At 42.5% G+C, this 72089-nt stretch overlaps 1 protein-coding gene across 1 annotated transcript; it reads right to left on the bottom strand.

Annotated features, from left to right (window-relative positions):
* Window positions 1-28841: 28841 nt before the first annotated feature.
* NFIL3 (nuclear factor, interleukin 3 regulated) lies at window positions 28842-59651 on the bottom strand. Its single transcript, XM_073632868.1, has 2 exons — window positions 59389-59651; window positions 28842-30712 (listed from the first exon to the last, which is right to left on the bottom strand). Exon 2 carries the CDS (start codon window positions 30522-30524, stop codon window positions 29148-29150), a length of 1377 nt encoding a protein of 458 aa, XP_073488969.1. The 5' UTR covers window positions 30525-30712; window positions 59389-59651; the 3' UTR covers window positions 28842-29147.
* Window positions 59652-72089: the final 12438 nt, after the last annotated feature.

Below are 72089 nucleotides of genomic sequence, written 5' to 3'. Positions count from 1 at the left end.
TGAAAATTCTATCGTGCTACAGAATATGCTGCTGAGGATTCACATCATTCACAGCACACAGTGTGAAAAAGAGTGACGTCAGTATTGATATCATTCAACTTTAGTTTCAATGTTCAAAAACTTTCTCCATTTATAGACAATTTGTCTTACCGTGGACTGATAAACAGCAAGGCTTTTGGAGATACTTTTATAACCCTTTCCAGCTTTATGCAAGTCAGCAATTCTTAATTGTAGGTCTTCTGAGAGCTCTTTTGTGCGAGGCATCATTCACATCAGGCAATGCTTCTTGTGAAAAGCAAACCCAGAACTGGTGTGTGGTTTTTATAGGGCAGGGCAGCTGTAACCAACACCTCCAATCTCATCTCATTGATTGGACTCCAGTTGGCTGACATCTCACTCCAATTAGCTCTTGGAGATCTCATTAGTCTAGGGGTTCACATACTTTTTCCACCTGCACTGTGAATGTTTACATGGCGTGTTCAATAAAAACATGGTAACATTTAATTATTTGTGTGTTATTAGTTTAAGCAGACTGTGATTGTCTATTGTTGTGACTTAGATGAAGATCAGATCACATTTTATGACCAATTTGTGCAGAAATCCATATCATTCCAAAAGGGTTCACATACTTTTTATTGCAACTGTATACCCATATATTTGTCTTCAGATAACTTAAGCCATATTAATCTACTACAGGAGGTCCCCGAGTTATGAACCTCCGACTTGCGAACGACTCCTACTTACAAACGGGAGGCGGCGGGCATATCGGTAAACATCGGAAAACAGTGGAAAACATCGGGAAACAGCGGAAAACATCGGAAAACGGCATTGGAAAACACAGGAAAACATCGGAAAACGACGTCTCTGCCGTTTTGCGCATGCGCTTCCGACTTACAAACAAATCCGACTTAAAGCGGTTGTATACCCGCTGTCATTTTTTTTTTTTTACACCTGCAAGGGAAAAGGCATAATGAGCTAGTATGCACCGCATACTAGCTCATTATGAGATACTTACCTTAGAACGAGGCGCCGGGATCTCACCTGGTCCACGCCGAGGGAGCCGACATCTCCCCTCGGCGTGTCTTCCGGGTATCGCGGCTCCGGTGCTGTGAGTGGCCGGAGCCGCGATGTCGTCACTCCCACGCATGCGCGCGGGAGACTTCTGCCCGGCAAGCTCCGGAGTTTGCCGGGCTGTCAGCCGAGAGTCCCCTGTGCGCATGCGCCACTGCAGTCAGCGGCTCATTGCGAGGGGAATATCTCCTAAACCTTACAGGTTTAGGAGATATTTTTTTTACCTACAGGTAAGCCTTATTATAGGCTTACCTGTAGGTAAAAGTTACAAATAAAGGTATACAACCGCTTTAAGAACAAACAGGCAGTCCCCGAGTTACGAACGGGTTAGGGACTGCCTGTTTGTACTTAAGTCGGATTTGTTCGTAAGTATTTGTTGTATATGTGCAAAGATTAGTTTGTAGCATGCTAACCAGATATCTACTATCCATTTTGTTGGCCAGAATATAGTCTTCCTTGATCTTGACAAATTTTTTTGGATGTACAGTGCCTTGAAAAAGTATTCATACCCCTTGAAATTTTCTACATTTTGTCATGTTACAATCAAAAACATAAATGTATTTTTTTGGGATTTTATGTGATAGACCACAAAGTTGCATATAAAATAAAGGAAAATGAAAAATGGTTTTCAAAATTTTTACAAATAAATATCTGAAAAGTGTGGTGTGCATTTGTATTCAGCCCCCCTGATACTTTGGGGCGATACTTTGTAGAACCACCTTTCACTGTAACTACAGCTGCAAGTCTTTTTGGGTATGTCTCTACCAGCTTTGCACATCTAGGGAGTAAAATTTGCCCATTCTTCTTTGCAAAATAGCTCAAGCTCTGTCAGATTGGATGGAGAGTGTCAGTGAACAGCAATTTTTAACTCTTGCCACAGATTCTCAATTGGATTAGGTCTGGACTTTGACTGAGCCATTCTAACACATGAATATGCTTTGATCTGAACCATTCCACTGTAGCTCTGCCTGAATGTTTAGGGTCGTTGTCCTGCTGAAAGGTGAACCTCCGCCCCAGTCTCAAGTCTTTTGAAGACTCTATTGGCGCGTACACACGATCAGAAATGCCGCCAGCAGAACTCCAATGAGAGCTTTTTTCGAAAAATGCGACTGTGTGTATACTCCATCTGTCTTTTGCTGGTGGAATACCAGCCAGCAAAAGATTGAGAGTATGTTCTCTATTTTTCGGTCGGGAAAAGTTCCTATCCGAAAATGCGTTCGTCTGTATGCAATTCGGACGCGCAAAAAAATCACGCATGCTTGGAAACAATTTGATGCATGCTCGGAAGCATTAAACTTAATTTTCTCTGCTCGTCGTAGTGTTGTACGTCACCGCGTTCTCGACAGTCAAAGTTCAGAGAACTTTTGTGTGACAATGTGTATGCAAGGCAATACGGAATTTTGGTTGGAAAAAGCTATGATGGTTTTTCTGACGGGATTCCGCTCAAGCTTGTCTTGCGTACACACGGTCACACCAAATTCCGACCGTCAAGAACGTAGTGATGTACAACACATACGACGGGACTAAAAAAAGGTAGTTCAATACCCAGTGCGCCAACCTTTGGGCTCCTTCTGCTGATCTCGTGTTTATCTTGTGTTAGTAAAAGTTTGGTGAGAGACGATTCGCTCTTTTCAGACTCGTGCTTTTTCAGTTTGTGCTTGTGGGTTTGTATCTGTTTTTCAGTGCATGTAGTCAGTTCGTATCTGTTGTTCAGTGCGTTGTTGTCCACTCGTTACTGATTTTCAGCTCGCTCTTCACAGGCCTTCCTGTTCTTCAGTGCCTTCTGTTTTGTTCGTTCTGACCAGTCGACCGTTTTGAAGCCATGTTGCGGTTACGTACTTGTCGTAGAGTTTGTGCTGTGCAGGGGCTTGGTGTTGGGATTCTTACTTTGACCCAAGCTCAGTCCATGAACAAAGTGGGGAGGAGTTCATGGACCAAGAATTGGTTACTCCAGCGTGACCAATTCTCTCATATGCCTTTGCTGCGGGAGATCGAGGAGAATAACCCTGATGATTTCAGGAATTTTCTCCGGATGACGGACCCCGTTTTTCACTATTTGTTGGCTTTGCTCACCCCTTATATTACGAAGCAGAACACCTGCATGCGGCAAGCCATCACTCCCGAGCAGAGGCTAGTCGCCACGTTGCGGTGCTTGGCGACGGGGAGAAGTCTACAGGGCTTCAAGTTCTCTACAGGCATCTCCCCCCAGGCTCTGGGGATCATTATTCCAGAGACCTGTTCTGCCATCATTCAGGTCCTGCAGAAGGACTATATTAGGGTAAGTTTTCTCCTTTAACATCACATTATATGTATTTAATGTTTGCTAATGTATTGTATTTCTTTCATTATTCCATAATTACCTTGATTGTAATATGCTGTGAATGTCCTAATGCATCCTCATGCATGCTGTAATATTTGAATGCTCCTTTTTTGTCCCTCATGCATATTTGCCTTCACTAACCTCCCCAGCATGCTATCCTGGGCCCATATACACCTAGCCTAGTCACTTAACAATGTATTTTGTCAGCTCCATTTTAGTGCTTTACCCTAAACACTCCCTAAAATGTGTCCAAATGTTATTGTTGTCTTTAAATTCAGGCAGAGTGCTAGAGCCTTTTTGTTGGCTCCCAAACTCATTTAGAACCCCCCCCCCTAAAATTTTTACAATGGGCTATCAGAGGGGGTGAGGAATCTGATAAATGGACCTTATATTTTTGTCTTTAAATACTCCTTGAAATAAATGTTATACTGATGTTGGCCAAGAATGTTTGTGTCTAATCTGCTTGCAATGTTTATGTGCAAAATTACAAATTTTTTTGACTCCACAGTTTCCTTCAACGCCATAGTAAAGGCAGACTGTGGCCTCCCATTTTGCTCATTGTTGGGACTTTCCCAACCGTGGAGGGGCAATCAATGGGAAACACGTCCACATCGTCCCACCACCCCATTTGGGGTCATATTATTTTAACTATAAGGGGTTTCATAGTATCGTGTTGATGGCAGTGTTGTCGGCGACATATGAGTTTCTCTATGTGGAAGTGGGGAAGAATGGCCGGATGTTGGATGGTGGAGTCTTTGCCCAGACTGAGTTCTACAGACGTCTCCAGAGTGGTGGCTTGGGATTGCCACCTGCTGAAGAGAACGTGGAAGGACTCCCATTTGTTTTTATAGCTGCTGAAGCATTTGGTCTGGGTGATCACATGATGAGGCCATTCTCCCAGAGGACCACCCCAGACAAGAGGGTTTTTAATTACCGGCTAGCCAGAGCCATAAGAGTCGTGGAGAATACCTTCGGGATATTGGACAGCTGGTTCCGCTTATTTCTAACATCAATTAACATGGCGGAGTACAAACTTAACCACATTGTTTTATCCTGCTGCATACCGCACAACTTTTTAAAGCGAAATGCACCTGGTTATGTTGCCACAGTTGGGCCTCAGGCCGGACTTCATGAGAATCCAATGACGGACCTGGAAGCTGGCTGTCCTGGCTTGCCTCCCCAAAGTGCCTGTGAAGTGCGTGAAAAATATGTGGAATATTTTACGGGTAGGGGGGGGCATTGCTATGCCAGCTAATTTTTAAATATTTTCAAAATAAAAAAAATTGATATGATAAAATCTTGATTTGGATTTACTGCTTGTGTTTCTTTTTTCTGTCTCCTAGGTTCTCCTAGTGCACTTGGTAGTGCCAAGTGGTTTTAACATTATTTAAATAACACCCATTGTCACTGTAAACACCAACTTAATACAAAAAAGTGTTATTGAGCATTGAAAGAAGAAGCCACATATTGTTGAGTAGAAAGCCTTTTACTCCGTGCACATGTGCGTTCTAAAACATTTTGCGGTGAAAAAAAACACATCTTTTTTTTTAAGTTTTAACTTGAAATTTTTGTTTCCAAACATGACATACACAATTCTGGAACTTACAAAGTTCAACATTGCAAAAATGAAGGCAATATTAGACATTATAGTGTGAAAAATGTTTTGATCTTGCCTTCATCAGATGGGGTGAAGTCACCCCTGTAAAAGCCAAATTTAGAAGATGCACATAAATTGTGAGTCAAAATGGGGATTTCCTTTCTGATCCCATACCTAAGGTCAACAGGTGCTATCTCCCATCATGCGGGATCAATGGACGTGTTTTGGGGGTGCAACCACTTCCTCTCACCTACTAGAGTTGGGAGGAAGGGGTTGCACCCACAAAACGTGTACATTGAAATCCCCTGATGGCAGATGGCACATGTTGACACACTGTGTGCATCTTCCAAATTTGTCTTTTAAACTGTATTAAAACTTTAAAGAAATTTTTCAAAAAAAAAGTGTAATCTGTTTTGGATTTAGATTCTCCCTAGTACATCAATCATGTTCTTCAGTCTTTGTTCAATATCCTTTGGTTTTTCGTTGGTAAGGTCTAAATCCCGACTACACCACATTATGTCCTGGATAAGCCGTTATGCTGTGTCACTGTTGAAATGAGTAGATTGTTTTTCCACAACCTGCACATCACCTTAAATAAAAATACACACCATGTATTATAAATATGCAGGCATACATCTATTACCTGAATATGTGGTGTCAGACACTCACCTGTTGTGGTGACAATTTTAATCACTTCTTCTACCTCTCCTTCCTCTTCATCCTCCGATTGTGGTGTCCTCTGTTCCCCTTCTTTCGGAGGTGGGGGGTTCCTGTTGTCCTCTGACGTCCCGAGTCTTTTCTCACCTATGCGAATGAAACAAAAGGTATACTTAGCACACAGATATTTGTGGCCAGAAATATGAATGTGAAATATTGCTTGGAAGTGGGGTACAATTGTCTGTTTGGGCAGAGTTCCAAGTTGAAGACATGATTAATTCCCTTAACCAAGCTTGAATATTTTCCTTTTTTGGACAAGTTTTACACATGTAGACACCCCAAGTATCCACTGGAGTACCTGTGTGGGACACCTTAAAAAGTTTGTTCTTGTGTCCCACATTAGTGCTCCTGAGTCCAGATGTGTAAACAGCTGCTGAGTGTCCTCTCCGTACATTACACTGAATCAAGTTTGCAATTCCTTCTAGTTACAAACACATCTAGACAACAATGTCCTAAACTTCTTTTAATGTAAATTAGCATGACCAAATGTAGTTAACCCTGTATCTACTCAAAACATTGTATTTAGTTGGCAAAAGAACTATGTTTCTTACGACCGATTACTATGCCTATGAACATGAAAGTAGTCAAAACTACTGTAGTTAAACTGTACAACAGTAAAGAAAAGCACATGGAGCAGCATGCAAGTAATAATAATAATAGGAACACACGACAACGACTTACTTTTTAGAAGCACTTTCTTGATCCTTCTATACTGATCCTGCTCCCTCAATTTCAGGTCTGACCAGCGTTTCCTCAATTGCTCCTTGGATCGTCGTACCCCAAAATTCCGGCACAGACTCTTCACAACTTTAGTCATGATCTTTGCCTTTCTCACATTTGGGTTTAGGTACGGTCCATACTTCCCATCATAGTTGGCCTCTTCAATATGTCCACCATCTCACCAAAGGACATATTTGAGGCCTTAAATCTTCTCCGGGATCGGGACATTTCTTGCTCCGGGCTTTCCTTCTCCTCTTTACTGCTATTATGCACCTGCTGTGTCTCCGCCATGTCATCTCCCACTGAAAAGAGAAGGGGCGGGGAATATTCTAGAAAGAACGTCAGGGGCGGGCGACGCAGGCAAAGGTTCATGCATGCACAGTGTATATAAAGCTAACACGCGTGTGTCGTACGTACGATCTGTGTGAGTGGAGGAAGCTCCAAACTTTATAATGAAGGTAACATTTTAGCTTGGGACATCAATGGCTATACTCATTCTAGATTGAGGCCTATATTGGGATAAGATTAGTTTAGCCTGATATTAGTGTTTTGGTTTTGTGTTTTGTCTTTCAGCAAATATGAAACAATTCAAAGACCCTGAATTCATGGGCCAGTTCATAGACATATACAGGGATATGAGAAATTTGTGGGAGGTTAAAAACCCCTTATATTGCAATAAACCAGCTAGGAAGGCATCGCTGGAGAAACTGCTGCAATTTGTGAAGACGCAGGTCCCCGACGCAGACATCGAGTTTGTGGAGAAGAAAATTGGTAGCTTGAGAAGCACATATAGAAGGAGCTTAATAAGGTCCAGGCTTCCATGAGATCAGGAGCTGCAGCAGAGGATGTGTATGTACCCAGTCTGTGGAACTACAACAGGATGCGGTTTCTGGAAGACCAGATGGAAGCCAAGGAATCACTTTCTACACTTCCACCCAGCCTTCCCTCAACCCCAGCTGAGGCTTCCGAGGACCAACCTGGGCCTTCCATCCTGGAAGAAGTTGAGGAGCCCAGCTGGAGCCAGGTATAGTATTTTTTTTAATTTTTATTGTCCAAAAATGATTGTTGTTAACTAGATGTTATTATTGCTAACAAATTAATGATTTAACAAAAAGTGTTTGACATATCCATAGACAGGGGCAAAAAATGAGTGTGACAAGAATGAAAAATGCTGGGGTCAGAATGATAGGCATTTCTATTTATTACCATTCAATTTGCAACAGTCATGAGCTGAAAATTGTGTGTGATTGATGAACCAAAAACTAAAACTATGTACCTTTTTCATACACAGGAAGACCTCAGCCAGGACGAGGCTCTGGAATGTGGCAGCCAGGAGGAGGCGGGGGTAAGTGTCAGCCAGGAGGTGGCCAGGCCCAGTAGCCTCACCCAATCCTAGGTGCCTCCCCTCCGCCTTACAACAAAAAGGGCTAGGAAGGGGAGTAACGTGGAGGAGGCAGCACTGGGCCTCATTAAGAACACAAATGCGGCCCTGAAAAGCCCCCCCCCCCCCCCGACGCAGAAGAGGCCTATGGTTGCTATGTAGCTGCTAAATTGCAGCAAATGTAGGAGGGCCAACGCTTCAGGTGTGGAGAATTTATTTTTGAGGCCATTCAGAAGAGGTTGAGTGGCCAAATAAGTGATAACATGCACTTATGTGTGCTTGCCCATCCTCCTCCTCCTCCTCCTGCTACAAGTCCACTCCAGAGACACAGCCTCCAAGTAAGGCTGCAGGGAAGGCTGCAGGGAAGCGTGGAGGGAAGGCTGCAGGGAAGACAAGAAAGTGATGGCCTGGGTTCAGTCTGGTCTGACAGAAGACGCAGGCTGTTGTAGTACCACAGCCTGGGGACATATATGTCATCTACTGCTGTTCATGATATTGGGGAGTCCAGGACCAGATTGTGCTCCCCAGTATATGGACTTCTCAAGCTACCAATTTTATTTTCAAAATTGTTGATGTGTGCCCTTGGGTAGAAAGCCTTCGCAAATTCCAGCAGTTTCTCCAGTGTTGCCGTCCTCTTTATTTTCTTATCAGCCGGAATAAATGGAGATTTTTTTTTTCTGAAAATACTTGCCTATGTGTTTTTCTTCAAATAGGACAGTTTGTGAGTAGATTTCAAAAATACATATGTTAACAAGGGACACCAACCTCCTTGAGCTTTAAAAATACAAGATAATAATGTTGTTGTGTAAACTTGACACAAAAAAAAATATTATGGAGATGACTAGAAAATAATTTCTAAATATTCCAACAAAAAGGAGTTCTTGATTTAAAAAAAATAAAATGACAGAAAAAAATAATTCCAAACATTATTATGGAGATCTGGCTTTAAAAACAAAAAAGATTATTCATGAGAAAATTTCAGCATGACGAATGTACCATCTCCATTACGAACGGTAGTTTTACCAGACCGAGCGCTTCCGTCTCGTACTTGAATCTGAGCGTGCGTGAGTTTTTGCGCGTCAGAATTGCATACACACAAACGCATTTTCGGATAGGAACTTTTTCTGACCGAAAAATTATGAACCTGCTCTCAATCTTTTGTTGGCGGGAATTCCGCCAGCAAAAGTCCGATGGAGCATACACACGGTCGCATTTTCCAACCAAAAGCTCTCATCGGTCTTTTGCTGGCCGATCGTGTGTACGCGGCATAATAGTTGTCCTGTGGACACATTCTCCCACCTGAGCTGTGGATCTCTGCAACTCCTCCAGAGTTACCATGGACCTCTTGGCTGCTTCTCTGATTAATGTTCTCGTTGCCTGGCCTGTCAGTTTAGGTGGACGGCCACGTCTTGATAGGTTTGCAGTTGTGCCACACTCTTTCTATTTTCAGATGATGGATTGAACAGTGCTCCGTGAGATGTTCAAAGCTTGGGATATTTTTTTATAACCTATCCCTGCTTTAATCTTCTCCACAACTTTATCCCTGACCTGTCTGGTGTGTTTCTTGGCCTTCATGATGCTGTTTGTTAACTAAGGTTCTCTAACAAACCTCTGAGGGCTTCACAGAACAGTTGTATTTATATTGAGATTAAATTACACACAGGTGGACTCTATTTACTAATTAGGTGACTTCTGAAGGCAATTATTTCCACTATATTTTAGTTAGCAGTATCAGAGTAAAGGGGGCTGAATACAAATGCACACCACACTTTTTAGATATTTATTTGTAAAAAATGCTGAAAAACATTTATCATTTTCCTTCCACTTCACAATTATATGCCACGTTGTGTTGGTCTATCATATAAAATCCCAATAAAATACATTTATGTTTTTGGTTGTAACATGACAAATTGTTGAACATTTTTAAATAGGTATGAATACCTTTTCAAGGCACTGTACTCCACTTCCCTAACTTCATGCTAATCTCCATCCCCTGGACCTGTAAACCAGGAACAGACAGCCTTGGAACATGAACAGACTTTAAAAACAAGCACCTATATTTCTATCCATTCAGGTTTCTTGTGCATTTTGTGTGGTAGCTAATTATTTACCTAACAAGGAAATGGTTTTGGAATCGTTGTCATATAGGTTATTTCTAAACAAGCTAGGTTGTGTACATTTTTGTATTGGAATCAAATAATATGATCAAATGTCAGTTCAACACAGGGATTCTATCTGTGTCAAAATGATCTGTAATACATACAACATATGCAATAATGCATCTTAAGCCAGCCATACATGGATTGAAATTTGTCCAGTTCAGCAGGGACCAGCCGAATTTTGATCCATGTATAGGCAGGCTGGCTGTACAGAAGTCGATTTACCAATTGACATGTTTACAACCAGCCTGTCAGGTTGTTCCTGATCAGTGTGGGTTTTTTTGCCCATTTGTCATTGTCAGCCTTTATATATACAGTTGTGCTCATACATTTATATATCCTGGCAGAATTTATGATTTCTTGGCCTTTTTTCAGAGAATATGAATAACACAAAAAACTTTTCTTTCACTCATGGTTACTGTTTGGCTGAAGCCATTGATTATCAATCAACTGTGTTTACTCTTTTTAAATCATAATGAAAACAGAATCTACCCAAATGACCCTGATCAAAAGTTTACATACCCTGGTGATTTTGGCCTGATAACATGCACACAAGTTGACACAAAGGGGTTTGAATGGCTATTAAAGGTAACCATCCTCACCTGTGATCTGTTTGCTTGTAATTAGTGTGTGTGTATAAAAGGTCAATGAGTGTCTTGACTCCTGACAGACCCTTGCATCTTTTGCATCTTTCATCCAGTGCTGCACTGACATTTCTGGATTCTGAGTCATGGGGAAAGCAAAAGAATTGTCAAAGGATCTACAGGAAAAGGTAGTTAAATGGTATAAAACAGGAAAGGGATATAAAAAGATATCCAAGGAATTGAGAATGCCAATCAGCAGTGTTCAAACTCTGATCAAGAAGTGGAAAATATGGGAGTTTCTGTTGAAACCAAACCAAGGTCAGGTAGACCAACTAAAATTTCAGCCACAACTGCCAGGAAAATTGTTTGGGATACAAAGAAAATCCCACAAATTACTTTAGGTGAAATACAGGACTCTGAAAACATGTGGTGTGGCTGTTTCAAGATGCACAATAAGTGGTCACTTAAAGAAAGATGAGCTGCATGGTCGAGTTGCCAGAAGAAAGCCAATACTACGCAAATGCCACAAAGTATCCCACTTACAATATGCAGTACAATACGCAGTACACAGATAAGCCTCAAACCTTCTGGCACAGTCATTTGGAGTGATGAGACCAAAACTGAGCTTTTTGGCCACAACCATAAACGCTTCATTTGGAGAGGAGTCAACAAGGCCTATGATGACACTATTCCTACTGTGAAACGCAGAGGTGGATCGCTGATGTTTTGGGGATGTGTGAGCTACAAAGGGACATGAAATTTGGTCAAAATTGATGGCAAGATGAATGCAGTATGTTATCAAAAGATACTGGAGGAACATTTGGATTCATCAGCCGAGAAGCTGTGCATGGGATATACTTGGACATTCCAACATGACAATGATCCAAAGCACAAGGCCAAGTCGAACTGTCATTGGCTACAGTAGAATAAAGTGAAGGCTCTGGAGTGTCCATCTCAGTCTCCTGACCTCAATATCATTGAGCCACCCTGGGGAGATCTCAAACGTGCAGTTCATGCAAGACAGCCCAAGAATTTACAGGAACTGGAGGCTTTTTGCCAAGAGCAATGGTCAGCTTTACCATCTGAGAAGATAAAGAGCCTCATCCACAAATACCACAAAAGACTTCAAGCTGTCATTGATGTTAAAGGGGGGGGGGGGGGGGCAATACACTGTATTAGGAACTGGAGTATGTAAACTTTTGATCAGGGTAATTTGGGTAGTTTCTGTTTTCATTATGATTAAAAAAGAGTAAACACAGTTGATTGATAATAAATGGCTTCAGCCAAACACTAACCATGAGTGAAAGTAAAGTTTTTGTGTTATCATTTATATTCTCTGAAAAATAGCCAAGAAATCATAAATTCCCCCAGGAACTTATAAACGTATGAGCACAACTGTATATATGTAGATAACACAAATACAACCTTATCTGTCATCAGTGCAAATACAGTAGGAACAACTAATAAAAAGAATAGAAAAAAACATGTCAGGTGGCTTATATACATTTTTAGTGCAGTGTTTGCAGGAACTTTATAACTCAATAGTGACGCGCAAAACATTTTCTAAATTGTTGTCCTCAATATCTCAATGACCCCATTACAAACAGTGACAATATATTTATATATAAAAAACCAAAATACAATAGCCAGAAAGTTCCAGTAATAGAAATAGTATAAAATAAAGAAGTCCAGTGTTAATAAAAAGTATGAAAAAAAACAACTCCCAAGTGTCTTCACTATTTCTTCACACTTCTGTGCATATCCATCACCAGGTAAAAAGCCTGCTCACCTTAATTAAATAAGACACACACATTTGCTCTATGTTCCCCAGTGCAGTATATTCTCATAGAATATCTCCTCAATCCTCCTCAGTATGTTTGGGATGTGTCAGAAACCATGAAATCAGACCGAGACAGAAGTACAGTTAAATCACATTAGTTTAATAATAAAAGTAAAAAGAACAAACGTAGTCAAAACATAGCCAAAGTTCAGTAACCGGAACGGATAGTCAGCCAAGCCAGAAGTCAGGGATCAAAGTAGTGGAACAGAAAGCAGGATCTGGAGCCAAAAGGGATGTCAGCAAAGCCAGTTTTTAAAGAGGAACGCAGGAGATAGTTTCTTGTGATGTGACCAAGGCGAAGGCAGAGCTCCTCTGGACTGGACGGCTTAAGTAGGCAGGACTGACGAGCAGGATCATCAACAGCTGAGTAACTGTGTAGAGAGATGGGAGCTGGCAATTAGCCGACAGCTCAGAGAAGGAAGGGCTGAACCCAGCCCTGACAGGATGGCCGCCTCCTCTGTTCTCCAGTATGATCATACATCCCCCATACACAGTTCATCTAAAACATAAAGGCACAAACATAGTTTACTCTGTTTCACAAGTTTATTGTCCCCCCGCAAAAAGAATACACTTACAGGAAACAAGGTATCAGAGCGCTAAACAATACTGTCATCAGCTGACTAAGCCTACTGAGGAAGCCTGACATAGGCCTACTGAGGAAGCCCAAGCACAGGCCGCAACGTGTCTAGGAGGGAGGAGCCGAGCCTGTGACATCACGCCGCTCTCTTTCCAAGGTGGTAAGTCAGCTGATGACGGTATCGTTTAGCGTTCTGATACCTTGTTTCTTGTAAACTGAGGAGGATTGAGGAGATGTTCTCTGAGGATTTACTGGACCGGGGAATATAGAGTAAATGCGTGTCTCTTATTAAGGTGAGCAGGTTTTTCAACTGGTGATGGATATGCACAGATGTGTGAAGAAATAGTGAAGACACTTGGGTGTTGTTTTTTTCTTAATTTTTATTAACACTGGACTTCTTTAATCTAAATTATTTCTATTATTGGAACATTCTGGTTATTATATTTTGTTTTTTTGGATATATATATATATATCCCATCACTGTTTGTAATGGGGTTATTGAGATATTGAGAACAAAAATTTGGAAAATGTGTTGCACTACATTATTGAGTTATAATGTTATATGAATTAGCAGGGTGGAATAACTATGGAGTGTTTTAGCTGGCAGCACGTAATATTTGTTATTTTAATTTATCTGTACACACAATTTTAGTGATTGGTCTGTTAAATAATTACATAGAGATTACACTGATTGTTTTAGATTTATTTGATTGTCTGCAGGAAGTTTTATTTAAAGCTAAAGTTTAGCATTTGTTTTTCGGATACAGCACCAAATATATTTGTTATGTGTACTGGCATTACCGGCAGGCAGGCTGCTGCTTTCCTATTAAAAAAATCCCTTTATCTCCTTCATACCAATTGGATAATGCCTTGAACAGCTACAGTATCTTCTGGTGCTGTATGGGTTAACAGCTGCCTCTTCTAGTCTGAAAAGTTGTGCCACTTGCCTGCCCCTTTTATGCTCTCTGCTGGTCATATTGCTTATATTACTATTCTCCCACAATGCATTGCATTCTGTGAATGGGTGGTGGATATAACCTCCTTATTCACAGAACACAATGCATTATGAGAGAATATTAATACAAGTTTTTTGAATGGCAGGGTAGAAGGGGACATGCATGGAGTCTGATTTTCAGACTAGCAGTGGCAGCTGTTGACTCCCATGGTGCCAGACGATATCCACTCAGGGCAGTACTCAGCAGATATGAAAGAGGTACCAAAGGGCAGATTTTAAGAAGCAGCCTTCTGCAGCTAATGGGCTATACACCATTACATATACCTAATATTTTTGGTGCTGTATTATCCACCACCATGCCCCCCCCCCCCCCCCATATTCCACATATTCCAGTAGCTGCAGCCTCTCCAACTCCCACCCCTCCCTCCTCCCAGTGACAGCAAGCAGGGATCTTTAGTGGCACCCGCTGCCACTATTTGAAAATTACCATGGCCATTCAGGGCTCCGCCCACACAGCCGCGTCATTTAACACATTTAACCCAGAGAATGTTCTGTGTTTTGTGATGCCTAGGTTATTTTTTTTTATTTGATTTTAGCTTTTATTTGCCTTGTGTTCCAGATGTGGGCATATACAACCCCTGGCAAAAATTATGGAATCACCAGTCCCTGAGGATTTTGATTGGTTTTTGCCAAACCAATCTATTAACCTTCAATGAGGAGGTGAGTTGCCATCTAGATAAAGGAAGGCCCGTAGACGTGGTGTATCTGGATTTTGCGAAAGCATTTGATACAGTTCCCCATAAACGTTTACTGTACAAAATAAGGTGCGTTGGCATGGACCATAGGGTGAGTACATGGATTGAAAACTGGCTACAAGGGCGTGTTCAGAGGGTGGTGATAAATGGGGAGTACTCAGAATGGTCAGGGGTGGGTAGTGGGGTTCCCCAGGGTTCTGTGCTGGGACCAATCCTATTTAATTTGTTCATAAACGACCTGGAGGATGGGATAAACATTTCAATCTCTGTATTTGCAGACGATACTAAGCTAAGCAGGGCAATAACTTCTCCGCAGGATGTGGAAATCTTGCAAAAAGACCTGAACAAATTAAGGGTGGGCGACTACATGGCAAATGAGGTTCAATGTAGAAAAATGTAAAATAATGCATTTGGGTGGCAAAAATATCAATGCAATCTATACACTGGGGGGAGAACCTCTGGGGGAATCTAGGATGGAAAAGGACCTGGGGGTCCTAGTGGATGATAGGCTCAGCAATGGCATGCAATGCCAAGCTGCTGCTAATAAAGCAAACAGAATATTGGCATGCATTAAAAGGGGGATCAACTGCAGAGATAAAACGATAATTCTCCCGCTCTACAAGACTCTGGTCCGGCCGCACCTAGAGTATGCTGTCCAGTTCTGGGCACCAGTCCTCAGGAGGGATGTACTGGAAATGGAGCGAGTACAAAGAAGGGCAACAAAGCTAAAAAAGGGTCTGGAGGATCTTAGTTATGAGGAAAGGTTGCGAGCACTGAACTTATTCTCTCTGGAGAAGAGACGCTTGAGAGGGGATATGATTTCAATTTACAAATACTGTACTGGTGACCCCACAATAGGGATAAAACTTTTTCGCAGAAGAGAGTTTAATAAGACTCGTGGCCACTCATTACAATTAGAAGAAAAGAGGTTTAACCTTAAACTACGTAGAGGGTTCTTTACTGTAAGAGCGGCAAGGATGTGGAATTCCCTTCCACAGGCGGTGGTCTCAGCGGGGAGCATTGATAGCTTCAAGAATCTATTAGATAATCACCTGAATGACCGCAATATACAGGGATATGTAATGTAATACTGACACATAATCACACACATAGGTTGGACTTGATGGACTTGTGTCTTTTTTCAACCTCACCTACTATGTAACTATGTAAGGATGTTCCTTCAGTTGTTTATTGTTGTAGAAAAAAAGCAGATCACAGACATGGCCAAAAACTAAAGGCATTTCAAATAAACAACTGAAGGAACATCCTCAGAGACTGGTGATTCCATAATTTTTGCCAGGGGTTGTACATTGATAAGGTAGAACAAAATACAGACAAACTACACTGCTATAAATAGACAACCAGGCAAACATACAGTACACACATGCTAACATTTCCAAGAATCCACCATGTTTTCCGATGAGCTGTCTTTACTCCAGTATCTTGCGTTTGTGTACTCGTTTACAGCAGCCTGATTAGTCATGGCTTTAAATAGAAACTGCAAACGCTGATTTGTTCAGCTTCTTCATTCATTCATTTAAAATCTTCATCCAAATGGTTAATTGAAAGAACACTTCCTGTACAAATAGGCATGGCAAGTGTGCACATTGTTCAGTTTAACAAGGGGGAAAAAACAGAAAAGGCCTGTATCTTTGGTGCAGTGGTTTTACAATTCACAGATACAGTTTAACTGATTAAATGAATAACTAACATTTATATGGCTGGAAGGGATGAACGGAAACCCCCTGAATTTGGTTTGAGACAGGTTTGCAGAGAACAACTAACATTTGGGTGCCGAATCCAAACCCCACTGATGTCAATGGGAGCCAAATGTTAAAAAAATAGTAATGGTCATGTTTTTTGTCTAATAGGCAAGGGGGTTGTGAAACAAATGGCATGGAGGACTGGGCACTGCCCTAGAAAACATGTACCAAATAAAAAAAAGTTAAACTGCAAAATCCCTTTAAAGTAGTTGTAAACCCACTTAAAAAAAACAAACAAAAAAAACCCTGCAAGACAAAGGCATAATGAGCTAGTATGCATAGCATACTAGCTCATTATGAATTACCTGAGATCGAAGTCCTCCTACACCGCTGCGACCGGCGACAGCGCTCTCAGAGTTACTTCCGGGTATCGCGGGCTCCGGCGATGTGAATAACATCACTCCCACACATGCGCACGGGAGCCGCCGGTAATGGCATAGTAGCTGAAGCAACGGCACACATGTGCCGTTGCTTCAGTGTGCATGTGCCGATGACATTCTCACATGCTGATACAGGGGATATCTCCTAAACCGTGCAGGTTTAGGAGATATCAGGGGTAGCTACAGGTAAGCCTTATTATAAGCTTACCTGTAGCAAAAAGTGGTTGTAAAGGGTTTACAACCACTTTAAATAACATGTTTGGGAGTGCCCTTACCTGCCTGTGAAGTGATGTATACAACCTACTGGCACTGCATCAGAACTGATATTTACAAACCGAAAAAATGCTGTTTAAATTGCCAGGAAAATTACAGCTTTGTCTACTTTACTTCTGTTGGCAAACAAATGGCCGGGGATTCCTTTCATATATGCCAGACCCTTATCACCTAGACCCTTATCCCAACCGCCCTATAGCAGTTTTACTGATACAGGGAGGCCGCTCTGCACAGGATCACGTATATATACATAATCCTGCACTTCCGGATGTCGGGCGCGAGTGTGTGCTGCTGGCGGCTCCTTACTGCTTTCCAGTGTTGCCAACCGTCCGTAGATTTATGGGCAGCCCAGGGCACTTTTCCGGTGCCCGTAAATGTCCGTGGAAGACGATCGGTGCCAGTAAAAATGGCTGCGACAGGCTCAGATGAGAACTGCGCATGCGCAGTGCCAACTCCAGAGTCTGGAAATCCCAGAGACAATCCGATCATGAGCCTGCCCCACGCTGCCCGGCTTGCGCCGGCTGATGATGTCATACCGCGCAAGCCGCCTAAAATGCCAGGAGCCGAGCGGGAAGACAGAGTGGCAGTGGACATAGACAGTGCACTGAGGCGGAGGCAACAACAGCACCGCGAGAGATGGACAACACAGGGTGCTGCGAACCCGGCCGGGCCGACCCCCTGGGTGGACACGTAAGGCCCCCTGACCAGTGCCACTGACCAGCATTGAGCACCCTGCCCTGGCTGCAGCCCCCTGGTTAGTGAGTGGCGTGCAGCAGCTGTGCATGCGTAGTTACAAGCCAACTTGTTTTGAACTGAGTGCTACCACTGGACCCTGTCCCCTGGCCTGGCTGCAACATCCATCCATTGCTTGACTGGCTGCCAGAGACAGGCACAGGCAGCAGTTTCCAGACAAAAATGGCAGTGATGAGATTGTACAAAATCATTGTATGCAATCTCTGTCTGCTGTCTCTCTGATATATCCTGCATCCTTCCGCATGACCATCTCCTGTCCGCATGACCATCTCCTGTCCGCATGACCATCTCCTGTATCCTGTCCGCATGACCATCTCCTGTACCATGTCTGCAGTCTCTGACCATCTCCTGTACCATGTCTGCAGTCTCTGACCATCTCCTGTACCATGTCTGCAGTCTCTGACCATCACCTGTACCATGTCTGCAATGTTTGACCATCTCCTGTACCATGTCTGCAATCTCTGACCATCTCATCTTTTATCATGTCTGCAGTCTCTGAGGGGGAGCCTGGAGAGGAGTCAAGAGTGGAAGCGCTGCCAGATTGGGGATTACGAGAGAAGTCAGATGTGTGTGGACTGTGTAGCAGAGACTATAGGATAAAACCAGAGCCGCCAAGCTGGAGTTGCCTGACTGAGCCCTGCATGGTGCACCTGAGAGGAGGTCAGTCTGAGGAGGGGTCACTGATGTAAGGGGGGAGTGAACCCAATAATGTTAGGGGGCACTGAAATAAAGGTTAACCCTTATTTCAGTAACCCCCCCTTACCTTAGTGTATTCACTCTGCGGAAGGTAATCTCTGGTCACCAGAGTCCCCCCCCCCATTAGAGTTCCCATTGTTCCCCTTTACATCAGAGTCTGCAGGATTTCCACTTATAGTGCAAGGGAGAACTCTGCGGCCCCTGATGTAAAGAACATTGCTGCAGACCCTGATGTAAGTGGGAAGTTAAACTCTGATGTAAATGGGAGCGCAGAGCCCCCCCCTTACATCAGAGTTCCCCCTTAGATCATGATCTGTGGCATCGTCCTTTACATCAAGGTTCGCAGAGTTCTCCCTTGCACTGTAATGGGGAACTCTGTGCTGGCTGTGTTTTATATTAACCTGACCTTCATGTAAATAGAGAAATTCGTTTTTTGATTTTTGTTTAACTTAAACACATTGCTAATAGCACTAGCTACATGTTTATAGTTTAAATATTAAAAGTTGCACAGTTTAACACCAAAAACAGCCATTTTAGGTACTTTTTTGAAGTGGCAGTAAAAAATGGGTGTCGTTTGTAATTTTTACGCATCTTGCCAGTAAATTTCACTTGGGGGGGTTGGTAACACTGCCACTTTCATTCTGCACAGCAGGAGCTGATCAGCGAGTCCCGCAAACTTGATGTCCGCCGGCACTCCATGATCATTCAGTACACAGGCAGTACAGCGATCTGCCTATGTAAACAAGGCAGTTTGCCGTTCTGTCAGTAAGGAAGTCATGGATCCTGTGTTCCTGCAAAGCAGGACCACAGATCTATGACTTCTTCTAGTAAAAGCACCTCCCCCACTACAATAAAACACCAGGTAGGCATACCGTTAACCCTTTGATCGCCCCTGATGTTAACCCCTTCCCAGCCAGTGTCTTAAGTACAGTGACAGTGCATATTTTTAGCACTGATCAGTGTAATAATGTCACTGGTCCCCAAAAAAGCATCAAAAGTGTCAGTTAGTGTCCAGTTTGTTCACTGCAATATCGCAGTCCTGCTAAGTCGCTGATCACCGCCATTACTAGTAAAAAATAAATACAAATTCCATAAATATATCCCACAGTTTGTAGACGCTATAACTTTTGCACAAACCTATTGATATACACTTATTGGGATTTTGTTTACCAAAAACATGTAGCAGAATAAGAAAAGTTTTTGACAAGAAATTGTCCCACAATGTAGATCCATTGTCATTCATGTCGTCCAATAATGCAGATCCACATCTTTCATAATTAATTATGTTAAAGTAAACAATGGAGGTTTCCTGAAATGTCAATATTTTCTCAATGATGTAACCTGGGAGACCCCGCCTCTTTGTTTACTTAACCGGGACCAAGTAGTACCATTTGGAGGGATTGGATCATGCCGACAGTTGGTGGGTTTGTGCTGACAGTTTATATCCAGTTGTTGTTAGTTTTTCATGTTTGACTTATGTGATATTCACAGAATATATAGAGATTTTGTATGTCTAGGTTAGGAAAGGGTTAAACTTTGGGTTTGCCAGTTTCCCAGGCTTTTTGGGCCCGGCCTTCCTTCATGATTCATATATAAATAGGGGGAAGGCCAGGCTCGGGGGGGGGGGGAGCTTTGAAGTGGGATCGCATGGGAGCAGGAGGATCTGTGTCACCTGGAAGAATGTAGCCTTAGTCTGCCACCCCAAGGGAATTCACCAGCCATGGACACTACCAATTATGAACTCACACCTTTACAGGTATGCCTGGGCAACCACAGCATAGTTAGTCAGGAGGACTGTGTTGCACTTTATGTTGTAATGTTCCCAAGCATTTTAGTAAAACTTTAACTGTTGCAAGCCTGGTCTGAAGTCATTCAAAGGGGTAAATGGCATATGGAAGGAACAGGACCTGTAAAGCACACTTGGTGTAAGAAAGCAAGGCCACTACAAAGAGTTAACTTGGCAGAAGAGTCGGAGTACGAGAACAGTTGCCATGGGTACCCATGAACTTATGGGAATGTATAGCAGCCAGTTTGTAAGCATGGTATCTGGCATGGGTGAGAGGTCCTCTGGTAGTGAGGGGGTTGGTGTTCTGGATCCCTCCCTAGCGGTCAGTTCCCCCAAAGTAACCAGGACCGAACCCGCGGCATGGAGACCCCATGTACCTGGCTGCATGGTAAGGGAGAGTGAAAGGAGTTAACTGAGTGCACACATGTGGTCCGCGCTATGTGCACGGTGGGGCCCCATTCTGTTACTGGAGTGAGGTGACAGAGACATGCTGGACTGGTGGAGTAGGGCACAGACTCGGTGTTGTCCCTCCTAAATGCTACATTCAGAAGGTAAGGTGTGTAGTGACATGGGACAGAATGTTTCACAGAGGAACTCTGTATGTTACACAGCTGAACACAGTGTATGGCTCATCTCTAAGCCGGTGTGCTGCCTAATGTTGTTTTCACATGACCGTGGCCCTGCCTGGTCCTGGGCATTGGTAAACACGTACACAAAAAGAGGCACCCCCACATGCTGACTTTCTGGCTGCAGGGCATTTCAAAGAACACATAATAAAGTAAAATAAGTGAAAGTTTTGATTTTAGCACAGTTACAATATTTGTTCACTACTAGTTCACTGACTCTACTTTTTGCATGGTATTGCCTTTTAAGGGAAGCTATAATAGTTTGAAGTACACGTAACTGTCTTTTTAAGGGTTATAATTTATATTTTGTTTGACAGATATACTTTATTGTTTTATACCATTTTTTTTTTTTACTATACTGTATAACATATATGATTAGTTTCACTGGAATCTCAGAGGTGTTTAGGATGAAGAGGAAGTGAAGAACAGTAAATGAGTCACTGCTCTAATTTATATTCTTAAATCTAAATTTTAGCTTGAGCTTGTGAAGTTTATACACAACCAACATTTTTATTAACAGAGGAGCTAAGTAGCCCATAGAAAATATGTAAAAAAAAAAACTACCTACTATATCAAAAGGAGAATGTAACATATTAATATACAACATTTCATTCTTAACTGACAAAAAAAAAATTTGTAGTCCAGATCTTTATAAATTAACAAAATATGTACATCACTATACACTTCCAAGAAGATTATATACATTGCAGCATAGGTGTGCGCAGCCTAATGCATTAGGGTGTGCACCCTTAAGCTCAAACATACATGCATGTGTATGTATCTACATATATATGACCCCGGCACATTGATCTCCCTGCTGGCACAGTGAAAGAGAAAAGGATAAACATTTCTCTTATGGCAGAGCCGGTAAGAGGGAGATCTTTCCCATGTTCCTGTTGCTACACAGAACGATAACACTAATGCGCATGGGGGGATTAGGGTGTGCCTGGGCACACCCGGCACACCCTGTGCGCACGCCTATGCATTGCAGTCTGACTGAAGGTGTGGAAGGGTCTATCTTTATTGCTACCATCTGCATATCTTTAGAAGCAACTCTCATCAAAAAATAAAGCCAGATTCACACCTTTGCATTGTAGTAACATGTGAACTGCAGTTTGTTTTGGTTCCATTCATTTTAGATATCACCCTCAGACCTATTTCCAAAGCACTACAATGCACTACTACCTGCTTTTTAACACCACATCACACATAGATGTGAGTCATCTATGCCTTATGGTGTGCTGGGAAGAAAAAGGTACTTTTAAAATTGGCTGTCTTACTGAAACTACACAAAATTACCAAAAGTATTGGGATGCCTGCCTTTACACACACATGAACTTTAATGGCATCCCAGTCTTATGCCTCGTACACACGATTGGATTGTTGGCCAACAAAACCGTGGAATTTAGTCCGAAGGGCGTTGGCTCAAACTTGTCTTGCATACACACGGTCACACAAATGTTGGCCAACAATTACGAACGTAGTGACGTACAAGATGTACTACGTGGTTTTTCAGCTCTTTAGTGCCACCCTTTGGGCTCCTTCTGCTAATTTAGTGTTAGTAGGAGTTTGGTGAGTGTTGATTCGCGCTTTTCTTTTCGTTTTTTTCATTTAATGCTTTTCAGTTCATTTCTGAACGGCCGCTCGTCAACCACACATGTTGCGGAATCGGAGGAGATAACGTGTTATTTATTATTGGCCTTGGAGTTATTGCTTTGACATTATTTTTTTGGTTGAATAATGATTTGATTTGGTATATTTTCTATATTTTTGGATGCATAGAATGCACTTTTTTGGGTAAGTACTATTGGCTGATAGCATGTCTAATTTTTATATTTTTTATTTTTTAAATGCACAATAAAACAATTGTGGAGAATAATACTTGGCTATGTGTTTTACTTCAAATGACAGTTTGGGAGTAAGCAGTTACATTTTTAAAAATACAATGTAAAATACCAAGGGACACCAACATAGTTGTATATTTGATCTTAAAAACTACAAGATAACGGTGTTGTGGTAACTTGCACAAATAAAAAAAAAAAAAAAACATAATAATATTACTCTTGATATCACTAGAAAGAAAAAGCCTTTGAAAATGTGTTTGCAATAACTCCATCAGTATCACCAGCAAAGCAGCATCATTATTATCCCATTAAAGAAGAAGAGAATTGTGCGCTGCATTTGGAGATTTCATAATGTGCCACGTCACGAATGTTGATTTTCCATTACAAACACTAGTTTACAAGACCGACCGCTTCTGCTTCCGAACATGCGTGTTTGTACTTAGGACTTTTGTCCGACGGACTTGTGTACACACGATCGGAAAATCCGACAACACACATTTGTTGGTGGAAAATTTGAGAACATGCTAGCCAACATTTGTTGGCGGAAAGTCCGATCATGTGTACGGGGCTTTAGTTCGTAGGGTTCAATATTGAGTTGGCCCACCCTTTGCAGCTATAACAGCTTCAACTCTTCTGGGAAGGCTGTCTACAAGGTTTAGGATTGTGTCTATGGGAATGTTTAACCATTCTTCCAGAAGCACATTTGTGAGGTCAAAAGAGAGAGAGAACAGGTGCCTCTGAGTGTAGTCTGTAAAGCAATTACCTAGAACTAATAAGAGTATCACTCACATGAAAATGATAAAAACAGGAAACAGGGAATCCAGGAGACGTCAGTGGGTGTAGGGGTTTCATAAGCCCATGCCGCTGTGGTCTTCTCCGCTTGTAGGGCTGTTCTGGATGGTCAGGTATGGGAAGAGCTCAAAGCGAGGGTGGAACACAGCATCGACCCAGATGATGTCACAAGATCGCGATGCGTTTCGGAGCATGCACAGTAGAACCACGGAGAATGCGTGCTCCTTTCTCAAGAGCTTGAGAAAGGAGCGCGCATTCTCTGTGGTTCTACTGTGCATGCTCCAAAATGCATCGCGATCTTGTGACGTCATCTGGGTCGATGCGGGCCGTTTGACTGAAAACGCGCATAGAGGTTGGTCCGCAGCATCGTGTCATCGTGACACACTTCCAGTCCCGGAAATCAACCAGTATACCGCAGCAGTGGCATACCACTGCATTTGGGCAGATTTCCTGTGAACTTACCTGTTGTTCACACCAGGTGCCAGGTTTACAGGCACCCTTACATGTGAGGTTAATTACTATGTTTTTTATATGGAATGTTTTAAAAACGTTTCTGCGCAATGAGGCTTTTTCTGTCATTTGCACGAGGAACATCTACCCCAAACAACACTAGTATATAGAGGAATCGGGCCCGCTTTATCATATCCAGTCATATGAGGAAGTATCGATCCCGAACCACATCAGTCCACAGAACATTCACGGGGACTGCCCCACAGGCGTGTTTGACCAAACTAAAAATAGTTGTTTCATTTGGAGTGGTGAGTTGACATCCACGTGGGGGCACTGTCATGTGAGCACATATAAAGCACTTATCAAGCACGGATTCATATCCACTTCGTAGAGCACGAGCACTTTTGGGATTTGGAACTTTTTGTTGCTTGATAAGTTTACTGATGTTTGTAACAAATCTTCTGTATGGGACTTTCTAGTGATTTTTTTTTGAAAAACGCACCAGGTTTCAAATGTGATATCTATCTAATCTTTGTGGTGCTCAGTGTAAATTATCTGCATGGGACTTTTTAGCAATTTTTCAAAGTCGTATCAGTTTTCAAATGTGATATTTATTTAACATTTGTGGCACTTAGCCCGGTATATTTATTTTTAATATTATTTATATGTTTGGACTTTCTTTTACTTGAATTGGTTTGTTATCAGCACCAGACTTTACATTTTTGAGGTCAGGCACTAATGTTGGACAAGAAGGCCTGGCTCGCAGTCTCTGCTCTAATTCATCCCAAAGCTGTTCTATCGGGTTCAGGTCAGGAGTCTGTGCAGGCCAGTCAAGTTCCTCCACCCCGAACTCGCTCATCCATTTCTTTATGGACTTTACTTTGTGCACTGGTGCGCAGTCATGTTGGAAAAGGAAGGGCCATTCCCAAACTGTTCCCACAAAGTTGGGAGCATGAAATTGTCCAAGATGTCTTGGTATGCTGATGCCTTAAGAGTTCCCTTCACTGGAACTAAGGGGCCAAGCCCGACCCCTGAAAAACAACCCCACACCATAATTTCCCCCTCCACCAAATGATTTGGACCAGTGCACAAAGCAAGGTCCACAAAGACATGGATGAGCGAGTTTGGGGTGGAGGAACTTGACTGGACTGCACAGAGTCCTGACCTCAACCCGATATAACAGCTTTGGGATGAATTAGAGCGGAGACTGCGAGCCAGGCCTTCTCTCCAACATTAGTGCCTGATGTCACAAATGCGCTTCTGGAAGAATGGTCAAACATTCCCATAGACACACTCCTAAACCTTGTGGGCAGCGTTCCCAGAAGAGTTGAAGCTGTTATAGCTGCAAAGGGTGGGCCAACTAAATATTGAACCCTACGCACTAAGACTGGGATGCCATTAAAGTTCATGTGCGTGTAAAGGCAGGTGTCCCAATATTTTTGGTAACATAGTGTAAATCACGCACGTTAAAACGTGCAATAACATACACAAAGGTCTGAATCTGGCCTAAATTCACGTGGTATTAATATTTTAAAAATATCTATCTGTATGTCTATTTCATCTACACGTCATTAAAAGTACATTTCAGACAAACATAGAATTTATCTGTGGTCCACATTCATGGAAGGAAATTGCATATCATCACCCAGAACCAGTGTGATAAGCTTGCTGAATCTGACAGCAGAAGATTTCATAAAACTCAACCTAAAAACACAATCTATTTAAAGTGTTACTAAACCCACAAGAGTAAAATCAGTCTGTATATGCTGTAAAGCATGCTGTTAAACTCACTGTGGAACCTAAAGGGTTAATCCTCTGCATTGTGCATTGTGGGCTGTTTGATCCTTCCCTTCTTTTAGACCCCTTTCAACACTGAGGGTGTTTTGCAGGCGCTATGAAAAAATAGCGCCTGCAAAACGCCCTTAAAATAGCGTCTGCAAAACGACCTAAAACAGCTGCTCTATGCACCCCAGTGTGAAAGCCAAAGGGCTTTCACACTGGAGCGGTGCGCTGGCAGGGCATCAGAAAAAGTCCTGCCAGCAGCTTCTTTGGAGCGGTGAACTCACTGCTCCTCCACTGCTGCTCCCCATTGAAATCAATGGGGCAGCGCTGCGATACCGGCATTTTGTGGGCGGATTTAACTCCTTTTCTGCCGCTAGCAGGGGGTCATAACCGCCCCGCTAGCAGCCGAATAGCACCGCTAAAATTACGGTAAAGCGGTGCTTTACTGCTGACACCCTAGGAGGCGCAGTGTGAAAGGAGCACTTCCGTTGACAATCCGTCTTCCTAGTACAGAGCCTAGAAGTCACTTTGTACACGCTCTGTTGTGTTGTGCTGGATGCATGTGATCAGCACATGGCCAATTAGCACTGGCCAGACAGAAAGGCAGGGGTCATGCAGCCTCATTGGACAATCAGAAGAGAATAAAAACTTCTCCTACAAGCTTTAACCAGTGCTCGGCTGGACCCTAATAGAAGTCACAGGACTGCTATATACTGCTGATGAGAAAAGGTATTTAGTAGTTTATATTTACTAAAATATTTGAATTTCCATGTTCTGTATACTGTGGGAGACTAGATATACTGAATGCAGGGTCCTGGGTTTAGTAACACTATAAGTATGTATAACTGAAAAAAGTACCTTCTCTTGGTCTCAGTCTCCTCAAAATCTCCTTATTTATGCTTTGGTGGTCCAACTTTCTGTTAGATGGTGGCTACATTTGTTCTCTATGGTCCCATGGTTATTTGCTCACTGCCGAGATGGATCAGGGACTATGTGCTATGGGATTTGTTGTAGTGTAGGGCAGTACACATGACTGCAACTAACAATTTCATGAGAAATAGATTAGAGGGTCATTAAGTAGCAGATGTGTATGGACTATTTTTGAAGAAGGATATTGTTTAGTGTCACTTTATAGTGGTTGCAGACCTTTCCATATACCCAGTAAAATGAATGGCCTCAGATGATACACAGAGATTAAACAAAGCCTTCTACATATGTTGTCCCTGTTTATCTGCAGCCTTCTCTTCTCTACCTCTGTTCAAAGTCCAGAATTCATAAAGCTTGTCTGAGCTGTCAGAAAAAAGGGGGCAGAGAGCTGAGATTACACACTGCAGAGCTCAGTGAGGAGAGCCCTGACTGCTTACCAGCAGCAGTGTACATGAAGCCTTAGGGCAGTGATGGCGAACCTTGGCACTCCAGATGTTTTGGAACTACAATTCCCATAATGCTCATGCACTCTGCAGTGTAGCTGAGCATCATGGGAAATGTAGCTCCAAAACATCTGGAGTACCAAGGTTCGCCATCACTGCCTTAGGGTAAACGCAGCACAACAGACATTTTTAAACGTTGGTTACTATCTGCCAACTTACTTCGTTCAGGAGAGGTTTTAAAACATCCCGTGTACATGAAGTCTAATTCCCTAGTACACACGGTCGGTCATTGATCGGACATTTCAACAACAAAATCCATGGATTTTTTCCGACGGATGTTGGCTCAAACTTGTCTTGCATACACACGGTCACACAAAGTTATCAGAAAATCCGATCGTTCTGAATGCGGTGACGTAAAACACGTACGTCGGGACTATAAACGGGGCAGTAGCCAATAACTTTCATCTCTTAATTTATTCTGAACATGCGTGGCACTTTGTGCGTCAGATTTGTGTACACACGATCGGAATTTCTGACAACGGATTTTGTTGTCGGAAAATTTTATAGCAAGCTCAAACTCAAACTTTGTGTGTCGGAAATTCCGATGGAAAATGTGTGATGGAGCCTACACACGGTCGGAATTTCCGACAACAAGGTCCTATCACACATTTTCACTTCAATTATCATATGCAGATAAAATAAAATACGTAAACAGGGATTTGATTTTTACATGATGGATTATTGAAGTGAATTTTCACACAATTCTCAGCACCTTTGTAAATCAGCCCAAGAAAGTCTACACTGACACATGATATGTATTGTGTTTTCTCATCCCCTTTGTTAGGTAACAAAACTTGCAGGATTGGTCTCCAGTGCTACCTGGGGCTTCTAATGACCTCTGTTTTGAACCGGAGTAATCTGAATGCAGTACATTCACAGGCAAAATATGTACAGATTGTAAGAGCAGACGTCCCTGGAATATTTCCTATGCACAGAAGATAAGTGCAGAAGTCTTTGGAAGCCTATCCAAGGAGAGAACCAAAATTTGGAAGCTCCAGTTATATATGATAAGCAATTTCCTCACCACAGATCCAATGTTAGGATAGCTCTGTACCATATCCCAAGGGAGCAAAAATATGCTCCTGACTGCATAGATATATTAGTAAAAAGCCAGCCATAGTTGGTTAGAATCTCGGCCGGTTTAGCAGGGACCAGCCGACATTCTAACCAGGTATAGGCAAGGCTGATTATACAACCAGCCTGTCGGATTTTACATGAGATTATTGCCAGCGGCTATAGCAGCTAGCAGTTTTAACTGTGTGTTCTCACAGCAGGGACAGCTCCCCCCCACCGGGAGAGAACAATAGCTCCATGGGAGGGATTCTGAAGCAATCTAGCAATTTTCTTACCTGCAACCCGTGGTTTCAGGAAAGAAAATTGCTCTGTCTATGGCCAGCTTAAGACTATCATATCAATTACATATAATAATAGAACTATTTAAGTAACCCTGGGTGTATAGAACCTTATAGAGCTTTAAAAGCTCTGTTGTTATTGGGGAAGAAAAAAAACATTAAATGTGGCACAGGGTGCAGAACTGTTGTACAAATATTTAAAAAACACAATCTGTTGCACGCAAAATAGAGTCACATATTTGTCACCAATACTTTATTATACATGGTAACTTGCACAGTTTAAAACAGACCAGCAAAAATAATGTATAAGATATTTACAACCTTGCAATTGCTACCTAACTGTACACAAGGCAAAGTGATCATAATAACACAATCGTCAGAATAATTGTGCACAAAAGACAATATTTAGTCGACATATTACAGGAACAGAACAGTGAATGACATCACAAGTCCAGTGAAAATAAGAAATTTTACAAAACATATCAATTTACTGCAAACAACACCCTTTATTACATTAAGCATCAAATTTCATTTCAGTAGTAACTTAGCTGGAATCTGAAGTACAGATTTCTTGGGCAACTATAAGTCTTTTCAGCGTGGCAACCTCAGCAGATAAATTTGCAATACCATGTTTTAAATACAAGCTCTCTGGCTCAGAAGTCTTGTAAACATTGTCTGTCATACCGACAATTCCAGCAGTTTTGCAAATATTCGGGATTTTATCAAGTTCCTTATGGTGCCACTGTCCTGATTTAATAGGCCAGTCTGGCATATTAGTCACTTGAACAGATAAAGGGGACAAGGATGTATGTACCACATTTTCGCTACTATGGTTTTCGAGTGGAAAGTGCTTTTTTGAGGACATGTCAATTGGCAAGGGCAGTTTTTGTGTGGCATCAAGCTCACTTTCCAGTGCTTCCGCTTTGAGCTGCATAGCTTTAGTCTTAATTCGCAGTTTGTGGGGCAGTGCAGAGGAATTCACTTCGGGAACTTTTATGACTGTTGTATGACCATTTTTTAGTTCAACAGGGGAGTGAATGGGACCTTTAGGAACCTGCTGCTCATCCTCACCATCAGACGTTTTTCCCACCACACCCTCATCCGTCTCTGATGTCCTTGGAGAGTTGCTCGAGGAACTGTTGATTTGCAGCAGAGGGGGAGAATGGGAATAACTAGGAAATGTGTTTCTAATAAAGTTCTGATAAATAGATGAGGTGTAGGAAGGGTTTTCCTCTCTAGATTCCCGAGGAAAGTTCTCTAGGGGTTCCTGCTTTATCCTTTGGAAACTCATTTCTGGTGTTCTGCAGCTGTTGTGAAAGGGGTTTGGTTGAATATGGTCTCCAGATGAGGTCTCAGATACATCTGACAGAGAACTCTGAGGGGAGTGCTTGATTACAGAAATGCAGCTACTGGTCATGAGAGGGTGTTCATGATCTCCTGAGAAAGATCTCGCATTGGATTGGGCAGTTGCGTATTCCTGAAAATATACAGCTGTGCTGCTTGTAACCTTTTGTATCTCTTGAGCATATGATGCAGAACTTATTAAACCAAACTTAAGTTTTAAAGACAGCAGTTCAGTTTTCAGGTTAGAATTCTCCTCTCCAAGTGCAAGGAGTTTATTTTCTAAAACCATGTCATTCAGCCTGCGTTTCTCTCGTGATCTTTTTGCAGCCTCATTGTTTTTCCTTCTCTTCTCCCAATACATTGCATCTTTCTTTTCATCAGGAATGAATTCCCTTTTCCTACGACATGACGCTGACTTGTTTTTCCCACCACCTTCGTTGTACAACATATCATTGCTAGAGTCCATTGATTCAGATATATCTGTCATATTGGAATTTAACACAAGGATGTTCTCTATGCCACTCCTTGCATCTGTGCACTCCTCTTTTTTAATAGTTGGCATTTTCCTTAGCTGCATTAGCACCAGTTGGAGTCGGTTCCCTTTCACAGTTGCTGGAGAGAACGATTCCACAGCGTTTGTTATAGTAAATCAACATGAAGACATCAAGTATCCAAAATTCCATCTGCTATCAATGTTTCTTTCCAGGTGCTGAAGTTGTACATATATAGCCATTTTCAGGAAATGATCTGTGTAGGCATTATCACCTGCAAACAAAAAACAAGAACACTTTAAAATACTAGCCAATGAAATAAAAGACCAAATGAATGCACAATCATTTAACCTATACTTGAGGGCTTTGGAAAGTCTGCCTGTGAGTTTCCTAAAAGTCCCTCTTCTTAAGAAGTCATCGTGATACCACTAGAGAAGTTGGTTTGCTAGTACGACCACAAGTTCATACACTTCTGCATTTTCACAGACCATAATATACATGTCCTGTTTGCGGTTCATATGGAACAGTGATCAGGTGCACTAATCTTGTTATAAACTTAGATATATTTAACTCTGACATACTACGCACGTGCTCGCAACATTGCATGTCTCATCTTGAAGTATGCGGAAAACCGAAGAAATTGAGAATGCGTAGAATGATTAATTGGTATATGAGGTTCAAAAGAAAAGTAGGAAAAAGTAAACTTTTGTGGAAAAAAAAACACTACAAATCAAAAATGAATATCTCTTTGCATAGAAACATGAGTCTAGTTGTAGGTTGGTCTATTTATGGCATATAAATCAACAAACCAGCAGTACTAGAGTATTACTGGTTTTATACATGAAATGCAGGAAGTTTTAAAATCGATTTGTGTTATAGTTGTCGTTTAACACAAGCTACCTTTACTACTATATTTAGTAACTTGGGATCAGCACAGTTCATGGAACAAGGTCAAAGTTAAGAATGGATGGAAATACAGGTAGATGTCAGACAACAGCTGACAGTACGTGTGCAGAGTCAGGTATCTTTCATTTTACAATACACTGTCTGCAAAATGTAAACCTAACTCTTGTTAATATAACTTAACTCATGATTTGCTATCAGTCTTCATTATTCAGATTAACTGCAATTAGAATTTTCAATGTTCATTGATGATTAAATTATTTTGCACGCACAGCCTTTCTGTGTAAGGTTCTATCAGCAGCAATTAAAAACTTTCAGCATCTCATTTAATTTACACCTCCAGTGGTGTGGCATTACAAACTAGTACAAACCCGGAACCCAAATGATTGTAATTACATGACAAAATGGATTCTACACTCCGAAAAGAAATTAGATTCCCCATAGCAGCCAATCAGATTTCAGTTTACATCAGTTTAGCATGGTCTGCAAATTGTATGATGATTTCTGAATGGGTCTTTGCATATTAGCTTTTGCTTCATTAAATAATAGTGAAATCTATCTGCCAACATACTGACAATTAACTCAGCTATAGACGGTTCGAACCTCACCCGCTGTTCTGCCGAAAACTCGACAAAATCTTCAACCACGCTACTTCCGGTGACTCTCGAACAGCAATAATTGGAGATTTTGTATACACTGCGGTACACATTAAAATGAGTGGACATTGTTAGTCTGCCTGCTAGTAACCAAAAACATGTCCGCCTCCAGGGCGGCGACAACTTTTTTTCTTCTTACCCGGTGTTCTGTCAAAACAGCCAACTCGTTGTGTACTGTAGTGTATAAAGCTGTCAGTGTTCTGTGAAAACAGCCAACTCGTCCAAATCTCCAATTGTTTCTGCAGGAGAGTCACCGGAAATGACGTGGTTGGAGATTTTGGCAAGTCTGAGTCTGAGCTTTCAGCAAAACACCGGTTGAGCAGTGACCACCCGGGATTCGAACCATGTATTGGCAGGCTGAATGTACCCAAAAGTTGATCTTTCAACTTGGGTACAACCAGCCTATCAGATTCTACATGAGATCATTGCTAGCGGCTATTATAGCCGCTAGCAGTAATCACTCTTTTCTCCTGTAGGGGATGGTTCCCCCCATCCAGATGCCTGGAGAACACATTGGCTTCGCAGGAGGAATTCCCCCATCAACTTCGACTGTGTTGATGGAGAATCGAGCGATTTTTCTTTTATGCAACCAAATCGCGCCATCTATGGCTGGCTTTACTGTTAGCGTATTGCCCAGGTTGTCCTAAAGGAAAAACAAAAGAGTGATTTCTAGCTCTAGAAAACTGTTAAGGTGATTCACCTCTGATAACTCTAATGCTGCTAAATAAAAATAGCAAACGGCAATCATGTGACTTCCTTGCACAGGCATTTCATACCACAAAAGATTAGCCAGTATGTGAAATGGATGGCTTGCCGACTATGACTTTGCTTGGCAGAAAAATGATGCTTCTGCTTTTTTGTGACTTACAATGGTTTGTTAGATTTTCAGTGAATCAAAAATAGTAAAAGAACAACTGTTCACATGAATATATTGAGCCAGCTAATGCTCACTGCGTTTTCTGCCAAAGTACACAAAGGCAGCCAACAAGGTTAGCTATTCACTCATTTACAATGTCTCGTTAATCTAATTTTATCTCTCTCCGTAGTATAAAAAAAAAACAAAAAAAAAACACTTGAAGAATAAAAAACAAATTGGAAAGATAGTCAAGAGGCAAAAAGAATGCAACGTACAAGCCATCTTACACATTAACATAAATAAGGTAAATGTATTTGTTCTTATGCTAGACAGTTTTATCCTGCCATAGATCTGATGAGCCTGTGTTGTAAAGATCAGTGCTTTGTCCACTTGTCCAATCCTTTCCATCATAACATAATATCCAACTGATAGCAGACCTATCCTCAGCTGATGGACCACATCTATACTGTATTTGAAAGATCCAAAAGGGATCAAGACTGATCATTTCAGTTGGATAAGAACACATTTCATTTATTTATAACAGTTACCATTGCTAATGGTGGCCTGTGTATTGTACTAAATTTTGTTTCTAATTGAAAACATACATATTTACACAGAATGATCTCCCATTCTATAAAACATGGTACTCTTGTATATAAAAGGACTCTTATCCTAAACCCACAAATGTCATTTACTCAGCTATCATTACTGTGAAAATATATTTTAAGTAATATAAAACTTAATTTGCTTGTAGCAAATTACAAATATGTGAAAATAGGCATCACTGGGGTAAATTGTTTTCTTTTCTTTTTACCCCTAATGTCTCCCCACTTAAAATGAAATCCAGTTATGTTAAAAAGAAAAAAATATTTTTTCCTAATGCCTCAACCTCAAACCAAAATGAGTCCAGTTAGGTTAAAATATAAATAAATCTGGAAGAAATGAAATAATGTATAATGTATATGTAAAAAGAAAGTATTCCAATAATTGTGCTGCAACATGTGTCCCAAATATAACCACTGGGCACACAAACAGGTGCTGATTCTTTCCCAACAGACACCATGCCCACTGATTAACTAGTTTGGAATGTGGCATGGTGCCTCATTTGTATTTTGAGCAGACAACTGCCAGACTATGTCACATGTATTTCCAGCAATGAAAGATAATGTAATCTAAATATATAGTGATCTATATGTTTGCAGTTTTTGTGTAACAATTCTATTTCTTGTATAATATCCAGACAGGCTATAGTAGAGTTTACTTTAACCACTTCAATACTGGGCACTTTCACCCCCTTTCTTCCCAGACCAAATTTTCAGCTTTCAGCGCTGCCACACTTTGAATGACAATTGCACGGTCATGTAACACTGTACAAAATTAAATTTTTATCATTTTTTTCACACAAATAGAGCTTTTATTTGGTGGTATTTAATCACCGCATGGGTTTTTATTTTTTACGCTACAAATAAAAAAAAAAGACCGAAAATTTTCCAAAAAAATGCATTTTTCTTAGTTTCTGTTATAAAATTTTGCAAACAAGTAATTTCTCTTGATAAATTTTGACCAAAAATTATGCTGCTACATTTCTTTGGTAAAAATAACCCAAATCAGTGTTTGTTTGGTGTTGGCAGTGATGGGGGACAGATTTTTTATTGGGACACTGAAATGTGTATAGGGACAGGGGTATATCAGTGGTGCTTGGTGTACTTTGTGGGGTGATCTCTAACAGCTCTCTGTGTAAAATCATCCTCACACAGAGAGCTGTGACAGATCTACAGATCCCCCCCCACACACACACACACACACACACACACACACACACACACACACACACACACACTGAGCTCGGCGGGGAGACCTGTCACAGAGACACGCCTCTCTGTTTACATTGTGACGGCTGTGATTGGACACGGCTGTCAGGTGATCGGGAGGGCCAATCACAGCGCCCATATCCCAATCTCTGCTCAGCTGGATCCTGTGATCAGAATGATCACAGGATCGAGCCGCAGCGCGCCTCGTGGCCACGCTGTGAGCACTCATTCTGAGGGACGTTCCTGAACGTCCACTCAGAACGAGGAAAGGACCACCGGCCGTTTATGTGCAGTGGCCAGGTGGGAGGTAGTTAAAAGAAGCGGCTTTATTGCCTTGAAGTAACCTACATGTGATAGAGCCTGTGTACACAGAGGTCATGCAACCTGGAGGCTTTAACTAAACCCATAAAAGGTCATGCATTAAATAGGGAAAAATACTTAGTCAAGGTCAGGTTTTACAACCATTTCATCTTTTTTCAAGATTAATTTTATGTCAATCCAGACTTCAAGACTTAATTTACAAGTTGCTTGAGTTGATCTTTTTGTGCAGCTTTCCGCATTGGTGTATCTTCAGCAACAGCTTTGAATACCATACCCAGACTGGATGATTGTGACCTTTGGGCACTGGACTCTACTTGTGGGGCTTACCAGACCTTTGTGCACTGTGTTTGTTAACCACAGTGGGCTATCCAGGTCCGGAGCTGTGGCACAGCCTTTGGTGTGACTCAGTCTCTGAAGACTTATGATTAGGCTGTGTGAGCCAAGCATAAGAATCTACTACATTCATTAGAACTGTGCCCATTTTTACACCAGTTTTCTGCTGATCGCCACAAAAATGTTAATATGCTGAGCAATTAGTTTCTGCATCACTAGCTAAAGTGTTGCCCATGTGCTCTGTTTGCACCTTTCGGATTGTGGTACAATATTTCAGCCAATGATTGCCAAGAGACATGCAGTTCAACCTGTTAGTCCTTGCTGCTGCCTACAATGACCTGGGCACTTCAGGCCATTTGAAACTCTCCTGCTCTTAGCAGCCAGTTCTTGAGTACCCAAGGTTTTTACCTGGTGTTCTCATTTAAGTCATCCCTGTTAAGCAGTGGTACATGTCAGGTCTGAAGCGCAAAAGGAGGAGTCCCTCTGTATTGGGTCTCTTCAGTTCACAGCCTACTGGGGTAGCCTGCAGTGTCCCTTCTCCTGTCTGGACTGACATGATGTCCCTGCTTGAGCCTCTACTACATTGCAATATATTACATTTTTGGTTTTGGGTTTAATACCACTTTAAAGCGTAAAAAAAAAAAAAAAAAGCAAAGTATGCTTACATGTAGGATTTTTATGCCAGAGGAGGAGCCATTGGTCTCTTCTATCATAACTGCTTCTTCCTGCCTGGTGGCATTAATATACAGCCAAACTGCGGCCTGGCAAATCAAGTGGCAGAGCAGTCCAAACCCGGAAGGAAGACTGCGAGAAGAAGGAAGTGCCATGATGAGAGCAGCTCTGGAGGGAATCGTTTGCCAAAGTGTGCTAACACTAGCACATTATGGCTACTAGCTCCCGGGGCCTATTTAAAGTAAACTGCAGCGTTCAGTTCCACTTTAATGAACTCCAAGACACTGATTTTATGGTAAGTACAAGAATCTTATTTTTTTTTTTTTTATACTCCTGGTATACCCATCTGGTTCACAGATTTTGAAACTCCATGTTTTTTTCATGGAGGTTATTAAAATCCATAAAGCACATGAGTTCCAGCAATAAAATTCCTATTCTTGTACAAAAAAAAATGAGATTTACCATGAAAATCAATGATTATCATTTACTGCAGTGATTCCTCATAAAACAGATCTTAATCCTTCTTCACATGAGTCAGTGCTGCTTGTTCTTTTATTTCGTTTGTGGTAATGACAGTAAGAGCAGTTCAAACAGTATAATAGCATTTCTTTCAACAGTACTTTCATTATGTTTTATCACAAAGGCTCTAAATTACCCAGCACATAAAGTAATATGCATACATATACAAAACTGGGGCCACTTGGAAACTTTACAACAAACTTAAGCTGGATTTTAAAAAAAATTCTTATTGGATATCGGAATGGGCTTGTTTTCAATCACCAGGATTTTTTTTTTAAACATGTCTTTTTTGTTCATCTGTTTTTTTGGCCCTAAAGCCTAGTACACATGGGCCGAATGTCGGATGGCATTGGCTGGTTCAATAGAAACCGGCCAACATTCAGCCCGTGTGTACGGTAGCTGGTCCGACAGAAGCCGGCCATTTGAAGGGTCAGGACCAAAAAGGGTCTGCCGACTGGCTCCCGATCAGCACTCTCAGCAAGTTGCTGGGTTGAACGAAAAAAAACCTAGTAGTGTATACAAGGCTTTAGGCCACATGCCAATTTGGCGTTTAGCCTGTGTGCGGTCAACCCTAGCGTTTCAGTGCAAGCAGGAGGCACAAGTGCAGTATGCCTGCAGCCTATCAAAGTCTATGGAAGGCTGAAAGCTACTGCAGCTAGAGGTGTTGAATGCTGTACCAAGTGGTATTCACATTTAAGGCCCTATGCGTTCAGGGGTGGATGGCTGGAACACAAGTATTCTGCATTCTGGGCATTTGCACTAAATTGCAAGCACTGGCCTCACACAGGTTGGACGCCTAGTGTGCAGGTGGATTTGGAAGTTAACACAATTTTGATAACTAAACAAGAAATGTATCATTGGTGGGCACATCTCTTAATTAAGGGCTTGTTCACAGCCTTTGTTAGCATGCGTATAAAACACATGCACTGGCGTGCATTCTTTGCGTTGCAATGCATTATAGCACATCATAACGCATAAAAATGCAACATGTTCTATTTTTTACACAGCACATTTGTGTGACTTTTTAAATCTATTTGCCTTGTATTTGGGACTTTGTTGGGAACCACATTCCAACACTGCTGGAGCTCTAAAGGATCCAGCCATCTTTGGCACAATCAATGCACAAATAGACCTGTATTGGCTTTTTCACCCATCTCTCTCCTTTTTGAGCATATGCCCAAAAACCGGTGGAAAAAGTTTCAGGCATACTGAAAAATCTGTGCCTGACGCTATACTTCAGTCAAACATTCACACTCATTGGGTCATTCTGTGATGGTCGGACCACATATGGTCAGATTTCATTTTATTACAATGGTTTGGTATAATTGAATAATTCACACTGGCAGTTTTTTGTGGTTTCAAATAGAAACATTAGCTATGTCTATAAATTACACCCTTTTCTAGAATTGATCATGGTTATTGATGGACTGGATAGCTCTTTCATAGACAAGACTGGTTGCTAGAGATCTTCCCATCACTCCTCAACTCGGAAACCTGTTCCCAACTCATCCGACTCATCCTGCTGTATCTTTGTAGTCTAACAGCGGGGAGAGTTCCCTGTCATCAGAATACACCGATCAGCGATGTAGGCTATAGCCTGCAGTGCTGATTGAGCTGAATTTTTCCACTATTCAAATCGGTAGATTGAATCTGTTCAACCACAGTGCCCACACATGGATCAATATTCAGCCCATCCCTGCTGAACTGGCTGAATTCTGATCCATGAATGGCCAGCCCAAGTCGGAATATCCCTGTGTGGTATAACAGGCCCATTTAAAAGCTCTTGCTTTCTCTCTGATGTTCACTTCTGAATGGGCTAATTGTTGCAATCAATGAATGAATCTGTAATACACACTGCTATTAAGGGACCACACCAAGAGTATAAGAATCAAATCAATATGGCTGTTTAACTTGGATAATTCAAATCAAATACCTTCTCTTCTATCTAGTCTTAGGGCTTATTCACAATAGATGCATTGATGCCACACTGGTAGCTAATTTCAGTGCAGCACCAACACATAGACAAAACAAAATGAAATGTCAGGAGTAACACTTCAATAGAGTTCTGTAATAAATAAGAAAAAAGGGAAACCGTGTAATGAACCGATTAAGGCACTGTATCTCCCAGCACACACAAGCGGCCATGCAATTAGTGTGGGGAAAACTACCACACATACTACCCCAAATTTGTTGTTAGATAGTTTAGAAGTGTTCTTGATCCCTCTAAAGTGGTTTGTAAAGCCAAGACATTTTTAAACTGTATGCATTCCCTGCATTAAGGTAAAAAAGTTCCCAGCCATTGTATCGCCCCCCTCATCCCTCCTAAATACTTACCTGAAACTGTTTAAATTCAGTTCCCGCTTGCAACGGTGCTCTCCTCTCTCTCTCTTCCCACAGGACATAGAGGCAGCAGCAGAAGCCATTGGCACCTGCTACTGTCAATCAAATCCTATAGCAGGGGGTGGGTCCCAGCCACATTGTGTGTGTCAATGGACGCACAGCCTGACTCAGGAGGAAGCCTACCATTGCACCCCATAGGAAGCAGCTTCCTACGATGGAGTACAGAAAAGAGGTGCAGAGAGCACCAGGGGGGACCCCAGAAAAGGGGGTTCGGGGCTGCTTTGTACAATACCACTGTACAAAGCAGATAAGTATGATGATGATTATTAGAGAAAAAAAACCCTCTTTAAGGGGAAACCTACACAGCCAATCAGTTGCTAATTATTACAGGTAATATTCAGACTGGGTGCTTATATCATTCAGGCTGTATATGGCCATTCTTACGGCTTTAATTCTTAAATTTTTAGATTTGGCATTACACTATGAACATTTTTAGAACTTCAAAGTAAACATTAAATTCAGCAGTCCTTTAAAGTAACTAGAGCAACTAAATAATTGTTAATGTAATGAAGAAGGAGAAATATATGTGTTTTTGTTTAATACAATGTGTTTCTTTATCATATCTTATTGCGGTTTACTTATATAGAGGGACAGCAGTCAATTCGATAAACTGCAGTGTTTTTTTCATGTCACTGAGTACATAAAAACCTCAAACTTTTTTTGAGGTTTTTGTGGTGAGCTGTTGTAATACAGCAGGATGTTTCTAAGTTGACTAACTTTACAGACTGAATGTGATGGATAACTTTATTGTATGGATTCATAAACAATTATAGGTCTTTAATAGCTATAATACAGCTAAGCACGAATACAAAAAACTAGCATATAGAGAAGGAAAATAGTGTATACTGAATGGGAATGTAATACATCGGTTTGTGAGTAAATGCTGTGCAGTAGGGGCATTTATTCTCTTTTGCGACATACTTTTATGACGGTAAGTTTTAGTCAAGCTTGGTGTTTGATTTTTTTTTTTCTGGTTGGGCAATGTGTATTTATTAAAGCTGGCCATAGACGAGATTCGAACCATGTATGGGAAGACTGCATGTACCCAAGTTGATTGATCGCTCAACTTGGCTACAACCAGCCCGCAGGATTTTACATGCGATTATCACTAACGGCTGTTATAGCTGCTAGTAATAATCATTGTTCCCTTCTGGCAGCGACGGCTTCCACACTCTCCCCTGCCGGGAGAACACAATGGCTCCACGGGATGGATTCCCCTGTCAATACTGTCTGCGTTGATGGGGGAATCAAGTGAATTTGTTTCCTGCAACCAAGGAATATGGCCGGCCTAAGAACATCTAGCGGTTGATTTACTAAAACTGGAGTGTGCAAAATCTGGTGCTGCTCTGCACAGAATCCAATCAGCTTCCAGGTTATTTTGTCAAAGCTTAATTGAACAAGCTGAAGTTAGAAGCTGATTGGCTACCATGCACATCTGCACCAGATTTTGCACTCTCTCGTTTTACTAAATCAACAACATTACAGAAATTTTGTAAGAATTCTTTTTTTAATTATACGAATGCGACAGGTCCAGGTAACTGGTGGCTTGTGGGCCATGTTACAGCAATCTCTATTTAATGAAACGAAAAGATTTCCTCATTTGCTGTGCTTTTGTTCCCCTATGTTGGGGTTCACCAACAATCACATAAAGTTACATAATCACCATTGTGATATGAAAGCGTACATGTATGTACAGAATGGGGAAATCTTAAGGTGGCCAGATTGTTATTTCACAAAACTGATGGGCATCAAATTCAGATATCGGAGGAATCTGTAGGAGAGTGGGCACCTGGAGATTTCATCCTACCCTTTCCGATAAGTGTTAGGTGTATGGTGGAAGTCTATAATGTCAGTTTGATTTTTCAGTAGATAGGTATTATTTTTGCAAGATAAAACTGGCACGTAGGTTGTATGCAAGTATGCACTATGATTCTGCAAAAAAAATGGAACTGTATAGCAGTTAGAACATGAAGAGATGCTACCAAGTATCCTAACAGCCACCTGCCTTCTAACGCCTTTAACACTTGCATACGTTTAATCATTATTACAGTTTGAGCTTATGAGGCGGTAAGGTGTTTCTGTTTACTCATGTTTAGATACCTAAACATTATGAAAATTCTTCTTCCATTCCTCTAGCTCAGTCTTCAGCCCCAGCATGTACACATGTACATGCGTTTACTTGTGTACATGTGGAAATTACCCATAAATAATAACCACAGACACTGAAATGTTCTACTTTCATTTTACATAGTGTGTACGATTACTGAGCACAACACAGATATGTGCATAGGCCCATAATCTATAATACAGATGCGTTCAGACCCGTAAAGAAAAAATAAAAACTATATACTTTATGGAATGCAGCTTTTTTTTTACGTCTGTGTGCATGAGCTCTTAACAATAAAAGAGGGATTTACGTGTTAATCTGAATAAAAAGGGAGCTGTACCACACAAGGCACTAGCTACCTTTCAATCCAATCCAAGTTACAATGACAGAATTTATAGCACCATAAAGATGGACAACAGTCAAGTGCGGGGCGGCACAGTGGTGTAGTGGTAGCACTCTCGCCTAGCAGCAACCACGACACTACCTGCCTGGAGTTTACATGTTCTCCCTGTGCCTGCGTGGGTTTCCTCCGGGTACTCCGGTTTCCTCCCACACTCCAAAGACATGCTGGTAGGCTAATTGGATCCTGTCTAAAATTGTCCCTAGTATGTATGAATGTGAGTTAGGGACCTTAGAATTGTAAGCTCCTTGAGGGTAGGGACTGATGTGAATGTACAATGTATATGTAAAGCGCTGCATAAATTGACAGCGCTATATAAGTACCTAAAATAAATTTTAAAAAGTAGAGGTCTCTCCCCAATATAACCAAAGCACTAATGAGCTGAGTACTTGGATTCTTTTGGTACACCAACCACAGATCTACCTCCCCAACCTGATAGCTGGCTCCACTACTTCCAGCTGAGGGATTTTGCCAACCACCCTAGCAAAAAGGATCCATCTTTAGGTACCTCTTGTCCTTCAAATCTCTACGTCTCCAATCTTAAACTCCTACCCAATGTTATGCTATCCTCCTGAACTAGGCATTCCCTGCATGAGAAACAGACCTGAACCATCATTTCACTAAAGACAACCTCCACAAAATATTTACCCTGACATACAAGCTCAGCATTGTGCCTGCGGCTCAGGAGAAAAACTTCAAGATCAATACCCTTCATACAGAAAATATCACCTTCTGCCTTGGACCAGTGCTGGAGCTGCAAAAAAGAGAAACCATGTGGTCATCCCTTTAAGCTAAGCACTCTGGTTACAAATCTTCATTACATATGAGAGTCACAAGCCTCAAAATACCATTGATATCAGAAATTGCACCGTCGAGTGTGTGGATAGGGGAATGGAGTCAGTTTTTTCATTCAACCCACTGGTTGGAAGAAAAAAAAAAAAAAACTCATCTATGGGCTGCCTTGGACAAGTCCATCTAAATCTGCTAGCCTAACACTACCCTCCCCCTAGACTGATAATGCTGTCAGCTTTACTACTTCATCCAGAATGCGGACACCTAAAGTAGACCATAGTTGATGTGATTTTCTTTCCTTCAACCAGGGGCGTGGGGAGCCATACCTCCTGGGAGAACACAGTAATTAGTGCTAGCGGCTAGGGCCACTGGCAGTAACTGCATCCTACAAATTTGACATGCTGGTTGTACCCAAGTCAATTGATGGATTGATTTGGGTACATTCAGCCTGCCCATACATGGTTCGAATCTCGACCGGTCCCTACTGAAACGGCCGAGTTTCGATCCAGTTATGACCAGCATAAAACAGAAGGTGTGTTATGGGCAAGGTCACCAGGTGAAATAAAGGAAAAGAATACTAAAACTCCCTGCACCCACTTCTCTGTTCTTTGTTTCTCATGCTATCTCTTCTGGAACATGTGGTAACTTGAATACCACAGCAGCTCAAATAGCCACATGCTAATATACCATAAACACTCCGTCTACCAAACAGACATTTGGTTTTGTGTAAAGCCAGATTTTATGATCATTGTCGTATCCCACTGTACAGTCTAACATTCCACAATGTTTTTCTGCTGAAAATGCCTTTACTATTTAAAACAAAAAATGGACGACAGGACATTAATAATGCAGCTCAAACTAGTCCTGTATGTGGGATAAATGATTCTAGGTCAATATCCATTTGGCATGATAAAGTTATTGAATAGCTGGCATGAGCATTACTGAATGAAATTTGGAAGATTACTTAATTAAGAAGCTCATGGCCAGATTTTTTTTTATATCTGGCCACACCACAAACCTGACATGGCACAAACAGCCAGAGGATGATTTAACCAGCTTGCTAGTAAGCTTCATAATTAATAGGCAACAATGTTATACAGTATTAGTAGATATGAGTTTTATGCTACATGCCCTTCACACAGGATGGAGTCTTCGCTTGTAGGACACGCTGTTGTCTTAATTACCAACAATTCCATGTTTTATCCATGGAGTTTTTTTTTTTTTTTAATTGATTAGCTGCAAAAAACAACCTCTGCTGCCTTTGTGCATATATGAGAATTTATTTTTGTGAGAAAAAAAGAAGGATAAAACACAGCTCAAAGTTGCCCAACACTTGCTAGTGATAGTCACCACAGCTGCCACGTTTTCATACATCCAAAATTCCAGGTATCTGAAATGTCGCTTACACCTTGAATCAACATTTGTTAAGTAAGTAGAAGCTAAGATAAGCAATTTTTATTATGGACGTTACGTGCTATCATATATTATTGGTAACACTTATATTAGAGATCTATGAATGAACAAACCGTTCCATTGAGAAATACAAGTCAGTCTGCTATCACAGCAGACTGACTTGTATTCCTCAATGGAACACAAAGGCATGATCCGCTGATTGTGGTTGCAAGGCTTTGCAAGCTCATAAGCAAAGAAATATATGCACTTTATTATTTTTTTGCAAAAAGGTGGGGGTTAGCTTCTAACCGATCAATTATTGAAATTTAAAAAACACATGTATCACAAGGTTACACCTGCAGTGAATGTTTAGTGAATGCCACATTCATTGCTGTACCTATGCAGTTATATTTTTTTCACATTAAGAAGCATATGTTAAATGTGTGGCCTGTTTCAATAAATAATATGTATATCTGTTATTAAAGAAACACAAACAAAAAATAAAACTATGCCAATGGAGCCAATGGCGCCATTGCTCTGGTCTCAACGAATCAGGAGGAGTGTCCTGGATGGCTGAGGGGATCGTGGACATTGCTGGAGAGAGAAGGAGCTCAGGTAGGTAATAACAGGGGTGCTGGGGGGCTGCTACACATAGAAGGTTTTTTATCTTAATGCATAGGATGCATTAAGATAAAGAAAAACTTCTGCCTTTACAACCCCTTTAAGTGGTTTGTTTTATGCATGTAAACTCATACATTCTGCTGAAGAGCTTGTGCATTTGAAAAACAACAGACTTGCTGGCTGGTTCACCAGATAAAAATAGAAGCAAGAAGCCTAAAAAAGGAAACGAATGCAGCCATCACATCTAAGAATCGGTAAGCTGCAATATAATTAATGTTTTTGGGTTTAACACTGATTTAGGCTGTACTGCATGTCCATCTGAAAATGTGATCCATTGTACCAGGCCTGTAGAAAAGTACAAGCACAACTGAATTAAAGAGTTATGACATGGCACCACAATCTGCAATTCTATATTGTGAAAGATCATAATGCATAAGAAGTCATTATTATGATTATTATTTCAGGTACTTATATAGCGCCGTCAATTTATGCAGTGCTTTACATATATATTATACATTTACATCAGTCCCTACCCTCAAGGAGCTTACAATCTAGGGTCCCTAACTTACATTCATACATACTATGCTCAATTTAGACAGGATCCAATTAACCTATCAACATGTCTTTGGAGTGTGGGAGGAAACCGTAGTACCTGGAGGAAACCCACGCAGACACAGGGAGAACATGCAAACTCCAGGCAGGTTGGTTGGGATTCGAACCAGCGACCCTTTTTACTGCTAGGCAAAAGTGCTACCCACTACACCACTGTGCCGCCCTTGTTATTCATCAGAGTATGTGGCATTTTACTTCTTTCAATAATTTGAGTCACATCTATGTAACTGATATACAGTATGTAGCACAGATCTTAGTAGGATTGCCTCAACAGGATGTTTTATTTCTTGTAATAAGCATCTGTAGTACATTTTCAGTAAGGGCTAGATCACTATACTCATACTCAACTGATCCCATCTTTTACCACTTGTGGCCTAAACACCATGAAAAGGTGATGTATAACCAGAAAACATGAGACAAAAGGGAAGCCCAGAATCTCTAACCGTGCAGCAAAGATTAACCTGAAGCTATATGCATGTTTTTGAGACGCACGGTTACTTCTATCTATATATATATAATTGTTTGAACACAGATCCAAAACACAACTTTCTACTGCTAAATACAGTGGCACAGTAGCCATGTGCAATACAAGCAGTGTTACATTCACAGCAGTAAACTATTTTAACAGGGAAAACTATATCTCATGAGAATATAATTGAAAAAAGAAGTGTTGCTTATAAAGGAAGTAACTAATCAGGCATATACTATAATTCTTTCACACTTCGTTTGGACCCCTTTCACACTGGGGCCGCCCGTGAGTTAGTGCTAAATCGCCCCTTTTTTTGGAGCTTTTCAGCCGCTAGCGGGGCACTTTTAACCCCAAAGAAGGAATTAAAACTCCTGTGTTGCGGTGCTTCGGAAGTGCTGCCCATTCATTTCAACGGGCAGGGGTGTTTTGGGAGCGGTGTATACACCACTCCCAAACTGCCCCTAAGGTGCTGCTTGCAGGACTTTTTCTAACGTCCCGCAAGCGCACTGCCCCAGTGTGAAAGCACTCGGGCTTTCACACTTGGGTGGCATGGGAGGCAGTTTTCAGGCGCTATTTCTAGCACTAAAATGCCTGAAAACTGCCTCAGTGTGAAAGGGCTCTTAGGGTGCACTCACACTGGACACGTCTGTCACCACCCCCCTGGTCTGTAAGCAACCGTTCCCAGGCATACTTACAGCATTACCTCTAGCAACCAGACCACTTTAAAGCAGAACTTTACCCATAACAACTTGATAAAAATAATGTTCTTTAGCGAGGCACATACATTGCACATTAATAATTATGCTACCAAAATAGTGTGTGCTGTAAATTGCCTCCATCAGTGCGCCTGTTTCTTCTTGCTGGAGGCTGCCATTTTGCTAAAAAGCCCCAGCTTGTAAACTATAAAGCAGAACTAAACCCATTGATTTACCAGTTTCAAAAAATAGTTCGATTTGATTGTGCTCTCAACCAAACTGTCAAACCATCAAATGGTTGGTGTTATAATTGATCACACGTGCAGTACCATGAAAGTTGCAGATCAAACAGAAGCAGCTTCCTTATCGGTTAACAATAAGAGGGTTTAGTTCCAGTTTAACCTCCCTGGCGGTATGATTATTTCAGATTTTTGAGTCTCAAAGCAGTACAATTATTTTACATAGAAATTTGGCGTTTTATATTGTAGGCCTGTAATTCTTAGCAATCACACACTTAGATCTGTCCACCAAGAGTCTAGTAGATATCCCGGGTATGATGAAGTTTGAAACACAAAAACATAAATTATAATATAATAAATAAATATAAATAATCTAAAAAAATAAATAAATAATATAATAATAATAAAATAAATTTCCCCACGATTCACTATCGCTCAATTCTGCAAGTGTTCTAATTTACTATCGCTGTTTTCTAGCTGGTCTAAAGCCACTTTTGACGTAAAGGGACACTTTTTTGATTGCTTTTTTGGACAATCTCAAGTTTCCAGGCAGAAAGAACAGTATATATAATATAAAACTGCATGTAGGGCATGGGCCAAAAGGGAAGTGAAATGATTTCATCCAGTACTGTAATCTTACAGATTACAGTACTGTATGTGTTATGATGTTTACATTTTTTTAAATTTGCCGCCAGGCTCCGCCCCCTGCATCATGACACTCGCAGGGAATGGAGCCTGGCACAGAGAGGCTTCGGGCAGAAGACGGAGCCCGCAGGCAGCGCGGGGGGACATCGCAGGATCCTGAAGACAAGGTAAGTAACCTGCACCAGGATCCTGAGATGTAATCCCGAGTGTGGCTCTGGGTTACCGCTAATGGTGCTAAAATTTAACCCCGAGCCACACTTGAATACCGTCAGGGAGGTTAAGGCGGTGAGCAGATTGGCCTCTACAAACTCACAGTGCCTAAAAATGGAGAGCAACTGAGCACTTGCAGAACAGGGTGAGACAGTGTATTACTGCATTTTACACAGTATAGGCACTTATTTTTAATGTTTTACCTAGCTATACCTGCAAAAGGGGCCAGCCTGAGTGATCTATCAGGATTTAATTTTCTGATGAAAGTTCCACTTTAATCCCTGCTTCTGCGCTTAGTCGTCTATGGCTAGCTCTGTGGTCTGGCAAGGTTTGCACTCACATTGAAGAGAACCTTCTGGACCACAAGTGAAATGTTCCCAGGACCACCTCTTCTAAGTGACCCCAGTCACAGTACACCTAACCATTCCGGGGCATGTTTCTGAACACTCACACTATGCAAATTGTCCATGCCTGGGCTTAATTAAAACTGACATTGTGAGTGCCCCCAAGATTTAGATACAAGTACATTATCAGTTTAGATATCAAATAAAAATTAAATAAAATTTTGTACATTCAATATACAGTATAGGAAAAGGAAAATATATCCATAATGTCTTGAGACCCACACCATAGATGACATGGGCCTATGATAAAAATAGATGCGATTTATTTAAAGCGGAGTTTCACCCATTTAAAAGTCAGCAGCTACAAAAAGTGTAGCTGCTGACTTTTAATAATCAGACACTCACCTGCATTCTGTGGGTGCCCGGCTGTGGCTTCACAGCTAGGTGCGAGCTGCGCGCTGTGAATAGCCAGGCAAACCTCAGGTCCCAGAAGATTGTAGGGGGGGGGGGGTGATCTTCCTTCCAGCGCCGTGGAGCCAAAGGAGGAAGTGGGAGCTTAGTGCCTTTAAAAACTGGGTACCCCCCCAAAAAAAATGACATGCCAAATGTGGCATGTCAGGGGGTCACCATCACTTAAAACGAAAGTTCCATTTTTGGGTGGAACTCCGCTTTAAGCTTCTAGCTTTCAGGAAGTATTATTTTTATTTTGTTTTCAGAGATGGTATATAAATGGCAATGACCACATTTTGTCATCAATAACGACTTTAAATTGTTGCTTTTATGACAAGATTTTTAAATTAGGTAATAGGTTCACAAGGGCAATTTGTGACTTTTAAACCCTGTTAGTAATAGGTCTAGATTATGTAACAATATGTGTAACTTGTGCTGTGAGCAAATATAATTGACCCCTACCCTTAAGGCACTTGGGTAAGCGGATCCTATGCAGGTGTGCTAAGAATGCAAATAGGCATTGTGTAGCTGTATCTCTGTTACAACTAATCGGAAAGGTTTACTGAATATAAAACCTTGCACTTTTCACAAATAGAAAAGAGCTTTTTCCAGACACAGGCTGTCAGTAAAATTGGTAAGGAAAGCCTGGCAACAAATTCATCTTGGCAGCATAAATAGTCTTAGACCGACTTAAAAAAAACAAACAAAACTGTATTAGTTCTTGAATAAAAACCAGTTCTGCCACTGAGGGAGGAAATTCTGTTTACTTTTACATCTGAATGTCTTTTAATCAATTGTTGATAACGAATTTGTTTTCTTCTTTATTTGTGTTAACATTAAGCGAATTAATATTACACTCTTTGTGAATCAAAACTTTAGACAGCTTGGTGCAGCAGGACGACAATTTATAGGTATATGAATAGTTCAACAGTTCGAGTCCTTTTCACTCTGGCGTTCCTGTAGTCCGTTTTTGAGCCGTGAATACATTAACCAAAAATAAACTGCATTGTATCCCTAGGGGTGCAGGGATGTAAGAGGATGTACATTCTCCTATACCCATCCACATCTTATTCAGGTTCATAGGACCCAACTCAAACTTGCATTTTACCAACCTGACTGGAAGAGGGCAGATAAAGGCAAACACCCATTTAAGGATTGCATGGGTCTTCTGCTCTGATCCAACACAAGGAATCAGTCTAGGTTCCTCTGCTGAGACGAAATAGAGGGCAACCTTGTGAAGGGGCCCCCATAATTTAGAGCAGGGGTCTTCAAACTTTCTAAATAAAGGGCCAGTTCATTGTCTTTTAGGAGGGCCGGAATATGGACAGTGGGAGTAGAAAATGTCCTGGCATCAGTGGGTGTAAAAAGGGGTAAAATAGTGCCCCATCATTGGTGTCAACGGGAGGAGTAGTGCCCCATCCTTCGTATCACTGGGAGGAATAGTGCCCCATCCTTTGTACCACTGGGAGGAATAGTGCCCCATCCTTCGTACCACTGGGAAAAATAGTGCCCCATGCTTCGTATCACTGGGAGGAATAGTGCCCCATCCTTCATATCACTGGGAGGAATAGTGCCCCATCCTTCGTATCACTGGGAGGAATAGTGCCCCATCCTTCGTATCACTGGGAGGAATAGTGCCCCATCATTGGTGTCACTTGGAGAAATTCTGCCCCATTGTTGCTGTCAGTTGAGGGAATAGTGCCCTACTGTTTAATAGTGGAAGTGAGAGGAAGCATGCCCCACAGTTGGTGACAGTTGAAGGAATGGTGCCTCATAGTTTGTGTCAGTAGGAGGAATGTGTCTTGTATCAGTGGGAGGGATGGTGCCCCAAGGGCCGCATAAAGGCAGGCAAAGGGCAGCACTTGGCAAGCAGCACAGTTTGGAGACCACTGATTTAGAGTGTTATTACCATTTTCAGATTTTGTAAATCTAAGAAATAATGACTTTTTTTTCCTCTATGAAGGTTATAGGCCATAAAAATGTAGCCAGTTGTACGTATCAATTAAGCTTCTTTTTTATGTGTTTCATATATTCAGGGCTGTTCTTTTTGTCTCCTAGTAAATACTCAGATACAAACCCGCAGTGGAAATGACAGTTGGAGAATAAACATCTGAATCTAATTTGGTTACTATGGTGCAATGCAGACTCGAAGCATGTTGATAAAAAAAAGGTCATTTACTCTTAAAGTATAACTGTCACAGATCACAATTGGATGCAGCCAGCTTTTGCGTCTATCAATCCATCTGGTCCAACATATATCACTGGGATGTTAGATACGCAAGGCTGAATTCACAAAGCTTTAACACGAGGATAAGATCTTTAGTTTAACCGTGCGACTGTCATTTTTAAATGTCATTAGCCTCAGCTGAAGATCACCGTCACGTTTTGAAAAGAAGGATCCTTACACTGGTGGGTTAGCTTTGTGAATTGATCCGATATCACTTCATGTCCTCATGAAGTAACTACTTTTGGATTAAGACTGAATAGCGATCCAAGCCACAAGCTGTTCTCTTCCTTTGTGCAAATATGGTTTATTTTTAAAAGATTTAAAGCTTTAAGTATCCCTGTGAGATACACAGCCTAAGTTTTTTTTTCTGTACTTAGCTATTATTAGTGCTTGCGGACATGCTTCATATATGCACCGTGCTTTGCCCATCTCTTTCGCCAATTTTTTTTTTTTAAATCAGTGGGAAAAAGCAACAGCGCTCCCTCTCTCTCTTCTTCAGAGAATTGCTATGTTAATGAATGACTACACACAAACATTGGGAATACGTGACTGGCAAAGCATCACTCCCTCCTCCAGGGCTGCCTTGCCCGATCTGTGCAAACAAACAATGTTATCCTGTCTCCAGGATCATATTTCAAAACTGATTAGCACCGGGTGATCCTGAACAGGAACCAACAGACAGGAATGGAAAATGGATATTTGTAGGCTACGCGGCCTGTTATGTCACAGCTAGTTAAAAGCACTCCAAAAGTAGGCTAGACCAAGAAAGCATGTGCGTTTTAGCTGCCTCGGATTGTTAGTGTCTACAAAAATAAAATAAAAAAACAGCCTAGACTTCATAGGATGAGACTACGGAGGCTGTTTACTAAAGAAGTTGAGAATCTTCATTCAAAAAATGTGTGAATATTCACCTCAATTATCCAATCAGGATTTTTATCCGAACAAGGGGTAATTGGTTTGAGATTATTCATATTTTTCTTTACCTTGTCGCGGATTTATGATTATACAGGTCAAAATCCCTTATTAACAGCAGTAGTTATATTTGTGATATTTAAGATATTTTTTCTGGTATAAAACATTTTCCTTTTAGTAGTTTTCACTACTAAAAAGGAAAATGTTTTATACCAGCAAAATATCTAAAATTGAGCTCAAACTGCCAGATAGTTTGAACATTGTTCACTCCTCAAAACAAAATCCTTGGGATCACCATAATGGGATTATTTAGCAATATTTTTTTTTTAATAATCAGAAATTACAGTATGACATTATTACATTTTCCTGGTTTTAAATTACTGATCTGGACTATCATGGCTCCCTCCATTGGTCTCCATGGAGCAAATCATTTCAGACTATTCATGAGTTTATATTTACAACCAATCAATGCCATTCCTTCACAACAGCGCTGACTTCTTCTACAGATCTATCAAAGAAATGCCTACCAGCAATGGCAGGCAAACAAGCGCCAATTAGATGCATGCATGTGTATAGGGTGTAATGTAGGACCTTTGGGTTTACCTCTATATGCATTAAAGCATAATGTGAAATTAAAATATATACTATATATACTTTGTTTTTTTTACGGTTATTTAAGAAACATAAATTATTTATAATAATTATTGATTATGTTTATGTGTGTGTATAGTTATCAGTTCCTTATATGTACAACTTCAAGCATCAAAATACAAGCATAAAGCAATTCAAAAAGTATTGAATTTATAGTTATAAACGATAACATGGATTCATTACAATTAAATGTGAGCTGTTAATAATTCCATGTTAACTCATTCCAATTATATATTTACTAGTTAACCAGTTATCCAACAATGGAAATGCATGAAAACCTAAAATAATTATATTCAATTACCTGCTCTTAAGAAACAGTTGCAACCATAAGGCCCCTTTTACACTGCCGCAACTTGAAAGTCGTGCAATTTTGCGTCCGAGATTTCAGGGAATGCCTGTGTAAACTTCAACTCCCATCAAAGTCGGACCAAAGTAGTACAGGGACTGATTTAAAGTTGCACCGATATGAATGGTACTCATTGTCATGAGACTTTGCAGTCCCAAGTCGCAGGACAAGTCGCACAAGTGTGAAAGGGGCCTTAGTGAGCTTGCATGCATATGTGCCCTGGATATGCTTTTAATGTACAATACATACCTGCTCACTTCATGTTTAATTTTTGTAAAAATTGGGTAAGGCATTCTGCTCCATTATTGGCGATCAATGGCCTACATAATGAGCCTACAGCCTGGGTTCATCAAGCCAAACATATCAGGTTATAGACATTTTTAACCATAGATTGACTCGAATTCAACACAGGTTTACTAGGCTCATATGAAACTAGAAGTGGTTAATTAAACCAACTTTGCCCAAATCTTTTGAGCTTCTCCGTGCATAATGGCAAAAACACCACAAACCAACTGAGACCTCAAACATGAGACAAGGTCCTTTATGACAGTATTGGTTGATTTACTAATAGTGGTGCACTCAGAATCTGGTGTGCAGCTGTGCATAGTAGCCAATCAAAATCAAAACGTCTTTTTGAGTGGTTGTCATGACCCTCGGTTTCTGTAATAGTAGCCAATCAGCCTTTCACTACAGCTTGTTCAATTAAGCTTTGGCAATAAAACCTGGAAGCTGGTTGGTTTCTATGCAGAGCTGCACCAGATTTTGCACTCTCCAGTTTTAGTAAATATCCCCCTATTTCTCAACTCAAGTCCTCAAGTACGCTCAGCCCAATATTTATTAATAAATGACCCTTGCAAGGAAAAGGATTCTCACAAACGTGACCTGTTAAAGGGTACTGTACTTGAGAAAGCATTATTATACAGGATTTACATAGCGCCAACAGTTTACACAGCACTTTACAATGTAGAGGGGGGACAGTACAATACAGAAGGAATACGAGGGTCCTGCTTATGGAGCTTACAATCTAAAGGTGAAATGTTTTAGAACATGTCTACTTTAAACTGCTGCTGCAAGGCGGCCCTCCTGTGCAAAATCACGTACCTATACGTGATTTCGAGCACTGGGTCTGGGGCACCCGTGCTGGCGATGACCCGCTCCCGCTGTGATTGGACACAGCGGGAACCAATCAGCGGGGCCGGGGGATGCGATGTTCGCCGGCACCCCGCGATCGTTCTCAGGAGAGGCAGAACAGCGGTCTGCCTATGTACACAAGGCAGACTGCTATTCTGTCAGACGGGAAGATGGAGATCTTGTTTTTCTACTAAGATGGAACACAGGTCTGTCTCTTCCCCCAGTCAAAGCACCTCCCAAACAGTTAGAAAGCACTCCCCGGGAACACATTTAACCCTTTGATCGCCCATGTTAACCCCTTCCCTGCCAGTGTCATTAGAACAGTGACAGTGCATTTTTTTTTAGCACGGATCACTGTATTAGTGTCACTGGTCCCCAAATAGTGTCACTTAGCGTCCGAATTGTCCGCCGCAATGTCGCAGTCCTGCTAAAAAACGCTGATTAACGCTATTACTAGAAAAAAAAAATATAAAAAAATAAAAAATTCCATAAATCTATCCCATAGTTTGTAGACGCTATAACTTTTGCGCAAACCGATCAATAACGCTTATTGGGATCTTTTTTACCAAAAATATGTCGCAAAATACATATTGGCCTAAATTGATAAAGAAATTCATTTTACATTTTTTTTATTGGATGTGTTATATGGCATAAAGTACCGTAAATGATATTGGGGTTTTTTTTTTTTCTTCAAAATTGTCAGTCTTTTTTTATTTATAGCGCAAAAAATAAAAAACGCAGAGGTGATCAAATACCATCAAAAGAAAGCTAAATTTGTGGGAAAAAAAGGACATCAATTTTGTTTGGGTACAGCGTCGCACGACCGCGCAATTGTCCTTTAAAGTAACGCAGTGCCGTATCGCCTGGTCGTAAAGGGGGGTAAACCTTCCGGAGCTGAAGTGGTTAAAGGACTGCGATTTTGGAATGAATTGAATTCTGACGAATATATATATGTAGTTAATTCATGTACTAACAGTATTTATTATAGTCCCTTCTCATTTACCATGCATCTTGTAAGTTTTTCTCAACATTTACATGTGGTTCATGGTTAGGACCAAGTGTAACACACTAGCAAGGGTGCTTTCAAGGGTCACTTTTTATCTCATGGTTTAAATCTTACAAAAAAACAAAATGTTGCTGCAACTGCTTAGGCATCCCTCGCAGCCTTGTACTTTGTCCCCACACCTGTCACTGTCATTCTGCTAGACAGCTTAGTCTGCATATGGAGAATAAAGTAAATTACGGCAGATGAGATCAAAAAAGGGAATTTGTATACGAGAACTACCAGAACTTCAAATAGTACGGTTTTGAAACATGCATTTTAGAAGATCCATTTTAGCCATAATGTGCATCAGGAAACAATCTGCTGTCAGGGTCAGGTCTTGTTTACTTGAGTGAACAGTGATGTGCGAAAGCAAAGGCTTGCTGTGATTATTGCTACAGCTCAATAGCTCTGGAGATACCTACAATGCACTGCAAGCCTCCCGAATGTCTGATTCCTGATATTAGATGCAGTATTTGAGGATGAATCATCTTTCTAGGCCTGAATATGGAGGTGTAAAAAGTAAACAGTGTCTGGGGTTACTATGAATGAAAAAACAACATGTTTCTTTTAAGGACTAACGTAATTCCAGCAATTATGGCCAATAAGCAAACATAATCCTGCTTTAAATCTGCAAGCAATAAAAAGCAAAGCTCTGCTTTAATTACTTCAATGAAATATCTCATTACTATCTTATAACTGCCTGTGTAATAGAAAATAATACACAGTAGCCTAATACTCAATTCACACATTAGACTGCCAGAATCCATGCTGTCATAATATTATCACACATCGACTCCAACTCCATATTAAATAGATATCAGCTTGCACTACTGTATAATATGTGTACTTCATTTTTTTTGGGTGCAAAGATAGTTGTAAAAAGGCAGGCAGGATTATTAGGTCAGCGACACGAGCATACGTTTTATAAAGCTGTCGTGATCGCATCAATCTAAAATACAAAGCTTAGATATATACAAATCCGTCATTGACATAGAACTACGTAAGACAGCAGAAGCCATTATTAGGAAGCCACAATCCTGCTGAGAAATGCCTTTCTCCGGTAGCAGAACTGCCCTGATTCACCGAGACAGTTGCTTAATCCCAGTCAATAGGTTCATTGTTAAAAACAGTTGTGCTGTGCAGTCTGCATCCCTTCTCTATGGAATAGATGTACACCGCAACAGGGCTCTGACAATTGGGATTTCTACCAATGAATTCATTGTAGTGAAAATACAAGTTCAAGGCTACATGACCAGCAGTGTCCCTTCCACGGTGAACACATGGCCAGGATAGGGCTTGGATATTCCTCCCTGCAGGAGAACAAAGGAATGCAGAGCCCAGTTCCCACTGCTCCTCCCATTCACGTGTTTAGCCCTCAACCACAACAAGCACCCCACCACATATACAACGCTGGATCTCATTGTGTGTGCAATTATTTATGATCCACCAAGGACACGGGAACTGTCTACGACAATGTTACATGCATGTCACATTCACGGGGAGTAAGGGGAATGCCAAGAAGCCAGCATATCCTACACTGCCCTGATTAGAGGTCTACAACAATTAGATGATCGGGGAAATTATTCAATGAAAGTATATCGGTGGGGAGAAATTATAGAACACCCTTCAATGCCCTGGCTAGAATAATTAGATGATGGAGATCTAACCTGAGGGGATTGAGATATATTCAATCAATGTCTATCAGTGGGTGAGTAATTAAAGCTCACCCTACACTGCCCTGATCACAAATCTAGAATGGCTATATGATGGGGGAATTTATTTAATGAACGTGTATGGGTGAGGGAGTAAATAAAGCACACTCTGCACTGTCCTGATCAAAGGTCTAGAACTGTTATATGATGGGGGAATTTATTTAATGAACGTGCATGGGTGGGGGAGTAAATAAAGCACATCCTGCACTGTCAGGACTACAAGTCTAGAACAGTTATATGATGAAGGAATTTATTCAATAAAAATGTATGGGTGCACAGTACATAAAGCACACCCTGCACTGTCAGGATCACAGGTCTAGAACTGTTATATGATGGGGGAATTTTTCAATGAACGTGTATGGATGGATAGTAAATAAAGCACACCCTGCACTGTCAGGATCACAGGTCTAGAACTGTTATACAATGGAGGAATTTATTCAATGAACGTGTATGGATGGATAGTAAATAAAGCACACTCTGCACGGTCCTGATCAAAGGTCTAGAACAATTAGGTAGTGTGGATCCAGTCTAGGAAGGGGGGGGGGGGGGGTGATTTAAAGAAGTCTATCGTGGGGAGAAAATAAAGCTGAACCTGCACTGCCTTGGCTAGAACAACTAGATGATGGGGATCTAACCTGAAGGGATTGAGATATATTCAATGAAAGTCTATCAGTGGAGAATTCATCAAAGCTCACCTGCACTGCCTTGGCTAGAACAATTAGATAACTGTCCTGATCATGGGGCTAGTACAGTTTATATGATGGGGGGATTTATTCAAAGAACGTGTATTGGTGGGTAGTAAATAAAGCACATCCTGCACTGTCCTGATCAGAGGTCTAGAACAATTAGGTAGAGGGAATCTAGTCTAGTGTTTTGTTTTTTCAATGAACGTCTATCAAAAAGGGAGAAAGTATACATGTGGGAGAGTAATTTAAGCACACCCTGCACTGTCCTAATCAGGGGTCTAGAACAATTAGATGATGGGGGAATTTTTCAATGAAAGCATATAAGTGGGGGGAGTAATTAAAGAATACCCTGTACTGTTCTGATCAGATGGCTAGGATAATTAGATGATAGAGGAAATTATTCAATGAAAGCAGAGGAGAGTAATAAAAGCAAACCCTGTACTGTCCTGATCAGAACAATTAGATGATGGAGAAATTATTCAATTAAAGTCTATGATTCGGTGAGAAATTAAAGCACACCATGTACTGTCCTGATCAGGGGTTTAGAACAATTAGATGACGAGGAAATTATTCAATGAATGTGTATAAGTGGGGGAGTAATTAAAGCACACCATGTACTGTCTAGAACAATTAGGTAGTGGGATTCTAGTCTAGGGGGAGTTATTATCAATGCACTTGGGGCTGATGACTTGGTCTATATATCATCATCCTATTTCCACACGTAATCCCCCAGATGAGCCAGGCTAATGACACCGTAATGGACGCTAAAGAGCTGCCAAGCGATCCACGACGCGACTCAGTAACACTACGCCAAATATAGAGCCGTGTGTTATTTTTACCCAGCATGGCAGCCCTTCAGGAACATGATCTCACCCACCCATTGTCTGCTCTCCACTCCCTATTATCCCTCCATGCCATGGCTTTCCCCCCCTCTGTAGCACTGAGATCGTCCCAGTATCTTTTGTAAAAGGCTTAGAAAATCGCCCCATCAGCTCCCCTTTCACACACACAGTCAGCGAATGCTGAGGTTACATAATACAACATTTCCAGGAACTCCCGTGTGAGTGTGTGCCGGCAACAGGAGACAGGACCTGGTATGGCTCATCGCTGCCATTCACAGATGACACCGCAATTCCTCCTCATTCACTGATCCCTAGAATTCCTTCTCATTCATTCACTGATCATCACTAGAATTCACTAATCATCATTATAATGTATTCACTGATCATCACTAGATTTCCTTCTCTGATCATTACTAGAATTGCTTCTCATTCATCCGCTGATCACTAGAATTCACTAATCATTATAATTTATTCACTGATCATCACTAGAATTCCTTCTCATGCATTCACTGATCATCATCACTATAATGCCTTCTCATTCATTCACTAATCATCACTATAATTCATTCACTGATCATCATTATAATTCCTTCCCATTCGTTCACTAATCATCACTATAATTCATTCACTGATCATCATTATAATTCCTTCCCATTCGTTCACTAATCATCACTATAATTCATTCACTGATCATCATTATAATTCCTTCCCATTCGTTCACTAATCATCACTATAATTCCTTATCACACATTCACTGATCATCATTACTATAATGCCTTCTTATTCATTCACTGATCATCACTAGATCTGTGCTACCCAGGGTGATGCTGGATCTATGGAAGCCTCCAATCAGGATAGTTTGTGAACAATAGAGGAAGATTCCCACACATGGTTTCCTTGTAGTGGAGGATGACATGCTGCTTCATTAGGTAACTGATGGATCTCCTGCACCAAATCTCACAATCAATACATAGAGCAGCGACAACAACAAGCTGGAGCCCTGCCGCCTCCCTCCCTACACACAGCACACGGGTTATGCAATGTATGAAAGAATGAGTGAGCCGAACCCTCCCCCGACTCCCAGACAACAAAAGGACAAATCATTCCACCAAACACTTCACCTACCGGCCTACACTGCACACTCTATAGGGGACGATCACAGCACCCCACATACATACATATTCTATAGAGGACGATCACAGCACCCCACATACATACACATTCTATAGGGGACGATCACAGCACCCCACATACATACATATTCTATAGAGGACGATCACAGCACCCCACATACATACACATTCTATAGGGGACGATCACAGCACCCCACATACATACACATTCTATAGAGGACGATCACAGCACCCCACATACATTCACATTCTATAGGGGACGATCACAGCACCCCACATACATACACATTCTATAGAGGACGATCACAGCACCCCACATACATACACATTCTATAGAGGACGATCACAGCACCCCACATACATACACATTCTATGGGGGACGATCGCAGCACCCCACATACATACACATTCTATGGGGGACGATCGCAGCACCCCACATACATACACATTCTATGGGGGACGATCGCAGCACCCCACATACATATACATTCTATGGGGAAAAATCAGAACACCCCACATACATACACATTCTATGGGGGACGATCACAGCACCCCACATGTTCTATAGGGGACGATCACAGCACCCCACACACATACACATTCTATGGGGGACGATCACAGCACCCCACACACACTCTAAATACACGTGCAGCGCTCTGCACTGTTTTGATCTTAGTGTTGATCCCAATTCCAAGCAGTGATAGAAGGATGCTTGTGACAGATCCATTCACTTGAGCACACACACTTGTATATGTAAATCAGGAGCCAATCCCAGTGCTGACACATGTCACAGATCAATGGTTGCATTGTCACATTACCTGTCAGAGATGCGATCCAAGGCAAAGTATCCTTAGGACATGTTAGTATCCAGAGGTGGGCGATGAGATGTAGCAGTAGTAGTAGTTGGTAAGTAAGGGATGGTAGACTAGGAGAGTGATGCTGAATCGGGCACTAGCACCTCCTGTATGTGCGGCGTGTACTCGCTCCCGTCCCCACTCCAGTCTCCAGCCTGTAGAGATCTGTGTTAGTAGGTCAATACTCCTCAGTGTTACTCTCTGTGCACTTCCAGGCTTTGCGCTGACTCAAGCGAGCTCCGCCCCGCGGACCAATCGTTTCGGCGGCGCTTTGAGTCGCCGACCAATGGGAGTGCGGAGCCGGAGACAGGGGGCGGGGGGTGGAGGAAGAATGAAGAAGTCTGCTTGTGAACACAGTGTGACTGTAGAACGTGGAGCTCTTGTCCTGTGGATTGCATAACTAGAGCCGGAGGGAGAAGGGTGGGAGGGGACGGGGGCATTTACGTAACCGGCCGACAGGAATACGTAGCGCTGTGGTAGAGGGTTAACCCCTACCAGGCACAGGGTGGCACCGGGATAAGGGCAGCCTGGAGACGTGCTCGCCTTTGTTTATATGGGGGATGAATGAATGGAAGGGTGGCAGTGTGTGAAGAGATATGACCGGTGCATTATGGGGGAGAGGTAAATGTCAGGGTGGTGGTGATGACGTCACTGGGGACAGGAGGAACGTCAGCAGGCTGAGTGAATGAGCGGAGCGGCGTGGTGTACGGCGACACGTTGTAGTCTATTGTCTGTGATCAGCGCTCACTCCTCTTCCAGGAAAGCAGCCATCACTCTATTCCCCCTCTACCTGATCCTGTCATCCCGCCTCTCCACCAATCCCTCGCTGTCATCCCTCCACCAATCATCTCCTCTGTTATCCCCCTAATTCCATAGCCCTCTCCTTTCCTTATGGCTCCTACACACGATAAGACAATCGGGCCAACATTTCCATCCCAGGAACGATCATCCAATTTTCTGATAGAGTGTACACAACTTTCCACAGCCGATTCCGACCTTGCGAACAAAATTTTTTTCTGAATCGGGGAACAGAACAAGGATTTTCATTTCATGTGTACCGTTTTCACATGAGAAAATAAAGACAGCGATCAGAAATAATTAAAAAAAAACCTTTGTGGTACAAGAATTTTCATATATTGCTATGAAACAATTAGAACTATTGAAGGATAGTTTTCCCGATTTGTATGTAGCGCTACCCCCGGAGGAGCCGCTTAAATTTTTTGTGCCTGGGCTTCCCATGGATGTTGCAGAACTACAAGTCCCATCATGCCCCTGGGAGTAATTGTAACTGCCAGCCTTGCAATGCCTCATGGGCAATGTAGTTCCACAACAGCTGGAGGGCCCCAGGTTGTCTACCCCTGCCTTAGAACAAAGTTCCCACACCACGCCCGGTCGCTGCTGAGCGGGCTGACATGTCTAAGGCATTTCTTCTAATGCCACGTACACACGACCGGACTTTCTGGGAAACTAGGTCCGACGGTCTTCTTGACGGACTTTCAACGGAGTTACGGCAGACTTTCCAAATGAAGGGAAAGCCCGTTCGTCTGTATGCTGGTCCGACGGACCAAATACGACGCAAGGGCAGGGTACTGCATTTCGCGCTCGCTGCAATAGGAAAAACTGGGACTATGACGTTTTAGGGGGCGTGATCAACATCACCCGGTGACCACGCCCCCTAAAACGTCATAGTCCCAGCATGCCCAGAGACTGTGATGGCATGAGGGGGCGGGGTCACCGCCTATATAAGTCATAGCGGAGCGCACAGAGAGCATTCCAGCCAGAGAGAGCGTCGTGTCAACATCGGAAGAAGAGAAGAGGGAAGAAGACAAGAAGGAAGAAGGCAGAAGTCCGGGCTACCGCTAGCAAAAGAGCAGCAAAAGAGCAGAAGATAGCGGAGGAGCCCGGCAGAAGAACCGGACAGCATGGAGAAGAGGTCGAACAACGGGAGAAGAGGCCGGAGACAGCGGAGAAGAACCAGAGAGACCCCCGAAGTCGGAAGAAGACCCCTGGAGCTGTCTAATAAATTACTTTAAAAACCTGTGTAGTGTGTTTTTTTATTGACACTTTTTCCCTAGGTGAATGGGTAGGGGTAACATGTACCCCATACTCATTCACATAGGGTGGGGGGCCAGGATCTGGGGGCCCTCTTATTAAAGGGGGCTCCCGGAGTCCGATAAGCCCCCCGCCCGCAGACCCCGACAACCAACGGCCAGGGTTGTCGGGAAGAGGCCCTTGTCCTCATCAACATGGGGACAAGGTGCTTTGGAGTGGGGGGGCCGCAGGGCTCCCCCCTCCCCCAAAGCACCCACCCCCTCATGTTGAGGGCATGCGGCCTGGTACGGTTCAGGAGGGGGGCGCTCGCCTCCACCCCCTTTCCTGACCGGCCGGGCTGCGTGCTCGGATCGGGTCCAGTATGGACTTTGGGGGGACCCCACGTTTTTTCGGCATAGGGGGTTCCCCTTAAAATCCATACCAGATCTAAGAGCCTGGTATGCCCCACGCTCGCCGCGATAGGAAAATTTGTTTTTCCTATTGCAGCGAGCGTGAAATGCAATACCCTGCCCTTGTGTCGTATCTGATCCGTCGGACCAGCATACAGACGAACAGGCTTCCCGTCAGGAACTGAGTCCGGCGGAGTTACGACGGAAAGATTTGAAACGTGTTTAATTTCTAGGTCCGTCGGACTTTTGGGGAAAAAAAGTCAGCGGGAGCCTACACACGATCGCATTGTGCGGCAGACTCTGGTCCGCCGGACCAAGTCTGCTGTAAATTCCGCTCGTGTGTACGCGGCATAAGGCATTTCTCTTGTGAGTGGCCGAAGCTGCGATGACGTCACTCCTGCATGTATGCAGGAGTCCTCCGTTCCAGCACACTCCGCTGGATCTTCAGAGCGCATGCGCCACTGACGTCGTTCTCGCTCGCCATTTTGTGTGGGCAATTTCTACACAATTCTGTGTGTCAGGCATAGGGCAGCCCATTCACTTCAATAGGCACATTTGTCGCTCAAAATACGTTTTTGGGTGACAAGCTTTACACGATTTTTAAAGGCGCATTTTGCCGCAATTGCAGCGACATAGCACCACGTTTTAGAATAAATGGCATCCAAACAAGTGTTGCATGTTTTGCACTGATTGCCACACTATTTGGAATTGCAGCGATTCCGCCCTTGATTCCAAATTGCGTGGTTTGAATGGAGCCTAATGTCAGGATCCACCCAGATGCCTGACCGGCAGCTGGCTCAACCTCTCAACACACCGATGAGACCTGAGCCAGCTGCTTCCACCCCCTTCACAGCATAACACTTCAGTGAACACTGGAGGGGAGGAGCAGAGAGATGGTCACTCTGCAGGCTCAAGACCAAGATCTGAGTGATCAGCGGATTTTGATCGCTCAGTTCTTGGTCTTAGAAGCAGCGGGGACTGATGCTACAGCCAACATAGGTCAGCATGTATGTTTGTTATTTTCTTCTCTTTTAACAATTTGCCAAAACTTTGTGTATCAGTACAGCTTGGACTGAGAACAAAGTAACACTCCAAATTCTTGTGTAGCACCCTGGTGTTTAGGCAGGGTTGCTAGTAAATTTAGTTTGTCAGATGGTAGTTGCCCTGGTTAATTGTTAGTAGATCCACTGATTCCTCTCTAGTTCTGGATTTGCTGCACAATCTCTCTTCTGTCGCTAGGTGGCATTATGCTGGTGACATGGGTAGACAAGGGCTTACCAAGGCCAGGTTATGAATGGATGGGGTGTCTCAGCCAATTGGCAGGGGTCTCTTTAGCCCCTTGGTCTGCTGGGAGAGCCTATTTATTTGGGTGAGTTAGGTGATTGGGGTCTGTGCCACCTGGATGGCTGTCTGGGTGGACGTGTGTTATTCTGCTCTGAAACCTGAGGCCTATCCCAGGGACATCTGGCTGCTAGGCTGTCTGAGGGCCTATTCAGAAGCAGGGTTGGGACTGCAGGATTGGAGTCCAACCGAGAGTAAGGGTTCTGCCGGACGGGGAACCAGATGTGGTTGGGGGTAAAGGGGAAGCTGTCGCTACTAAAGGACCATCCACCTTGTTACCAGAGACCACTGTGAGTAAGCTGGAGCCAATACCAACCGGGGATGGTGAAAAAGTGGGAAAACTTTAGCCAGAGACCCAGCGGGACAGCAGAGGTGACGCTTGAGAAGCATCAGTGAGTGCCAAGCCAGGGACCTAGGGGGTCAGCAGGGGTGATGCTTGAGGAGTATCTGTGAGTGCCAAACCAGGAACCCAGCAGGGAAGCAGGGGTGACGCTTGAGGAAGATACCGAGTTATGGAAGTGAAGGAGCTCCAGGGATCCAGTGGCGATTGGGTCTGAGAGACTGGGAGCTCGGTGAGTGAAGACCTACAGTGAGAGACTGTAGAGTGCGAGAACTATCTGTATTACTAATAGTTAAATACAACTACAGTTAGTGACTGTTACAAGATTTTTTGCCATAGGAGACAGCGGTCCTACCTATACAGAATCGGTATCCAGCTGGAGGCCTTCCGTTGTATAGCTGTCTACCTATAGAAGTCTCGGAGTCTGCCAATTAACATTGCATCTTCTTAACCTCCCTGGCGGTATGATTATTTTGGATTTTAGGTGCTGAAAGCGGTACCATTATTTTGCATGGAAATTTGGCGTTTTATATTGTAGGTCTGTAAATCTTAACAATAACACACTTAAATCTGTCCAAACCAGAGTCTAGTAGATATCCCGGGTATGATAAAGTTTGAAACACAAAAACATAAATTATAATATAATAAATAAAAATAAATAATTAAAAAAAAAAAAATAGTAATAAAATAAATTTCCCCACAATTCACTATCGCTCAATTCTGCAAGTGTTCTAATTTACTATCGCTGTTTTCTAGCTGGTCTAAAGCCATTTTTGACGTAAAGGGACACTTTTTGGTTGGTATGGACAATCTCCAGTTTGCAGGCAGAAAGAACAGTGTATATCATGTAAAACTGCATGCAGGGCATGGGACAAAGCACTGGGGACAAAAGGGATGTGAAATCATTTCATACAGTACTGGAATCTGTAAGATTCCAGTACTGTATGTGTTATGATTTTTACTTTTTTTGAATTTGCCGCCAGGCTCTGCCCCCGTGCGTCGCGCCGCTCGCAGGGAACGGAGCCTGGCACGGAGAGGCTTCGGAGGAGGACGGAGCCCTCGGACACTGCGGGGGACATCGCAGGATCCCGGGGACAAGGTAAGTAACGCCGCCCCAGGATCCTGCAATGCGATCCCGAGTGTGGCTCGGGGTTACCGCTAATGGTACTGAATTTTAACCCCGAGCCACACTCGGGAAAACCGCCAGGGAGGCTACGAGTGTCCTTGCCCTAACCCTCTCTCTTTTGCATTCGAAAAGTGTGTGGCGCCCATCACTCCATCTTGCATTACACCCATCATGCCTTGTAACCCACTCTACAAAGACGGATGTCAGCTCTCCCTTACTTTGGAGGTCACCATCAGTAGATGATGTAGATGAATGTGTCACAGCTCTGACAGAACTTTCACAAGTGTCTCTCTTGTAAAGTGGTGGAGTTTTCCAGGCAGAGAAGCTGTTTTTTAGAAGGTGAGTGGAAATGACAAATATCAGTTCCAAAAGAAGTTAAAGCAGAACGCCACGCAAAAGGAGAAGTACTTCTTTAAGTCAACCCCCAAACCCCCTCTGCCTAACTTGGCATGTCATTGCGGAGGGTGGGAGCGGGTACCTAGTTTTGACAGGTATCCGATCTTACTTCCGTTTGGCTCACCTAGGTGATCCGAGTGGAAGTTCTCCTCTCACCCTCCCTCCCTGCAATCTTCTTTTTTTTTGTCTGGTTGGCTTTCTTTCTCATGAAAGTGATCCAAGCGGCTCAGTAGCCACAGGATCACGTTCCAAAAGCAGCAGGAGGGGGAGTCCCCCCCGGCGACATCCCTCACTGGTGTTTCTCGGGCTGACCATTTTCACTATCGCCCAAGAAACTATCTGAGGCAATGAGAGACTAGATCGTCTTTGATTACCTCTATGGCCTTGGAGGACCGGAGTGACATAATGTTTACTTCTGGTCTAGGACAGAAGTAAGCAAAATTTTTTTTTTAAAGCAAAAGATCAGATTTTTTTGATCTTTTGCTTTTAAAGGTAAAGGAGAGACTTGGGGTCTTTTTGACTCCAAATCTCTCCATAAAGAGGACCTGTCACCCTTATTTCTATTAAAAGGGATGTTTACATTCCTTGTATAAGGAGTAAAAGTAAAAAAAATAAAGGGACAGTGTAAAAATAAAATAAATAAGACAAAAAAAATGTAAAGTGCGCCCATCCCTCCGTGCTCGCATGCAGAACAAAATGCATATGTAAGTCGCACACACATATGTAAACGATGTTCACACCACACATGTGAGGTATCGCTGCGAACATTAGAGTGAGAGCAATAATTATAGCACTAGACCTCCTCTGTAACTCTAAACAGGTAACCTGTAAAAAAATTTTAATTGTCACCTATGGAAATTTTTAAGTCTGTAGTTTGTAGCCGTTCCACAAGCGTGCACAATTTTAAAGTTTGACATGTTAGGTATCTGTTTACTCGGCGTAACATCATATTTCACATTTACAAAACATTGGGGTATATATCGTGTCTTGTTTTTTTTCTTCAAGTAAATTGTGTTTTTCCAAAAATATTGCATTTGAAAATCTGTGTGCAGCCCTGCCCCCCTAAATACTTGAGCCTGATCTTGGTCCAATGCTGTGCCCGAAAGCAGTGGCACTGCTGTATCTCTCCTTCCTCACTGAACTCAGTGAGAGCAGCAGGAGCCACCTGTCAATCAATCCAGTAACAAGGGAGCGGGCGGCGGAGCTGACCTGCACTGTGTGTGTCAATAGATCACCGGGCCCCTGGCAGTGGCTGTTCGGCAGAACAAATGCCCAGACGCTCCTAAGAGCAGCAATAAAAACATCCAGTAAGCACAAGGTCTAAAATAGAATCTGGCCATGGCTTAGAGCCCCACCAGCAGAGAGCTCTGTGCTCCAGTCAGGAGATAGTTGGGCTCCCATTAAGAGAGGTAATACTCTCGAGAGACTACACTCTATGTTGGAGAGATTCCTCACCTGCAGGACTGAGAGAGTCGAGAAGGGTGAGTGAGCCTGGGAGACTGGGAAGGTTGGGGCAACTACATGAGTCCAGGGGACCGAGAAACTTTGTACGTTTCAGGGCCGTGAGAGAGCCTGGGGCGCCGGGGATCCTCCATCTAGAGGCCAAGAGTGGGCCCGTGGAGCGAGGTGCTGTAACTAATAGCTGAGTGAGCCAGAGAGTCAGGTCTGAGGGACCAGTGCCAAGAGCAGCGGTGCTGCTGAGGAGAGAGAGATAGGTGGCATAGCATTTTTCCTTATGTTTTGTTTATAAAGATTCCTCTGTATGGGTAATTATTTATGAACTTTTATTTTTCTTTTTATTCAATAAAAGTGTGTTGCAAGCCCTTAAAGCGATTGTAAAGTCTTGTTTAAAAATAAATAAATAACAAACATGTTATACTTACCTTCTCTGTGCAGTTGGTTTTGCACAGAGCAGCCTGGATCCTCCTCTTTTTGGGTCCCTCTTTGCTGCTCCTGGCCCCTCCCTCTAATCAAGTGCCCCTGCAGCAAGCAACTCTTTATGGGGGCACCCGAGCCGAGTCAGAGCTCTATGTATCCATTCAGACATGGAGCCTGGACCTAGCCCCGCCTCTTCACTCCTCTGATTGACTGACTTTGACAGCCGCGGGAGCCAATGGAACCGCTTCTGCATCTCAGCCAATCAGGAGGAGTGTCCCAGACGGCTTAGACATTCGTGGACATCGCCGGAGAGAGATGGGGCTCAGGTAATTCATTGGGGGGTGCTGGGTAGGCTGCTACACACAGAAGGTTTTTTATCTTAATGCATAGAATGCATTAAGATAAAAAACCTTCTGCCTTTACAAGCAATTTGAACTGTGGTAAACTAATTAAAAAGTGCAATACTACTCATATGACAGTGGTTGCATAAAGCACACAGATAAGGTATATGCTTCACACAACCCTGGCACTTAACTGCATACAACCGCAACCTCTTTTTCATTTCAATGGTCAGCTATACGCAGCAGCTACATTTTTCTGGAGAGTGATTATGCAGGCTCTATATGTTGTACAGTCTAGTTACATCTGTATATGAGGTCTAACTGCCGGTTCACACAGGAGCAACACGACTTGCAGGCCGACTCACCAAGGTCTGTATAGAAGTCAGTGCAAGTCGCCTGAAGTCGCCCCAAAAATACTACAGGAACCTTTTTCTAAGTCGGAGTGACTTGAGTCGCTCCTATTAGAACGGTTCCGTAGTACAGAATGGGACACGACTTGTCAGGCGACTAAGTCACCTGACAAGTCGCCCCTGTGTGAACTGGGGCTAAAAGTCCACATTTTTAAAGATTATCACCTGTTTACCTTTCTAGCAAAATAGCAAATACATGTTTATTCACCACCACAATAATCACTGAAATACATAAAATATGACATTGTGTTGTGCCTCCCATGACAAACGTAGGTGTCCGCAACAGATTCATATACAGTACCTGTCAGAAACAAGTACATCATTTTATTGCATGGAGACATAGTGGAGGGGAGGCACTGAGGTCAGATTGTTCATATCATTCAGCCCCAACATGTGTAGCTGACAGCATCCTAGCAACCAGTGATGCTATGTAGCTTACCACATTTTGGCAACCAGTGATGGGGGGGAGGGGGGTGCATGCAAAGATGTAAACACACAGTGGCCACTTTCTGGCCTGTACATCAACATTCGCTAGCATTATAAAGGGTGTGGTAAAACTCTGCAGAATTCTTTTGGGCCTCTGTAACACAATTGTCCATGCTTGCAACAGATTCATGTACAGATGTGTTCAAAATAATAGCAGTCCAACATCACTAACGAGATCCGTCACTGTTTTTGGCAGTATTGCCAACCATCAGTATTTTTACTGGCAGCCAATAAAAAACAGGCACTTTTCTCCTGCCAGTAAATGCCAGTAAGAGGAAAAGGTTACCAGTAAAAAATATGGCCGTGGCGCTTGGCTTGGAACTGGGCAATCGCAGCTCGGGTCCGGAGCCAGCCAGGACCATCCAAGTACCTGCTACAGTGTGTTCGGGTGGTACCGGCAGGGGGTGGGTCTGGCAGAGACAGTGTCTGAGCATATCATGTGATGTCATGGTGCAAGGGAGCCAAGCGGAGAGGCCAGAGCCTCGTGTGCGGGTCTGTGGGACAGGAGCAAGGAAAGCTGGGAGTGGGACTGTCAATACTGTTTGGACTGGAGGGGACTGATAGGACCACCCAGCATGGATAGAGACTGTCACTGTGACTCAGGATGGGACGTGTCAATGATCTATGCTGCTGCACACTGCTGTCAGTGTCACTGTGAGAGTCTATTTCATGTGCGTGTGTCGCCCATTCTAATTTCCTGCCCCTGAGTCCTGTCCCTGAGCCACTTACTTACTATATTTAAAATAAAATAAGAAATATGCTTTTTGCCTTAATATCTACCTTGAATCACATTACTAATTGCATATTGTACTTATTTGTAGCCTCAATACTGAAATTTGCACTTACAACTGTAATTTTGTAACTTTTGGAAATGCCAGTAAAAACGTGGCTGTGCCAGTAAAATTTGGGTGTCGTGTCAGTAAATTTCAATCTGGTAGGTTGGCAACACTGGTTTTTGAAATAAATTATATTTCTACATGGCAAATAATTTACTAGTAGGTGTAGTAGAGTAATAGAAAACCAACAGATCCAACAGTCATGACATGCATGCTGCCGATTCTGTGTAATTGAATCATTAATTTAAAGGGGCATGTTCAAAATAATAGCAGTGTGGCATTCAATTAGTGAGATCATTCAGTCAGCAAATGTTGTACATGCTGGGCATGGTGCATTTCTCTCTGAAAATTGGAGTAAAATGGGGAAGAACAGTGTCGTTCGATAAAACGTTGATTGAAGAGGGGAAAACATATAAAGAAGAGCAGAAACTAATAGGTTGCTCAGCTAAAATTATCTCAAATGCATTAAAATGGCAACCAAAACCAGAAACACGTGAAAGAAAACGGGAAACTACCATTTGAATGGATCAAAGAATAGCCAAAACGGCCAAGACTCAGCCAATGATCAGCTTTAGGGTGATCAAAGAAGGTCTAAATTTACCTGTGAGAACTGTAACAATTAGAAGACACCTGTGTGAAGCCAAGCTATTGGCAAGAAGCCCCCGCAAAGTCAGATTGTTGAAAAAACTACATGTGCTGAAGAGGTAAAATTTGCCAAAGACCACATTGACTAGCCTAAAGAGAAATGGTGTAACAGTTTGTGGACTGATGAAAGTAAGATTGTTCTTTTTTGGTCCAGGGGCCGCAGACAGTTTTAAGCCATGGTACACTGTGAAGACAATGAAGCATGGTGGCGAAAGCATCATGATATGGGGATGTTTCTCATACTATCGTGTTGGGCCTATTTATCGCATACCAGGGATCATGGATCAGTATGAATGCATCAAAATACTCGAAAAGGTTTTTTTGCCTTATGCTGAAGAGGAAATGCCCTAGAAATGGGTGTTTCAACAAGACAACGACCCCAAACACACCAGTAAGCGAGCAGCATCTTGGTTCCAGACCAACAAGACTAACGTTATGGAGTGGCCAGCCAGCCCAATCCCCGGACCTTAATCCAATAGAAGAATTGTGGGATGACACCAAAAATGCTGTTTCTGAGGTAAAACCAAGAAATGCAGAAGAATTGTGGAATGTAGTGCAATCGTCCTGGGCGGAAATACCTGTTCACAGGTGCCAGAAGTTGGTCGGCTCCGTACAACACAGATGTGAAGCAGTTCTCAGAAACAGGGGTTATACAACTAAATATTTGTTCAGTGATTCACGGGAAAGCTAAATCTTCAAGCATTTTTAAGTTTAAGTTTATACTGTAAATGTTTGTGTTTGTAAAGCAAAATGCAGACACTGCTATTTTTTGGAAAAGCCTAATATTCCTTTTTCTTCACGTTCTGTAAAGTAATAACACATTTTAAACATTTTTCTTTATGTTTTGATTTGGAATAGACTGTGCAGTGTTCCCAATGCATTTACGTGTATGGAAATAAAAGCTATTATAAGGATTTTAAGCTTTACTCACTTTTTTAAACATGCTGCTATTATTTTTAACACAACTGTACCTGTTGGAAATACAGTAGGTACATTAATTGTCACAAGAAGCCAGCACTAAGGTCAGAGTGTCCACACACCTTCCGCAGTGCACTCCACCGCCAGGCACAGCGCCTGCCACACAGACAGGTTCATGGCCAAGAAACTTTGTTGGTTGTGAGAGGAGTCTGACAGGGAGCTAAAATACTAGTTCCCCATCAAGTCCGCCTTGCTTGTGATGGACAGTATTGGTCTGAATAGCAGCTATGAAATCTACCCAGGGGCAGACTGACCATTAGGGTACTCGGGCACTGCCCAAAGGCCTGGGACCAGTAGAGGGCCTAATTTTCGGCATCCCGCAGAACCAGGCTGGAGTTCCAAAGCCCATGTCAGAACAAGTTCTGTTACTTGGCTACACTAGTTCACCCCCCAGGGGCTTGCTACTCTGGGCACCTGCCCCGCATCTCCTCCATGAACTGGTGCCATAATTGCCAACTCTAGTATTGTGACAGGCAGACGGGGACAGCTGCCTAAGCTCCTCCTCCACTCTGATGTTACATCTACAACAGGGGGAGGAGCCTAGGAGGAGGGCTGTCATGTACCTGGTGGCGTAGCCCAGAATGCAGGGAGTAGCCTCTCGTGTGCCTCTGGCTCGAGAACCCCTGATAGAGAAAACAGGGACCCAAGAGCGCAGTGGGCCACAAGTGCTTGGCAAGTGGCAGATGTGGAGCTGATCCAGACCTCTGGTGTAGCAGAAGGAAGGCTGGCAGGAACACTGGAACAGCAGGCAGCAGGGAGGTGTTCTGTAGTCCAACCGGAGCACTGGAACAACTGAGAGTAGGCAGGAACACTGGAACAGCTGACTGAGCAGAGAAGTACCGTAGCTGGCAGGAACTCAGGAACAGCAGGTAGCAGGGAGGTGTTCTGTAGTCCAACTGGAGCACTGGAACAACTGAGAGTAGGCAGGAACACTGGAACAGCTGACTGAGCAGAGAAGTACTGTAGCTGGCAGGGACTCAGGAACAGCAGGCAGCAGGGAGGTGTTCTGTAGTCCTACTGGAACGCTAGCGAGGTCAGACAGGCCGGGTCAACACTGGCGGACAGAGCAGGTACCAGACAGAGGCAGAAGAGCAGTCGGGACACGGACCGGGTCGGCAACAGACAGGCAGCAAACAACCATAGGATGAGGCAGGAGAATAGTCAGACAAGCCGAGGTCGGGGACTGGCAGCAAACAGGAGTAGTCAGGAGCGGGTCGGGTAAAAGGAATCAGGTAGACAGGTATACTGATAGCTTAGGGTCACAGAAAACGCTGTAGACCGGACAGCAAGAAAGCATGCTGACAGGCTCCTTTAAATAAGTCCATTGGCGCCAAACACTGTCACACTGTACGTCCGCGCGCTCCTGCGCGTACCTGCGCGCACCCGAGTACCGATCGTACGTGCCCGCTCGTACCACCGCGTATCCGCGTACACTCGTTCATGCTAG

Source organism: Aquarana catesbeiana, linkage group LG01 (genome assembly GCF_042186555.1).
Source record: "Aquarana catesbeiana isolate 2022-GZ linkage group LG01, ASM4218655v1, whole genome shotgun sequence".
Lineage (NCBI taxonomy): Eukaryota > Metazoa > Chordata > Amphibia > Anura > Ranidae > Aquarana > Aquarana catesbeiana.
This window is presented reverse-complemented; position numbering and strand designations above follow the sequence as displayed.

Bases quoted from the DNA above. Each gene is read 5' to 3' on its own strand.
- NFIL3 (XM_073632868.1), bottom strand. From the start codon at position 30,524: ATGCAGCTAAGGAAAATGCCAACTATTAAAAAAGAGGAGTGCACAGAT.